This window comes from Salminus brasiliensis, chromosome 6 (genome assembly GCF_030463535.1).
Source record: "Salminus brasiliensis chromosome 6, fSalBra1.hap2, whole genome shotgun sequence".
Classification (NCBI taxonomy): Eukaryota; Metazoa; Chordata; class Actinopteri; order Characiformes; family Bryconidae; genus Salminus; species Salminus brasiliensis.
The window spans coordinates 10744731-10816819 of NC_132883.1; the positions used below are offsets into that span (position 1 = coordinate 10744731).

The 72089-nt window shown below is 41.3% G+C and overlaps 4 protein-coding genes and 1 long non-coding RNA gene across 5 annotated transcripts in view; 2 read left to right on the forward strand and 3 right to left on the reverse strand.

Moving 5' to 3' along the window:
* Positions 1-6216: 6216 nt before the first annotated feature.
* slc52a3-1 (solute carrier family 52 member 3-1) lies at positions 6217-8932 on the reverse strand. Its single transcript, XM_072680866.1, has 3 exons — positions 7878-8932; positions 7657-7780; positions 6217-7509 (listed from the first exon to the last, which is right to left on the reverse strand). Exons 1-3 carry the CDS (start codon positions 8885-8887, stop codon positions 7297-7299), a joined length of 1347 nt encoding a protein of 448 aa, XP_072536967.1. The 5' UTR covers positions 8888-8932; the 3' UTR covers positions 6217-7296.
* Positions 8933-16167: 7235 nt separating this feature from the next.
* On the reverse strand, positions 16168-23977 carry LOC140557292 (ubiquitin-conjugating enzyme E2 variant 1-like). Its single transcript, XM_072681593.1, has 4 exons — positions 23880-23977; positions 21441-21589; positions 17993-18118; positions 16168-17127 (listed from the first exon to the last, which is right to left on the reverse strand). Exons 1-4 carry the CDS (start codon positions 23899-23901, stop codon positions 16981-16983), a joined length of 444 nt encoding a protein of 147 aa, XP_072537694.1. The 5' UTR covers positions 23902-23977; the 3' UTR covers positions 16168-16980.
* A 637-nt stretch (positions 23978-24614) lies between these two features.
* On the reverse strand, positions 24615-40844 carry peds1 (plasmanylethanolamine desaturase 1). The gene is made up of 6 exons (XM_072681592.1): positions 40688-40844; positions 32282-32401; positions 31417-31508; positions 30678-30822; positions 30132-30344; positions 24615-29704 (listed from the first exon to the last, which is right to left on the reverse strand). The coding sequence occupies exons 1-6, from the start codon at positions 40821-40823 to the stop codon at positions 29583-29585; spliced, it is 828 nt and encodes a 275-aa protein (XP_072537693.1). The 5' UTR covers positions 40824-40844; the 3' UTR covers positions 24615-29582.
* A 6308-nt stretch (positions 40845-47152) lies between these two features.
* Positions 47153-48795, forward strand: cebpb (CCAAT enhancer binding protein beta). The gene has a single exon (XM_072680867.1). The coding sequence runs from the start codon at positions 47420-47422 to the stop codon at positions 48254-48256; it is 837 nt and encodes a 278-aa protein (XP_072536968.1). The 5' UTR covers positions 47153-47419; the 3' UTR covers positions 48257-48795.
* A 1827-nt stretch (positions 48796-50622) lies between these two features.
* LOC140556799 (uncharacterized) overlaps positions 50623-72089 on the forward strand; it is a 31225-nt gene continuing 9758 nt past the window's right edge. Inside the window, exons 1-2 of the long non-coding RNA XR_011979763.1 lie at positions 50623-50672; positions 58326-58409. This is a non-coding gene — a long non-coding RNA (uncharacterized lncRNA). The remainder of the gene's footprint in view (positions 50673-58325; positions 58410-72089) is intronic.

Below are 72089 nucleotides of genomic sequence, written 5' to 3' on the forward strand. Positions count from 1 at the left end.
CTTCAAAAGTGGAGCTGATCGATTTGCTGTAGTTACCACTTCAGCTGAGGTGAAGGTAGCTGTCTGCATAGTGATGGAGATGTAAGGTAACTTCAGAAGCTTTTTGGAATTCAGGTCACACCCTTGCACACATACACACATACACACACACATACACACACACACACAAAGAGCCTGCTAAATGTGCCTGAGCGAAGATGAACTCAATGAGGAAAGCACAGTGGTCAGCAGAAAGTGAATGGGCCTATGCTACGCTAATGCGCTTCGCTAACGCTAATGTTGCATTCTCCAGATGTGCTTGTCCTCAAGGTCGTCTCTACCTGCTAATAAAGCGTGATTAGCATTCAGGCAGCCTCCGGCTAATGGCTAAGGAGGATCTTTTATGCTTGCTTTGCCTGAGAAACATGCTTGTACTAATTAGGGTGCACAGGATAAAGGTACAGTGATGTGATTTGAGAAAATGTTGGACTCGCTACACACCCCATATAGCATAAGATGGGATCTGTGGGTCAGCTAGCCTGCAAGATAATGGCTGCCTACCTCCACCTCTTTCCACACACACATAAAACAAAATCTGTGGGCTAAAATTGAGCTTTAAGTTGTGGGTATTCATTCTGGTAACCTATTGCAGTAACTGCTTCACTTCTTATCTCAGCAGTGTAGAGCCTAGCACACATTCAGACACAGAAAAAAGGTATGAAATACAACCACACAGCCACTCACTTCCACTGTTTCCCCATCAGTCCTCCATCCTGCCTCTAATCCCTTTCACTGGGAACGCTGTTAAACACTGCCATGAGCAGTGTCAGGATGTCTGCTATTTATCTCACATACACACTCACACACACTCACATGCTCACAGAGGTAGTCTACACATGAGCACACGCAAACACACATAGGCTCCACACACAGAGTGCAGTAAACTGCTGGCCACTTAAGGCGCTAATTATGGAATGGACACCACTACACCACTAACATGCCAGTAGCATGTTTTATTTAGGCTGTCCAATAGTCATAGCTCAAAGCAGACGGAACAGGCACTGTTCCTGGACCTCTTCTGCCTGCACACATTTCTAATCCCAGTCTTATTAACCCTGCATCCGGGCCAGAGGTTCACTTGGCCCCTGTACAAGCCCCCGCGCAGCACGATAAGAAGTTTAATTCTGAATGGAAGAGCTGGACGACTCTCGCTGTCTTTCTTTTCCTCAGCCATTCTGTTTCTTTTTCTCTTGATAACCGAGCACATCCAGAATTTGTGGGCCTTCCCACGCACTATAGCTAACTTAAAAGATGGACCTGTTAAGATTAAATCTCATTCCATTTGGAACTAGCTCACTTTACGATTGCTCTTCTGTAGCCATTTAAGCACATTTAGATTGTAGCTGATATATGTTAATACGATTGAAGAGCTCAATAGCCCTTTAATTTGATATTAAAGGAAACTCCCGCCATCTAATCTCTGCTGGCACATCTGTTGCACATGGTTGATAAGCACAGACAATAATTTTGATGCATATCCCTGTGCTTGATGAAGGAACCCAAAAACCAAAGGACTCAAAAGCACACAGTAAAAGCCAACAGGCAGGTGCACCAGTATGTTTTTCTCTTTTTTTCTAAATACAGGGAATTTACTGTCTGTGCTAATTGGCCATATGCTACAGATGCGGCAGATAGAAATTAGATTGAGAAACACTACAGGAATACTCATTTAAAGCGTCTATTAGCGTAAAATATTTGCCCAGTCAAAACACTCCCAGCAGTCCCTGCAGGATACAATGATTCCATGGCCAGAGTCCCTGAGGACACAGCCGTCTGCATGGTCATATGGCTCAGTTTTATTTAGCATTCAGCTCCAAACATGTTTAGAAGTAAACAATAAATGGCAAATTTTAAGGAGCAGATCTCAGCAGAACTTCAGTAACCTACATGATCCTTCATCCCTTAGAATGGTCAGCGTTGGGGAACTCATAGAGGAGAGAACTTGGCTGTGAATACTTGTGAAAAATGGAACAATAGAGTCTTAGCTATTGTTAGTTTTGGCCTTGATTACCATATAATTGCTGTCATGCATTGCTGTAATGTGTTCAATTCAGTTCAGTTCAATTCAGATTTATTTATATAGCGCTTTTTACAACAAATGTCATCCCAAAGCAGCTTTACAGAGAGTTCAAACCTCAGGTGACAATTGGCAAGCTCTTTCGTATTGAGAGGAAGAAACCTTGAGAGGACCAAGACTCAAAAGAGGAACCCATGCTCTAGTTGACACCGGATAGCCCAACAAATAACAGAGACAGCAAGAATAGCTGATCAGAAAAAGTGAGATAATGAAGAATTATGGTTAATGTGACAGCAGGTGTGACTGAGTGTAGGACACATGCTCAGTAATAATGTGAAAGTCCATGCTAGTGAACAATCATATGCATAGTTATGTAGTGTCTAGAGTGATGTGAATGCATCAAGGCGAGGATCCAAAGCAGGAAAGAATCACAGCGGGCAGCACAAAACATGGGAAAGAGATAGAAAGGAAACAGAAAGGAAGGAAAACCAAAGGGGTTAGGAGGATTGTCACAAATATTTGGCGAGTTAACACAGCGGGAGAACCTGCACCAGAAGGTAGGCAGGCAGCAGCACCCACTCACGAGTAGACACGCACCAGCACCAAGCAGACAGCAGATTGAAGCTCTGGACATGGGAAAGAGAGAAGTAAGGAGAAAAGAAAGAAGAGATTTAGGAATAGGACTAGGCTGCAGCAAAGGTAGGCAGCTATAGTCTGGTAAAGAGCCTGTAAATGGCACTTTTTCAGGAGAAGGGAAAAACCTTTCAATGGAAGGCAAATCCCTATTTCTATTTGTCCATTTACAATGACATTTTGAAACAAATAAAAGAGGAATGGAACAGGCAAAAATGGAGATACAAGGTTTTTGTGTGACAGAAACTCTATTATTTGGCTAATCATTAAGCCAATCAACTCCCTCTAGACTTTGCCTCCACAAAGACAGTTATCCAGCGAAGTGCCATTTCTCTTAGGCAGTTGCTGAAAGGCCATTCCTCGAGCTCAACATGGAACAGGCTGGTCTCTGCACAACATAATGGAGTAATAATGAGCTCAATACAAAACCCTAACACAGTCTCACTGCCTCCCCTTCTGTGTCGCACCATAAGTGGTCCCCATATGTGGTACTGTAAACCTTCACAGCATAAAGGTTCCCGGGGGAGCTGTGCTGACCTTTGCTGAACTTCTCCAGCACAAAAGGATGGAAGGTAGGAAATATTTACACATAGCAAACTACAATCTCCATTTTACACACAGAACCGAGAGCACCACGGTAAAGTGTTATTGATAAGTAACATTGAACTGAGCCGTAAAATGGATAGTAGCTGCAGTATGTGTTATTGCCCCATTGTTCTTTTAGCGCTGTGTTGCTTATTATTCCAGTATATGTACATATTTATTTGTATTACTACACATTTGTGGACGTCTGTGGACAACATTAATCAACCCCCAATTAAGAGTTGCTACAAGCTCACTGCTCTGAGCACACTCAGTATTTCGTACAATATCCTCCTCAACCTCATTGCCATTGGATTGTTCCATAGCTTTCATGCCCAGACCGGCAGCCCATAATTTTATTTTACACCAAGATCAGTGAGTAGTTGAGCTGTGTCTGTATTCCTCCAGACACATCCCTATTTTTCATTAAGGCAAACTTAATTAATAGAAAAGGGGGAAATTACATTTCTATTGTGACCAAGTCGGACCAAGAGAACGGATCAGCAGCGAAGGGTCGGTGGGGGTGGCTAGGTTACGTTAGTGTTGTTGAGGTGCTTGCTTGGAGCAGATGGGCCTCGCAGCAGCGATTTTCGGGGGACCCCTCGCCCCTCGACAGGGCCGCTGCGGTCCCACACGAGCGGGGAGAGGAAAGCCAGGTGGCCACAGCCCCTCAGACCAGCTGGGAGAGTGATGGGCCATCTGACATTCAGGGAGAAAATGATACACTTTCCACAGCACACACTTTGCATGTCAATACCTCCACGGCACAATAAAACAAGAGTGAGAGAGCGAGAGAGAGAGAGAACGGGAGAATAAGGGAGGCCAATCAAGGAATAGAGCTAATTATCGTGGCAGTCTGCTCTTTTTTTTCTTTTTCTTTTTTTTTTGAGTACACTCAAGATAGAGCATAGTGCCAAGAGGATAATGAGATAAGAGACCCAAAATGTATATGAACAATGTATTTAGTACTCTGCTTTAGCGTGAATGAGCCATATATCCTGTAGCCACAGAAAAGCAACTGCAAAAAATATAAAACAATGATATTATTATTAATAATTTGTTATAAATTAAGATAACATATGAGACTAATAAGTATTATTGCAAAACCATTAAAGTGTCAAATCTAAAAATACAAGTAAATGCATTTTTTCCCTTCAGGATTTTGACTGGTGTCAATTAGTAACGTAGTAAGACTGAGTGTGTTAAGATTGTGGAGTGGGCTGGCAGACTTGTCACTCTTTCACTCTTCTAACTTGTAAGTCTCTATGCAGCAGTGATTCCAGAAAGAAAAAGCTCCATGTCTCCTGGGATCCACGCTACAGTGAGAAGAAAGCATCTGCATGACCTTTTAACCTGTAAGATAAGCATGGGGCTGGGGGTAATTGAGGCTTCCCTTCTTTTTTTTTTCTCCATGTTAGGGTCAACCAGGCACTCCCAGCAGCCAGGGTCAGCAGCTGACATCCTCCCTCCCTCTCTCCCTGTCTTTCGCTCTCCCTCTCTCTCGGATGCCCCTCCCACCTGTTATTTGAGATTACAATGGGTGAGGATGAATACACATAAAGGACCTGAAAGTGACTCATTCACAAAAATCACTGCTCTTGGATTGGTGTCAACAACATCATTATGGAGTTGCTTACAGTCTATCTACCCTAGTTATGGCTTTCAGTAACATCTAATATATATATATATATATATATATATATATATATAATATATAGACCAATATAAATGTACTAAATTATTTGGAATAAACTTTTATTTTACATGACTTCAATTCAAAATTCTTCTTATGTAAAGTCACCATTTTGGAGAAACGTTTTTCATTGGACAGTGATGATATATAGAATATTTATATATTCTACACTCTCAAAACATAAGGGTTCTTTAGTATAGCCTGTATAATAAAATAAAACCTGTGTGAAACACTGTATAAATAACCATCATAACAAGTACCAAAAAGGGTTTCGCTCTTTTTGGTGAAAGGCCGCACCTAAGCCTTCCCCGTTGTTACAGAGCTGCTATTGTGCCATCATCATTACAGACCATTGCAGGTTTTAATTATCGCACACCAGTCACACTCGCCCAGCTAGCCCTTCGGTCTACAGCCGAGACACCTTCATTGCAATGAAGCATCCAAAAACTGCACGGTACAGCCTTTCACATTATCCCATATGTTCTGCTGTGACATCATCATTCCTCCCTCTCGGAGTCAGTGGGGCCCTGTGCCTGTGTCCATGTGGCTGGACTCAGAGGGGAAAGGGATGGAGAGCAGCTGCTGACTGGACACCTAAGAACAGTTCCCATAGAGGCCCGTCAGCAGGACGGCAGTGATTGCTGCAGCATGCTAATGCTTAGGAGGACTGTGGGATGGGGGGCCTGGGAGTGGAGCAAGGAGTGTACTCCCAGCAATTCACACACATACTGTATGCATGTGCGCGCACACATACACACACACACACACACACACACACACACAGAAATCATGTTGAAAGGCCCCCTCAACCACTGAATTTGCTTTTCCAATGTTATATCCTATCATGCTACAATTTTAGACCGGCTAAGCTAATGTTACAGTCTGCTGATTCCAAAACACTTGTGGAGTGATTCTGTTGAAACCAACAAAACATGAATTGTAGTGCATTTTCATCCAAAAAGTGTTATTTTGGATGTAGGAGCCATTTGGCTGTGTGTATTTGTCCCTCCAATCTGTCACAATTGACATTCCCACTACAGGGTCAAAATTCACCTGTATCTTCATTTTTCTGTATTAATATAATAACTGTTGTTAATGTCATACATTTTTTTATGAAAAATGGAAACTGAATTAACAAAAAAAAAAACCTAGAACCTTAACCTAGAACATGATAACATGATAATATATGCATATTATTAATGAACTAGGCCCACTATGTATTACTCACAAAGAACCATAACACTAATTTGTAAAGTATATGTTTTTCTAGTCAACCATATCTGGCCATTCTGTGGACACTGTAGAAATTAAATGATTCTCTGTCGCCATCTAGTGGTGAATGTTTATTTTTCTTGTTCGTTTATTTACTGTACATATCCATGGTCACCATGTATTGATCCTACAGTGCTTCAATCAGTGAATACATATAATTATTCATGCTGTCACATTCATATTCAGATAAACGCATGTCACAATTAGATTACATGTAAGTTATTTATTCCTATTAACAGTGATGTCAGCATGTCAGCTGATTTATAATGTTACTGACAGCAAAGTATTATTGATTATTGAAATGTTATTATTACAGTCCAAAACTTGAATTCTGAAAATATTAATTATTTAATTTATTATTATTATTATTATTATTATTATTATTATTATACTAATAATGTCTTGTTCAACTTATAATCCAGGCGTCCAACCTGTAGTGAATTACTAAAGTGCTTTTAATAGGGTGGTCTAATATATTATTTATATTATTAGCACATAGGATTTTTCATTATCACAAAAGCAGTTCATAAATAGCAGCTAAATAACTAAAAACAACAGATATATGTTTGTCCAGTTATAGTCTAGCATGTGTATTTTCATTATCAGATATTTTCTGATATAACCTTGAAGTGAAATCCTGTTTAACCATAGGTCCCTAATTCCAGTCCTGGAGGTTTAGTGTCCAGCTCTGTTTAGTGATTATCCTGCTTAAACACAACTGATTCAACTCATCCAGTAACTGACAGGTTCAATACCCATGATACCAAACTGTGCTGGAAAACTGCCCTCCAGGACTGGAACAGAAGACTCCTGATTAAAAAAGCTTAAACTTTTTTTTTTTTTTTTTTAAAGATGCAGACCTCACATATCAGAAACACTGAAATCTCTTCTTCTAAATTCATCCATGAGTCTGGATTATCATCCTCCCACAGAGAGTTCCTGATGTTGTAAAACTGGAGTATAAGTAGTGTAGAATCATGCACTTCCAATACTACACTGGAAACGACCTTTCATTCACCTTTCATTTTTTGCTGCCCACACCGCTCCAGACATGGGACAATCATAACGGACACTGGGTGTTGCAGATGTCCCCTGAATGAAATAGATGATAAATGTTGACCAGGGGAAACATAATGATGGATCCCACCAGGGAGCCAAGCTGCACTGCTGCTCCACACCACACGAGGGCAATGTGGCTCTGGTCCCTTAGAATGACACCCACCATCACCTTCACATAGGACAGCAGACCAGTAAAGAAAACCCACGATAGCACCTAGGAGAGGCATAAGAAGGTGCGCTTGGTATTTAAAAATTTAAAGCTCATTTTCAGACAATATCTGAGCAACAAATGATTCTATTGAATAATATAGAAAAAGTAGTTTGGTAAAGACAGTAAAATCAACAACTTCCAATGACTTACGATTATAGCTTCTCCTAGAGGTGAGCCTTGCAGTAATGGGCAGGGACTCATGGCTGCCATGGCCATGTTGTATCCACCAAAGGCACTACCCAGCAGGCACAGAATACCCAAGAACACCAGCGAGCTAAAAAAAAAATAGGTAGCAGCATTAGCTCCTTCTCACTTTTTGGTAATGACCAATATGTCATTAAGTCAATAATAATCAGATTAATGATATATACCGCTTGGGAGCGAACATGGCGATGATGCAGGCCAGTGGATTAGCAACTGATGCCAGAGCAGCTGACAGGTGATAGGACAAATTCCCATAAGGCATACAGGAGTATGTCTGCACCGATGGCAGTAGTCCATTGGTTGCACCATTGACCCACACCACCATGAAGTAGATGAAGGCCAGTTCACAATGCGAATAGAATGGCTTGACCACCAGTGGTCTGGACTGGTCTTTCTCATCCTCCTCTTGAGTCTTTGGATCGCACATTGCTGGGTTATCCACGCCCCCAGAGACTGATATCACAGTGTCTGATTTGGGCACCAGATGTTTGGTGGAGAGTTCATAGGTCCGGGGAACCCGGTTTAGCATTGCAAAAGCAGCAAGGCTCACCACCATCATGGTTACCAGTAAGGAGAAGAAGACCTCTGTGGAGAAGTTGGCGGGGAGGTACTGGGTCTCCACTGCGAAGGTTTCCTCACCGGGCTGTGAGACATTACTCGATATTTGGGAGACATTGACACACTTGGACATCCCAACTCCTTGTGCCAAAGCTACCAGCCCAGGCACAAAGCCACTCAGTCCTTCACCAATGAAGTAGGTGGTGATGTATTTGGCAGGGAGCTGCATCATAAACGGCAAGAAGGTGACTGAGGATGTGCAGTCCACCAGGGCCAGGAAGAACGTGAGGACGAAGAAGGCTGTACTCCTCGGGGCGCCCAAGAACACTGTGATGTTCCTCCAGAACACTGTCAGGAGGATGCATGCCAGCACACCTATGGTCAGCACCGCATAGATCACAAGATTTTCGCGCAGTCGGCCTGGGCACAGCTTGTGAGCCATGGTAACTAGGAGAGGGCCGAGATTGGCCAGCTGGATGATGACTGTCAGGTAGGAAGGCAAGTCCCATCCCTCTGGCAGAACGTTAACAATTAGTGGCAGCTCCACCCACAGTCCATTAATGGCCACCCAAGAGCCCAGGCCGAAAGCACAGGCCAGCAGATGGATGTACAGAGACATGGTAGACAACTAAGAGTCCTGGTCAGACAGGAATATCTGACAATTTAGCAATGCAGATGTGCCTTTTTTGTGGCTATCTAATGTAGGTTCCTGTCTCTTTGGTCACTGTGTTGCTTCTTGGAGCTATCTGTCATCCATTCCTAGAAAAAGAACAGAGAAATAAATATTAAAAACAACTCCCACAGGACTTCACTAAGAATAGAAACAATGGAAGAAGGGGAAAAAGAATCCCTATGGACATTACACAGATGCTTACGCTGCTGTTCCCGGGAAGCAAGCTGAACTAGAAATTGCTAAGCTTTCTTAGAAGAAAGAGATAGATGACATCTATAATTGGAACAAGGGAGGCAGAGCTGTGGTATTGGAGCTACTCTCAGCAGGTGTTCTCTCTGCAAGCTTATCTCTTACTTATGCATTTACAAATGATGAGGCCATAAAATAAAAGCAGATGTGCAATAAAACAGCCCTTACCAGCACTGGCTCTGCGTCAAAATGAAATTTCTTTGGAATGACACATGCAGATTAGCTATTCGGATTAGTGCCGTACTACAGAACAGCACTTGTGGTTTTGTTTGTTTATTTTGCATTAGAAATGGAATATGATTTCATATTCAGAACTATTTATATAAAGTTTAGAGAAGTGTGTTTGGGAACAAAAGGTATCTGGTTCAATCCCCTGCACCAGCAGGACGTGGGGGAGGACGAAAAGAAGACCCAGTGCTTTCTCCTCCCTCAACATTAATGGCTCAGGTGCCCTTGAGCAAGGACCCAATCCCTAATTCGCTCCCTGGGGGCTAAGGTTCTCACTTCCCCAGTTCACTAGTGTGAGTGAGTGTGTTGACTGCCACAGATAGGTTAAATGCGGAGGTGGATCTCCGTTGTTCTGTGCAGTGGCTATGACGTGTTTCTAGGGGTACGTTTACACAGCAGGTAAAGATGTTTTTCATCACGTGACACAGATGTGCTATCTGTGTGGCGGTGTGAACGGCAGAAAACATCGGAATCTGTCATTTTCAGGTCCGATTTGAGCCACTTTTTTATATGTGGGATTGAAATCCGACACATATCCAGCAACTCAGTCTGAACAGTAAGATCTTTCATGCCAGTCCAACCGTGTGCACTGAGGAGAATGGAAAATAGATGACAGCAGTGAGGGAGGGAACAGATCTCATTAATATTTCGTGTGATGAAAATGAGAAGGGACATATTGCAACAGCTCAGTGTTTGAAAAAATAAGGAAATGTCTGAATGTGGCCACTGGAGGACACTGAAAATAAAGAGGAGAAGAAGCAGCTGCGTCAGAATAACATGCCCTTTTACAGCAAGCTTGAACGCATTCTCAGTGAAAAGCCCAGCTGATCATCCATAGCTCCTGTGATGCTGGCAAAGATTAAACCAAAATGTGTGAGCATTGTGTAAACAGCCTTAAAACATCGGATTTGGCCCACTTTATCTGCTGTATGAAGGGAGCCTAATTTACTGTCCAGTGGATCTCTTGCTATTTTTTTGTTTTTAATATTTTTCTTTTCATAATGTGCAGCTGATTCTTCCTGCATACTGATAATTAGTTCAGCTCTAAACTATTCCACAATTAGGAAGTGTCAGAACTCCAACCAGGGCCCAGTCATCTGCATATCTGTAATATGTGGTGAAGTAGGGGAAAGGTTGCAGGCCTGAGGCGCTGCACTGTTTACTTATTTTAAGTCAGTGGTGTTAAAACTGTATCTTTCCAATGACTGATTAACCGGCGTCACTTTCTGTAGTGATGCAATATGGGTTCTGTGAAGCTGGGAACACTATGTGAAGTTTCAAGACTCAAGGTGAAGTAAATCATTTGCAAGTGTACAAAACTATAAAACATTGATTGGTGTTTTCTCTTAAATTATGTTTATAACTTTTGCCCCTTTGTGTGTGTGTGTGATACAGAGAGCGAGAGATTGGGTTATCTTTATATAACAAAGTCCACATAATTGTCAGCCTGAGCGACTACCCTCTTAAAAATAAAGGTGCCTCGAATGGTTATTTGAGTGATGCCATAGAAGAACCACTTTTGTTTTTCTGTGTGAAGAACTGTTTAAAGGTCTAAAGAACCATCACTTGTTGTAGAGGTTGTTTAAACTCACACATCTCTATAACAAACATGTTTTTTCTAAAGAACCATTTAAAGGAACCATTTTATTTTATTTAGTTTATTTTAAGTGAGTAACTTTTATCATATGTTGTGAATGGTTGCCTGTACTGTACATTCTGCTACACATTACTGTTTTTTTTTTCAAATCTAACTTTCATTTCACACACATTAAGCCTGTTTGAGAGTCTTTTCTCTATCCTATGCAAAGGTGCAAAGTAACCTGGTCTTATGTACTTGTGCTTGTACTGTTATGGGTACATAACATAACATAACATAAAGGAAACTTTACTTTAGGTTGTTTTCAGTTCCTAATTTCTTTTACAGAGGGTTATTTTCACTCTGTTCTGTTGGTTTAATGCCTGAATGACTTTGCTATGGCTTATAGCTCTTTTTTTTTGTTTAAAGCCATTTATTTTAAACCAAAGTGTCACAAAAAAAGATCAAACAATCTAACAAGCCCCCACACCTTTTTCTCCCAATTTGTAACTGTGAATTAACCCAATTGTTCATAACAGCTAGTTCTAGAGGGACTAGCATTAGCAATGCAAAGCCAGCTGCTGTCGCTTTTCGACAGCCAACACGCTCTGTGCCGGATCCCTAGGTCAAGAAGGCCAACATCGCTTCGAAATCTACCCACCCGGAGAGAGAGAGCTACTTGTGCTCTCTCTGTCTTTAGCTGCTGATGGCAAAGTGGCACGGCATGGCTCGGGTCAAAGTCATGACCCCCGAGCCATTGTGTAAGAGCATTACATTGCTGAGCCACTCAGAGCCCACTGCAATGTAATTTTGCACTTTATTGGAATAATATGCAAATTATGCTTTAAAAAAATCTCAACATCCTTAAGGTATTGTATTGGATTTAGATCAAGTGACTGGAAGACACAGTGTCACGGCCATGTTCATGAAACCAACATTTCATTTCTTTTCTTTGTGTCATGGACATCATCCATGATAATCCATGACCATTAGAAGACAAGTAAAATGTGGCCGGATGGGATGAACATGGTCAGCAACAATACTCAAATAGGCTGTGGCATTCAAGCGTTAATGAGTTGATATGAATAGGTCCAAAGTGTGACAAGCAAACATTTCCCACACTATTAGACCGGCTCCGCCAGTCTGAACCTTTGACACAATGCTTGTGGTTGGAGCCACATTCTGACCCTACCATCTGACCCGTCCACTGTATCTCAGTGGAAATTAAGATTCATCAGACCAGGCTCTGTTTTTCCCAGTCTTCAACTGTCCAGCACTGGTGAGCTTGTGCCCACTGCAGCCTCAGCTTTCTGTTCTTGGCTGACAGGATTGGAACCTAGTGTTTTTTTGGAGTTGTAGCACATCCACCTCAAGTTTCAGTGTCTTTACTTTAACCCTGCTACATAACATTGGCATAACCATGCCATAAACATGTTATTGCAGCTATCAAATGCTGTCACTGGCTCGCCATGATCAGAATCAGAATCAGAATCAGAATCGGACTTTATTGGCCAAGTATGCTTACACATACAAGGAATTTGTTTTTGGTTACAGTAGCTCACAGTACACAATAACCGACATTACAGAAGTAACAAACACACAGAAGTAACAACCTACACACACACACACAGTGACATACACGCACAGACACACCTGTAAACTTAAACATGTGCAAAGTTGTATATTTGAAGTAAAGTGCAGCAGTAAAGAACAGTGCAGACTGGATTTAATAGATATAAATATGGAGAACAGAGGAGAACAGATGCTTGCCATGATGCTATAATGCTATACGCATAATGTTTGGTGCCATGAGTTTAAATTTAGCATGTCATGACATCAGTATCAGCGTGTTCATGTGTTCATGTCAGCATTATGCAGCAGGGTTTAAGTAAAATGTCACCCAGTCCTTTTACCTGAGAATGGATTTAGGATACTCACCTTTGTTCCTTGGACTTGGACACAATAACAGCGTCAGAGTGGAAAATCAAAGGCTCATACATATATGATGCATGTCAGCACATTTTGAACCAATAGGTTTACAGCATTGATAATTGAACTTTGGAATTGTAACTATGTGTCTATATGTAGTGAAGCTGATATATAGATTGGCTGGTCCACTGATAGGTTAACAGAAGACAGATGGCAGCTTTACCGGTCAAGCTGACCATGTGCTACAAATGTGACTGGGTGTATTATTACACAGAAACAATAACCAAACAAAGCCTAAATTAATATTAAGGAATTAAAATTCGAGGTCAAAGCAGAGCCAAAAGTCATATTCAGAAGTGTATCTGGCCTTTATAAGCATTGATTTGTGAAGCACACGCAATGTCAATGTTTTTGTTCAAATATAACAAATATTCAGAAACTAAATAAGGCACAAAGAGATTCCCATTAAAGACATGAACTTCTTCACCTCAGCTCATAAATTTGCTACTCACGGTTTGACCCAGTTGAAGGAATCGACCACTTTCACCTTCTTGCTCCACTCATTAGACACGTGTAGCCCAGACGAGCTGAAGAGGTCACAATACGTCACTGGCTCACATGGAGTCCAGTGGTTCTCTGTGATATCACACAAATGCACACCACTGTTGAGCTTTAACTGCTGTTAGAGGGTGTGAATATCCCGAACACGCCTTCAGAATCCAAAGGAACATTATGTAGCTTTAGCAGCCTGCTAGCACATGACACAATTAGGATGCCGGAGCATTTCAGGACAAAAGTTCAACTGGCTGGTTTACTTTATTCTGGGCCGTTTTGTAGGTACTTTTATCGCCACATTTCTTGTAATATTGCATCACTTAAATAGTAAACTTAAAGCAAACTGAATTGACCCATAATTACCCAGATGAAAATATAATATAGAAAATATGTTACAAAATATATTAAGAAAATAGAATTCAGAATAAGAGAAGTTGGGGAGCCTGAGGGAACTAAGGGTTACATGACTATTTACAGCAATACCTTCAACCATATTATTTCTGTGGTTGTTAATTGTTCCACAACACAAATATTAACTTTTGTTGACATGTATAGGCCTTGGAGCATGAACTGCCTATTTTAGGTGGGGTAGACTTGATTGTGTGATTTGACTCATTGTCTTGTGGTATGACAAAAGTTGCACTTCAGCTTTAGGTCACCTAAATTCTGACCTGACATTCTCAGAAAGAACCCAAGAACAATGCATAAACTGCAGGTATCTCAGGTAAGGTGTAATGTGCATAACTCAACCCTCAGAAAAACTGTGTCATAATGTGAAGAGAAGACTATAGATGCTTGTCTGAACTTTGTCAAGTAACTGTTCTGGAGTTCTGGGACAATATCTTTTGGACAGACTCATCTAAAGAGGAATTTTGTGGCCAGCAAAGACTGTGTTATGTTGCAAAAACCTAACACTGCTGCATACCAACTGTGAAGCATGGTGGTGGGAGTGGAATTTTGGAGAGGCTTTGCTGCATTCCCAGCAAAGAGTTAGGATTCTGTAAGAAAATATTAGGTCACCTGAAGCACAGTTGGGCCATGCAACAGGACAATGATCCAAATCACACAAACAAGTTCCACTTCACAATGGCACAAATATAAGAGATTTAAATAAATACATATTGATTTCATGCTTAAAGGCCTAGAAATGTCACTGAGCTCTTCAGGATGAATCACTTCTTTACACTGAAGGAGTCATAACTCTGATTCAAATAGAAAGGTACCAACTGAAGAGATCTGCTAATGGAGTCATCTCTAGCTGTTCAGTTGTGATGTAACTGACCCTTTCTCCATACTTTTAAGTCATGTTAACCTAGATTTATTGGCTGCATAACAAATGCACCAGAAAGGACCGTGGCCACTCAATACACACTGGATGTAACCAAGGCACGATAACTTGTTGTTGCCTACAAGCAATAAACATAATTGCAAACTTCCAATTACTATATAATAGAGATCACCTTATGTCTGACCTGATAGGCAGTCTTGGCAAATCAGTTTTTGCAGTTATGTTGGCTAATAAACTTGATCCAGATATATTTACAGTTGTACCATGATAATTGTTTTATTAATATATAATATGTGGTGATGTAGCCACAGAGCCCTACAGCTGTCAATAACTAGTGAATGGTTGAAGGGTTCATATTTTATATGTATATTTTTAATAAAAGTTTGATGTTGATTCTTATTCACCAGAATATACGTTATATATATGGAAATTAACTTACAGAAAGAGCCAATTGTGTTTTGTTTTTGTCATAATACAAAAATCAACTAATTTACATATATCTGTCATTTCAGCCTACAACACGTCAGGCCTTCATATTCACAGTAAGTTACAAACAGAATTTGAGGATTGGTTTCTAAAGCTTGAGGTATTCTTTGAGGTATGCTTGAGGTATCATTTTCACTGGCAGAAAGTGTTTCAGGGGATTCTTACTCTGCTATTTAACAGTGATCTTTGTGACAAGAAGCTTTTGGGAAACCCAACATAGAACAGAAGTCATTTGCATACAGCACTGTGTAAATGTATCATACTGACATGAAAACTGTTTACAAATCTGTGTTTTCGCCCATGTAAATGTTAAAAGTCATTAGTTATTATTTCCTTAGATGCCTGTTGACCTTTGGGGAGTACTATATAAGTCTCAGAGACACAGAATGGTGGTGACAGGAACCAGGCATTGTGCAATGTGTAACTGTGATTTTTTTTAATGTACACTTACAGCATTTGGCAGACACTCCTATCCAGAGCAACTGAATCATGCTAGAGGTTGAAAAATGCAGCATTAGGAGTTTTACTCAAGGTCTCCAGTACTGGTTTAAAGTCATGTGCTTGCCTGGGGATAGACCTGGACCTCAGACTGCCATGTGGAAGTTTTATTTGTAGTGGAAGTTTATAACATTGGTGGTGGGAATCTTTTGGTACATTTTTTTCTTCCGAACACCCTGAACATACTCCCCACTCAGCATCTACTTTAAAAACAGTTGAGATGGTAGTTATTGTGTATCAGTGTCAAGCTAATAACAGTACAAAATGCTGAATCACAGAGGGGGAGAAAATAGTGAATCGAACATAATCCTGTAACACACAGCATAAAATAGCACACTTTGGGCTAACAGAGTACTGTAAGTATTTTTGCTTCTTCCACAAACCCTCCCCCTTTTTTACAAACTGAATGACAATATATTTCACTTTCAGAACGTGAGGCACTTTTTATTTTGGCTTCCCTAATTTTTTTTAATCCTTTTTTATTATTATTTATTTATTCAGGCGGTCACTTGCAAATGACGTTAACACCGGCCATAGTGAGCAGTAAACATACAGTGGTATTTTCATGGACTCCTGCAATTCTGCCGGGATACATATTTACTTGTTTTTAACATTAGATCTTTCGAAATGCAAATACCAACACTTCACAATCAAACACCTACAACGACAGAGCTAGTAGAGCTTAAATCTGAGCAAGACCGCACTCCAGCAAGAAATCTGGAGACTTTGCAATGGAAATGACAAAATACACACACAGCCACAGGGCACACGCCATAATCTTATTTATGTTATTGTACAATCTGAATTTATAACAAACAATAATAAAAAAAGATTAGTAAGATGTACAGTATTCCAATGATCTGAGCTAAGACAAATCACGCAAACAATCACTCATCTTCTGTGGTCTACTCAAAAAAAAAAAAAAAAAAAAAGAGAAAAACGGTAGAGGTCATGGTGTGGCTGAAGCTGAGGCATGAGTTCTTTCCAGATGGTTTGTGTGCATGTGTGAAAGAGAGTGTGTGTGCGTGTGTATGCAAGAGAGAGAAGGAGAATGAGCGAGAAAACAAGAGAGAATGTATATGCATTGATGATTCAAGGACGACAGAGATGACTAGAAGGTGAGCAGAGGGAGAAATAAAAGGATGAATACAAATGAGAAGACAAAAAAAAGAGCTAAAGATGGACAGACGGAGGATGTGTGTGTGTGTGTGTTTGCAATACAGTACAGTCTCAGTTGGTGTATATTTGTCCCTCAGGTGGTTGTGGTAGTTTCATGTTCTCTTTACACATCATGAGTCGTCTAAGCTCCTGCAGCACCACTCGAATACTGTAGGAGTTCTGCCACTTTGCCAAGGATGATACCGCCCGTGTATCCACCTAAACACACATATATGACACAAGCATTTTACATTCACACATTACCTTTAAAGATGCCCTAGAATGGAAAACTGTATTTTCCTTGGCCTATTATTAAGCAACATGGCATTAACCTCTAACACAGTTTGGAAAAAAAAAAATCTGTCATAACCAAGACAGAGCTGCAAAACGGGCCAATTACAAAATCCCCAAAACCTGCTACCATTTTTGGAAAAGCAAGCAGGAACTAGGCTTAAAGCTAACCCAGCCCATTGACAACATTCTCTTCAGCTAAATAATTGCAATGTTCTGGTTACAGCCCTGAGCTAGGCTAGGCTGCTTCTGTGAGCTGTTGTAATGCCAAAAAACAATCAATAAAAGCAGCTCATCACTGGCTAATGGGTTAACGTCTTAGTCCTAACCAATGGGAGAGGTTGTTTATCTGCTAGTTTTGTTTGCCATTTCAGCCAAAACATGGCATGAGGCAGGCTAGGGTTCGATGAACACAGTGAACACACTGTTCTTTGTTTGGTTATGCATGTATAATTCAAATGTACATGTACTGAGCTGACTGGTAAGAGTAAAGGGGGGGGTCTTAAATAAAATATTTCAGTATTTCTGATAGTATTTTTCTCCTGGAAATGTAACAGTCAACTAAATTACCAGTTATCCAAATCTTCCACTATACTCATGTATGATAAAGTACAATAACTACAAAACACTTTCCAACCCTGGATAAACATAAGATATGATCACTTGTTAGCTACCTTAGCCTCATAGTCCCATCGCACAATTAAAAAAGCAAACTTTAAACATCATGCATTATTAGCTACATTTGGGGGAAGAGGGAAATTTGTCTTAAAAAGAAACACAAACTGTAACTCACCACACCATTAGAGTTGTGTACTCCGTTCAAGTTGATCTTTGTCACAAAGCGCACAAATGGAGGAGTTTCTGGATATCTGGGGCCACATTCAACTCGCAGGCTGTACATCCTGTTCTCATAGATGGTCTACCAATCAGAAAAAAAGACAGATGAAGATTATTTCATGGACGTTGTAAGAAATATAAAGGAGACAAATATAGCAAATATAATGCTGATGGGGGAATGAAATCAACCACATTTAAAACGCAGTGAAAATCCAAGTACCTGATTAGAGAGAGAGACCGTACATGAACTGGACTGTGTAGCTCAAAATGGAAACATGAAAACAGCTGCTTATCTAGCACTAAAAACTAGATCACTTTGGACAGGATTTTTTTTTTTTTTAGCTTTCCGACTGATGCTGCACTACTGTGCCCGTGGTTAAATGTAGTCTACACTGTTTGGCTTTCTGTGGTGTTAGTGGGGTTTGCTAGCCTTGCTGTGTTCTGTTCTGTTAAAAGTCTTTACTCCGCTTTCCCTACCAGACTGCCGAACATACTGACATGCACAGAGCAGAGAACAATACTGGCTGTAATGGGTTTCTGCAGCTGCGTGTGAGCTCCATCATTCCATCTAGCAGTTGAATAAGAAACTGCAGCGTCCTGTGACTGAGGAGCTTCGCACAGAGCTGCTGTAATCCTTAACTCACGAACATGGTCAGATTCTGAGAACTGATCTGATAAGTTAAGAGAAATATGGGGTGATCGTGATCACATACAGGCTGAAATTCATTTGTCACGGATACACAGACGATCTTTAAATTTTAGAGTTGTAAAGATTATGCTTTAAAAACAGCTCCAGTCAAAGAACAAGACAACAAAATATTAGTTTGATCTGCTTTTAAAAACTGATTTGTGATCTTCTGAAAGGCGCACACAAGCTTTTTGATCAGAAATGTTCACAGTCAGTCTGATTCTTTGAGTTCAGACTCATAACAAAAGGTCAGATCTGGCAGGGTTGACAGTGGTAAAACAAACACAGGGAAATCAAAAGAAACGTACAGACAGGAGATGAAAGCTAACATTTCTATTTTAAGCATCCACAAAGAAAAATTAGACATGTGCTTATTTGTCTACCCCAAGATACAGTTAGCTGTCATACAACAACTTGAATATTAACCATACTGGTCTTGGCAAAACGGAAATATCTGACTGACAGAAAGGATGTGACTCATTCTTAAGAAAGCAGATGACACTGAGCACATGGTCTTGGAGAGCATAAAACACAGCAGTGTGACACAGGCCCACGAGTGGCTGCAATGAAAAAGTGAAGACCTCAACATAATGTGGACACCAAAAGAAAAAGGATGTGAGGCAGCAGGACATCTGTGTGTTTCAATGTTTTGCATGGTGAGTCAGTTATCATGCGTCTCCAGCACGAGTTGCCTGAGGTGGCCCCATGATCACGCCCCTCTAGAGTGTATGTGTTTGCCTGTGCATTAACCATATCTGATCATCAATGCATCTACTGTGAGTTACCCACCACGACAAAGCTAATACAGACAAAACATTATGATCTAATGTACCTAATATGATCAGGCCCACCAAGGCATGGACTAAACAAGACCTCTGAAGATGCCCTGTGGCATCTGACACCCTAATGCTACTTTGTTTGTCCCTCCTCAGCCACTGTTGTTAGGAACCACAGCCGACTGGGAAAGCCTTGCCATTTCTGAGGTGCTCCAACCCAATCATCTGGACATAACACTTTTGGCCCTTTGTCAAAGTCCCTCAGGTCTTCACAACTGTCCATTGGGTCCATGGGAATCGACTGTTCACTTACCGTCTAACATACATGGTCATCTCAGAATATTATGATCAAATAGTGGGAATAACCACCCTTGGCCTGGATGACACTAGCGAGACATTGTGGCATGGACTGTATTAGATGACGGAAGGTGTTCACTATAGAGGTTAACTGCTCTGTACCACTCGCCAGAGTCGATGTTCCCCTCTGGAATCAATGGCCCATGGGGCTGAAAGGGGCACTCAGTCTGCAAGAAGACCATCCTCAGTAAATTTCCACAATGGCAAATTTATATGCAGTGCAACACAGTAACGACTTCATAGTCTTTTAGATATTTAGAATATACGATGTATTCGATTAAGGGTACGCATGCATGTGATGTCTCCAGCAGCAAAAGTCACTGCAGCCACGCCCACTGAGTGGTAAAAAGGCTTTCCATGTGAATGTTGCTAAAACACAAAACAGGAAAGAGCTGTTCAGCAAGAATTTTGAGCTATCCTTTCACAGACTGCCGAAAGCTCAAGAAAAGAGAAACACATGGATTGCTGCAACTCTGGAATCCAGGCACCAAAACGTGTGGGAGCTCACGAGTGTATTAAAGCTCTGAAAACAGGTGGGGGGAGAAGAGAAATAAATAAATAAACAAACAAGCCCACCATAAACGAATTTAGCGACATGCTTACATAAGTTACATTAAAAGGGAAAGCAAGCAATTTACTCAACTGTGTGCTCTGGTATGAGGTTTCCAGTTAGCTGGACGTTCCTGACCACACACTGATGTAAATGGACCATTAGTTCTTTGATAATTTGGTTTAATTGTTGTCGAGTCTGCCTTTAACTTTGTCAGTTCCCAGTGGGAACATGACAATGCATACCCTCTATGGTCATAAAAAGGATAATGAAACATGATAGGAATTTCAACACATTATCAAAAGTTAGTCTTATGACCAAGAGGCCATGTTACCCAATGATAAGGTTGTAGGGACAACGTAAACAGTGCATCCTTTGGACAGCACTAGAAGAAAGAAGACTACGTTGTGGCAACGTTAAAAACCTGTCACGTGGTATCTGTGACGTCCCAGGTAGAGTTCATCCCAAACCTGTCGTAGTCATAATATTCTGATAAGACCTTGAGAAGTGCTGTAGTCACAAGATGACTAACATTTCACCTTTAAATGACCAAACCTTTCCCTTATTTCAGTAACATTTTAATTAAAATGTTAAGAGCTGATCAGCCTGTACGTTTCTCCATTTTGAAGTCTGCAGCTGTCTTGTTAGGCCACTTTAAAAGAAACACCTACCTTGTAGGCCCAACATTCACCACTGAGAATGTAACCCACCTTGTACACACATTTTATATTAGTCACTAGATAGGCTGTTGTCTGTTCCTGACTACCTTGGACTGTTTCTTGGACATTTCCAGGATGTCCTGAATATTTTGTGTAGTAAGGCATTCTTGACATATTAGTGACACTCATACAGCACCCCACACTGCCAAGTCAGTGTCACTGCAGTCAAATAATGTCTGGTCAACAGCTGTCCCAAACCGTCAGTCAAAAAGTGAACACACATACAGATGTAGTCACCTATAAGCCCTCATAAATGTGGCACAAGAGCGGAAGTACTACTTGTTTACAATACAGCGGAAGGTACAGCATGTTACCCGTGGCGGGCCGATGATCATGCCTCTCCAACGTGTGAGAGTCATGTCCTCGTCGTCCTCCAACCCCCAGCTCACTGTTCCATCGCCCACTCCCTTCTGGCCCTCTTCCAGCTCCTCCAGCAGGCGGAAGTTCCGCGGCACCTTCACGCCTGGACATCGAAACACACAACCACAGCGCTGTAGGTTATGACTGTGCTGACTACAAACTAATAGCACACCCTGAACAAAATGCATAGTGAAATAAACTGCACATTTCAACCATACTGATTTACATAATTACACAAATTCAGACAATATCATAAGGCAACTTCAAGTCCAGAACTAGGCCCAAAACAATCTGGACCTTGGTGGTTAGATCCACAACCGTGATGATAACTTCACAGGACACTTGTAGGTTACTCCCTTACTTCTAGTTGTCCTTGAAAGTAATTGTGAAGGTCCCGCAAGGAACTGTCGCAACCTGAAGGCCTGAGCGCAACTAATATGTCCTCAATTACTGAAATATCAGTTCCAAATATCAGTAGAACCTAAACATCTGTCTAATGTATGTTGATGTATTTTTAACTTATTATATCTGCAAACACCAATAAGATGCCTAGGCCTATACTACTGTCTATTCCTACTCCTCAGTTCTTTGTTAATGATGATGCATGTAGTTGCCATGTTTAAGTATTGACCATATCCACTGATTTCTTCAGAAAGGATGCTAGCAATGCGTTAACCAGTGCCCTCAAAATTTAGTTTTGCCAAGACTGAGGTTCTCAGCTCACCAGGTTCTGAAACCAAGACTTTTGGCCCTCTTCGGCCTTCCAGATGCATCATCTCCTCACAGGACCTTCACAAGTACTTTCAAGGACAACTGGAAGTAAGAAAGTGTAATCCTGTGATGGTCTCATTGTGGTTGTGGATCTGACCACCAAGGTCCAGATTTTTTTCATGCAGACTAGGCCTCGTTCTGGACTGAAATACAAATGTAGGCTAATCCACAATCTCTCCTGGGTGGACGTGAACTGCTTCACTGAGTGGCTCCTTAATGCAGACTTCAGAGGTGAGGAACTGAGGGCTGTAGTTGAGCATGGTTTAGGGGCTGTCCTTGCTCTAACATACACCAACAAAACCTGTAAATCTGGAAATGAGAAGCTGAGGAGCTGGATAAGGTGTGTCTGAGCAGGAATGAACTCCGGCCCTCCTGAACACGAGGAGTTCCCCACCCATGCTTTAGCACAGCCAGCTGATGAGTTTGCATTTGCTTCTAGCAGATATTTGGGTGCAGTGGTGTGTGTGTGTGTGTGTGTGTGTAATGAGCAGGCCGCATTATTGACTGCATCAGGGACTTCTAAAGCCCTAAACACTCCAAGACAAGACAGGGCAAGAAATGCTGAGGAGGACCGTAACAACAGTGGCCTGTAGGAAATCGCTGAGTCACGCTAGATTAAGTAAATTAGATAACTATGGTCTGCCATCACCTTGCTAGTTTTTATGGGCCTTTTCTTTCGTGCTACAGCACGGATCCTATGATTTAATAAGCACGTGCATCATCTGGGGCTTTGATAAGCATCTGGGAGCTAACGCTAGGGGTTTAAGGTGAGGCTTCAGACTAGCACCTTTTGCAGCAGATGCCGTGCAAACTTCATTCATTCGTTCATTCATTCATTCACAACACACACACACCTTTATGGCATCGAGTAGTCTGCTAAAAACACGTGCTACAAAATCAGGGCGGATTTGCAATGCGTGGCTGATTTATCTGTGAGGATTTCGCTAACCCTGCTCCCCACAACACAGACAGCGTGGTCTTTGTCATCCATTATTTACATTACATGAAATGATATCCAGCGACGCTACAACGCCCGCTGTTTATCGCCTGTTGTTGGTTAATATTAATGATAAAGTACTTGTTTCACAAGCCAGGGTGCATCACACGAGGACAGACGTTAAATTAATGGTAAAAACATCGTCGAAGACGTCGCACAACAGCATTGTCTACGAGCAGCCGGGCTGGGCTTCAGTCCATCAGCAAGGAATAGGTGACAAAGCAGCTGGCAGTTCAACAGCTACCTACCTAGCTATCTCTATCTATCTCCCTCAGCCTGCTTTACTCACACTTACAGCCACACAGCCGTTCAGATAGACGCCTGTCTACCAGTAAACGGACCGAGGTCCGTCAGTATTTAGCTAAACCTGAAAAATCGTGCTCTTAAGCGGTCCTAAGGGTCTGAGACTCCGTCTCCTGTAAGCTAACGTTAACGTTACTTCATTATGGTGCAGTAGCCGGTAGCACAGCGGGGTCTTGGCCAGCTGAACTGACCCCAACTTACGGCCTAAAACGCGGCCGAACTGATAGGTATCTTTGACCTCCACCTTCTGGTCGGTTACTTTTGAACGAACTCATATAAAATGCTTTAAAACAGAGCTGTAAAACGAGGGGAAATGACTTACCTGATCCGGCGGCGACCGCCATCTTGTGAGTAAACAGTGAATTAGCGATGTGCGACTCGTGAACGAATCGTTCTTTTGAACCGGTTCTTTTAGCATTTACGAACCGAAGTCCAACTGAACTTTGCAGCTACAGCGCCTGCGTGATGCTGGAGTCTGTCCTCCAGACTGAACACCTTAGCTAAATACGGTATTATGATAGTATAGGCATTGTGAGGACCAGCTCGGTGATTTCATGAGGATTTGTTTGCGTGTCTCTCTTTTTGTAGCATATCTCTCGTTGTTGAATGCTCGGAAAGACGCCCAACTCAGTTAGTGAGTACAAGTAGTGTGAGCAGAGTTGCACACTGGCAGGAATGTCGTTTGGAGGAGAGGAAGGGAGCAAAAGAGCGGACTTGACTTGAACTGAATAGACGGATCGTTGAATCGGATGTTCGATTCAGTGGAACAAAAGAATCGGTTCTTCTCGTCACGAACGGGTGCGCGCGCACAACTGATTGTGTTTTCACACTCGTTGTGCTTTTAGTTCAGTAGAGGGTATAATAAAATAAAATATTATTTTACAAGAAAGAAACACACCACTTACACCTCAGTATTTAGTACACTCGCTTTTGTTTTTGCAAAAAAAAAATAAATAAATAAAAAAAAATAATATAATTATTGTAAAATAATATTTTAGTCATACCTACCCATTTTCAATCTCACAACTTCAGCATAGTAAAGCAAAACACACCGAAACAAGATTTCTGGTAGTTTATTAATTTCATTATAAATATAATATATACATGGTAACATTAAAGTCTTCCTAATGGGAGACAACAGAAAGGCATCAAGGCATTGTTTTTGATATTTAAGTTCACCACCACAAAATCCACTCCCACCAAACCCACGTGAGAAAGGTCAACCCAGAACAAAAGTGACACCGGGTTAACTTCATCTGAGACTTTAAGGTGTGAGGCAATATCAAACAGGTCAGTGCTGAAGACTCACTGTCAACCGCTGCTCTCTGTGATTCAATCTGAGAGTCAACACAGTGTGAGTTGGGCTGCGTACAACCAAATGGCCGAGAAGCGTTGCTGCAAATATTCACCAAAGTTATTTCAGGAGCAGTTATTTCGTAATGCAGTGCGACTAATCTTATCCAAAGGGGACAGATGGAGAACTTTCCAGAGTGATTCTGTTAAACAAGCACATACGAAAGTCTGAGCACAGTCACCTAATTAGATCACCCAACACACCTAAAGCCACATTCAGTGATAAAATTAGCCCCTTTAGAACATCATAAGAACAGTAACAACGTTCCTCAAACGCGTAGACAAATGTTAGACACTTCATAGGCAAGTTGCTAAAGTTCTTACAAAATAAAAGTTCCACACAAGAGCTTTACAGTCTTATCATTGAACACCAGACTGCAGCACACAAGGTCACAAGCCATTTACGCACCACCAACACGACTGAAGGAGCTTTCTAGTCATTACAGTACAGAGGAAAACTGCATTGTGTAAGGTTTGTTTTTCCAGCGTTTCAAAAACACTGGGAGCCTACTGGGCACAGACTGATCACAAAATATGGCTGGACAATCACCGCTGATGGCCTAAAGCCTAGGATTACACTAGCACTGGATGTCAAATTGTCATTCAACGGCATTAATATAATTGTAGTTATTAAAAAGCTGCATTAAAACATCAGCGGAGCCGTCTCACGATTCTCCAAGCATGGAGAACAAAGCAGAGGAGGGCCTAAGGACGTTTTAGAGATCCTTGTGGAAAATAGGAACCTTAAACATGGGAGCCAAAATAAACATTTTGGAACATGGAGCTCTAGCTCCTGGTTCAGATTACAGAATTACCAGATTTAGAAATCTTTTCTGTAGAGGGAAGCTATATTTTTATATTTCCATTAAAATGTTGAAACCCCCCACGTCCCTCAGCTCTCCTTGGCTTGAACTAGCACTAGCCTAAACACAATACAGCATGGCAGGTAGGTTAAACCAGCTCAATTCAGCATCAAAATATGTAAAGGCCACACTTTCTCAACCTTAATTTACAAACTCACATCCCACTCAAACACCCATTCAAAAAAACATGACACTACAATTTAAAGATGAAAAAAAAAGAAGAAAGAAAAAAGAAAATCACAAAATCACATTCCATGTTTACACTCGGACAAATTCCACCATGTTCCTGAAAAATAACAAAAAATAACCACCATACAAACCATTGGCAATTGTTCTCTTTTCTAACGTAATTTGACACCTTGGGTGCCAAGAATGACCTTTAAAAGTATTGACCCATCACATCCTAATACTTCTCTATGTTGACCCATAACTGTAAAGACCAGCACCATCCTATTAGAAAGAGGAGTGCTTTAAGAGCTTAACATATAGCATAGCATTTCACTAAGCATCCCGTTACCACTGTTTTCCTATTCGTTTTGGTCAGTTTGTATTCGACCCCACAAAGTTTCACGTTTTGGCTTTCAAAGGGGTAAAGATCAGAAAACATTTAGACGAGGAAAAACGACTGGACGTCCAAAAGGCTAGACAAAACTTGGTAAGGCTACTTAACATAGAACATTCAGTTAAAGTACAGGATCTACAGCTGGCAGGGAGGAAAAATGGCACGTTTGACAACAGGGTATTAAAAAAAAAATAATAATTCTAGAAATCTTTATAAGTATAAAATCGTATTAATGCAACATAACTAGATATCCGTTTACACATGAACCACTTGCTATAGCTTCTCCATCCTCTTTCAAGTAATGATTATTGTGAGGATTGTGTTACAAAGGACTAAATCAGCATATATACATATTGTCGCAGTCACGCAAAAATCTTGTATCTTTAAAATTGTAACTTCACTTTCAACGGAAGTCATTGAAAAACGGTTTTATTCAAATTCGTTTTGGAGCATTTCTATTGCTCCAATTGTCATAAAATTCTGATTTGAACGATACCAGTGAAAAACTTCAAAAGTATAGAAACAAGTCTTTTACGTGACCATGACAATATGTATCTGTATGTACACAAATCACTGGAAAAATACTAGATTCATCTATTCTAATTCAAGCAAAGCCGTGTGGTCTCGTCATGGCAAGTGCTACCCTACTGAAGAGATTCATTTTTGTGCAGAGGTCTCTTATTAATCTAATAGGCAAACATACTGTGTCTCTTACGTAAATCAGCAAAGTTTAAATAACCTAAACAAATCAGTAGAGTAAGACGAGCAACTGGTTTTCTTGATCGATTCTGATGACATTCATGAAGACATCATACAACAACAGCGTGAAGGGATTAGTATTCTTATGGTCGATTTAAACACATTCAGCAGTTAGAGAGCCAACATAAATGGCTTTTTAACTAGCTGTAAGGTTATATTTATGTATATAGGTATGACAGTTTAGTGGTATATGCAGCAGTGAGAGTTATCACAAGTTATCTTAAATCATTTTGTGAGTGGCTAAACATGCTCATATGGCCCCATTAGTAGCATGTCGTTTGTGTGTTTGCTAACCTAAAAAACTAGTAAAGTAATGGAAAATTACTTTCTTCTGTTCAGTTAAAATGTTCAGCGTATAATTCAAGACCAGAAAAATATTTTTCTTTATTTATATTAAGTCAGCATAGGGCGTTCCTATGCACGTTTAACCTAAACTATGAACTGGTTAACACAGTCTACTGAGTTTCTAGCACAACGACAACATAGCTAGTTCCTAGTGTGATGCGCATTTGGATGGTTCAATCAAATTCCAGCCTTCACTTGGTCTTCTTTGTGTGTTTGGTTGTCTTTACAGCACCTAAGAATAGGTAAAACAGCCAGAATGTTAGTGATGGAGAAAGTGGTTGTGCAAAAAAAAAAAAAAAAAAAAAAAAAAAAAGCGCTTCTTTTATGATTAATGTTTGCTTGTTGAGTGTGAGTGAGTGTGTGTGTGTGTGTGTGTGTATGATTTTTTGAGTGTAACCATGAGGCAAAAACGATGTAACAGAAAAAGAGTGTACGATTAGAAGGCATACACCAAAAGGCTTTTTATGTGGAGTGTAACATGTAAAAGCTAGGGGTGCAACGGTACCGGTATTTTTACTAAACCGCCCCAGTACGGCAGTCACAGTTCGGTGTAGGCAGCTAAACGAGGAGTGGTAAGCTATAGACGAAGCATTCAGGTGGTGGACTTGGACAGATCCAAATTGCAAAAGCACGAGTTCTAGATGGAAACCTTTAGCTGTAAGACGTTAACGCATAAAGTATGGGTTTGCAGGGTTTTGTGGGAATTGTAGTGGATTTACAAGTATTGCTATGGTAACTGTTGGTCTAGTGTGACCCACCCACTCCTCCCTCCCTTTCTAGGAAATGCATATAAAGAGAACAGCTCACGTCCATTCAGTTTTCATTTCTCACTGGTTGGTTTGCAGTGAAATTATCAACTCATAATAAACCTCTAGTATTTAACTAGATCTGCTGGATCGGACAAGGACACTGTGTCGACATTGTTGGACAGTCGTAAGGTATGGGTGCGGAAAAAGCATGGAACATGTTAACATTCACCTTTCACTGCTTAATTAACACACTACTGGCTGTACCGACTACCTCGGGGGGGCTATACCACACTAGGTGAAAAACTGTAACTCGCCCCCACAGTCTGGTCAGGATAAATGAAAAGAAACCTGGATTAGTCTCATGCGTTGTTGTTGGGTTGTTGTTTTTATACCACTGAATCAAACTTGTACCAGACCACCAAAAGGTGCGACTTCCGTGTACCGCTGCACCCCTAGTAGAAGAATATAGAGTTTAAAGTGTAAACCGTGAAGTGTAACATGTAAATTATGAAGTGTAACATTGTAAATGTAACAGTGTAAATTGTGGAGTGTGTGCATGTGTGTTTGCGTGTGAGCAAAACGTCTCTTTTGCATGTACTGCATAAGTAAGGCGGACCTAGGAAAAAAGACTGCATATGCAACTGCTATGTCCGTTCAGACACCAGCAACAGGTGAAGACACTAAGTTCCAGCTTCTCTGTATGAACGAGCTGTGATGTCCTTACAGAGAGAGACGTACAGTGTTTTGGGAGGGGGAGGAAAAGAAAGAGGCAGATTCCTCCCCTTAGCTTCAATGTGTGTGGAGTGCCAGGCCCAGCTCCACAGTTTGCTGACCAACAGAGCTCGTTAGTCAGTCTGCAGAGATGTGTGTGAGCAGTTTAGAAAGAACAAAAGAAAAAGAAAGAAACAAAGGCATCCATTTGAACTGGAGCTCACTTCTGTTCAAGTATTCAAATTTGGATTTTTCCATTTTTTGCGCTTTTTGAGAGTTCTATACATTTTTGTCGCAGGGTCAAGTTCTTCCACAGGGCTTCTCTTTTTTTTTGGACGCTTTATACCCCGAAAGAGGGTAAAAATGGCTTCTCTGTGCAGGAAAAAGGGTAAAAATGTGAGGATATAAAAACAGATTTGAGAGCAAAACGCTGTTGCTGGATAAGGGGTGCGGAGCAGTATTGCTTTCAAACGTTGTCGATTTCTTTTGCTTTCATCTCTTCATGGGCTTGTAGCTTTTTCTGTGGCTTATTGTTGCTCATTCAGTCTCCGGAGAGGGTGGAGAGTTCTTATCCTCCCAGCGGCTCGGGAGGGAAAGGGTTAGGAGCTGAATGAAGAGGAGATGAAGGCTGGTCCCCTGTGCAGAGGTGTGAGGTAGGAGAGGGGTCTGGCACCAGCAGGCGGTTACTGGGTTTTCTGAGCCCATTTCAGGTCATCTGATCTAGGCTTCTCTCCAGTCACACCCTGGATGATGTCCTCCAGATTCCTCCAGAAACCAATCTTCTCCAGTGGGTAGTTCAACCAGCCTGCATAGATACAGATTTAAACCCATTGAAAATGGATATGGATAATCAAACACTATAAAGAATATTTAAGAATATAATTTCATGAATTTGCAAAAATTGTCAAATTCTCAAATTAAACTTCAATCAATTGCACAGAGAGTGGAACAGAGAGTACAGTTTAATGCTAGACCAAAGAAATCCACTTCTAGAAGAGCCAGACAGGTGCCAGACAGACAGATCAAAGCACTGCTATTGCATATAGGAAGAGTAGTTTTTATATTTTATATTTTTTTATATATTTTAAAAAGCACCAATAAACAAATAGCTGGAAATCCATCAAACACTCTTTCCATCATTAGTGCAGCCTAAAGCTATGGTGCTTGCACGGCAGAACGACTAAACGCATTAATGTAAAGGAAACGTGTACGCATCTGTGTTTGCTGCGTACCTGTGGTAATGCAAAAGTACGTCTCGTGAGGTGATACGTGGTGAACCCGGTGGTGTTTGCGAGGGAGGATGATGTGGCAGTCCTGGAGCAATGTGACCCAGCGTGGCAGGCCAAAATAAGTGTGAGACCATTTATGGATCTGATTGGTCAGCGTCACAAAGATGGCCAGAGCGTACACATAGCAATACCAGGGGTATGTGCGATAGATCTCCCCTGGAAATTGAGAAAGACAGAGAGAAGGTACAAAAGGTCCAGTCATGTCCATCATGAAATCAGTAAAAACACTTCAGTAATAGACACAATGATATACTGTGAAAAGATACATGCATACAGACAAATTTCAGGTCTTATACAGGCTGATGCAGCTGTTTTCAAAGCTGAGAGTAAACTCCTTTAAACCCTGTTGTGTCTGTAACTTCAATACATGAGAAACTTCGTACATAGCGGTGGGTGAGGTTCCAAGTCCCACTTCCGCATGCTTGGTATCAACCCTCCTAACACGCATTCTGCCTGAAGCAGAAGCCCACATCTGGCTTGCTCTCTTACCTGGTGAGAAAGTGAGGAAGTTGAAGGCCATGTTAGCCAGAGGGACGATGGTCAGCATACAGTTATCACCGTTTGTCTCAATGAAGTCATGCCGCGTGATAGCTGTGGGATCGATGTGATGTTCCCTAAACGGCCGAATGAATGCCTTAGGGAAGAGAGAAGAGAAGAGGAGAGGCAGGGTGAGAACACAGAGAACTGCTTACCGGCTCCCCAGAGCAATCGAACCTTCCACAAACACAAACCCCAGACTCGCTCTCTCTTTCAGCTGAAACCTTGGGCGCCAAGATAAGCTGTATAAGATAAGCGTTCCTGATGATGTCTTAAATTAAATACCTTCACTGATTTAAAAGACTGAGAAGGAATGCACAGTTCAGCACTGTTTTATTGTGCAGCCATTTCAGCATTTGTACATTTCTTGTACACACGATATGGATAAGCCCACGCCTAGCATTAGGCATAGTGTCAATAAGTTCAGGTTTATCTGCTCCAGAGTCTCCTTTTAAAGGAATGAACCAGCTGTGTATGTGTGTGTATGTGCACATTTGTACATCTGTGTCAGCAATAGGTTCAACTTAAAGTAGCTGAATGCACTCATTAGAGGGGTGTCCAAAAACATTTGGACATCCAGTGTACAAATCATATTTTTGTAAAAGCGGTCAGTGCACTGTCTTTGTGTGACTCTGGCAACGTAGTTCTGAGTACATGATGTTGAGGAAGTTACAGCAGTACACCGCCATACCTTTCCAAAGATGGGCAGATCCACCGACCCCCACGTGTCAGCCCCCCAGTGGACTAGTCCAGATGCAAAGTCTGCAGTTAGGATTCCAGCCACTGTGTGTACACAAATACAAATGAATACACACAAACAAGAACGCAATGAGCAAATAAGATGCATTTCGTCATGGTCATAGAAAAAGGGTTACAGGGGATTGATCAGCATATATACATCTCAAAAACAGCAGAAGGAAAAAAAAATGGAAGTCAATGTAAAAAGATTTTATTACAAGTAATTCTGGAGCATTCCTATGGGTCCTTTCATCATTTTGAAACAATGTAAAGAAAAACTGCCAGATTCACATCATGTCAAAAGATGGGAAACAGCACAAAGACTACAAAAGTACAAGATTTTTGAAGGACAGCCACGATATGTATACATGCTCATGAGCCTCTATCTTTTATAAAACAGCATCCCTTTAAGAGAGGCTGAGCTAATAACCATTTTAAGGCAGACTGCAGTTTTGTCTATATTTAAAATAGCTATTAATAGGATTAATCATTTCAATGCACTGCACTTATTAGGCACAATTATTTCTGCAGTTATACCCTATACACAGAACTATGCTATAGACTGTATCCTGTAGGACCTACACTGCAGAATAATGTCAAAATGCCCAAACTTGTCTTCTACACCACAAACCTGTCACAGTATAAAGAGAGTTGAGGCTCTGACTGGACACTAAATATAAACCCAACTCGAGTTTCAGACTAGGTGCTTTTATGCACACACAAACATGTGCTGAGTCACTGTTGGTCATCAATACAGAACAGACTTGATGGTTGGCCATTGTGTGACACATATATGCATGTGAGTATTTGGTACTTACCGATTCCCAGGACGATGTACCAGACATGGCCCAGGTGGAAGTGGGCGAGGAGGTGAAAGAAATTAAAGGCCATGAGCGCAAAGCAGAGAACGACACTGATCCATTCTTGACACCTCTTACCTAATCAGATGCGAGAGAAAAAGAGAGCAAAGAGAAAGAAAGATATTTTATTTGAGTTTTATCTAGAACAGGTAGAACAAATTATACAAAATATCACAGGCATTTGTTTTGGGGCTGGACAACATTTACATCCAGCTAGTAAAAGCTCAGTATAATAAAATCAATGGAAAACAACTGCAGTGTACTTAGCTTAAACCCTGGTGCTTAGCCTAGAAGACAAATGAATGGACAGACATGTATTCTGCAGAATAACCTAATTAAAAAGTGATGGGTTTGGGTAGACTGTAATATAAAGTAGGACTGGGCAAACTAAAACTTAAATTCTATTAACTGTTTTGTTTTTGTGCGTGTTCATGAACACATCTTTAAAAACATGCTACCATGTGTGTAGTCATGTGACTCCACCCCATCTAATCATGGAGAAGAACCATTTGACGTCAATAATATCAAAGACTGGTCCAAAGCTACCTAGTGCAAATGCTCTGTTAGTACGGTTCAATGGGAAAATGAGTGAAAACGCTGCTGTTTGAGCCCTCTGGACATCAGTTTACCTGATGAGGTTTGTTTAAAGTCTGAATGCAAAACAAACTCATCTCAGCGCACCAACCATAGCTTCAAGTCTGCGTGTGAGCTTTGGCACGAGCAAAAGATGAATCTGTGATGCCGTTTTTCTAAAAGGTGGCTTTTCTCTAAATTTACCTGGATTTCTGAAATGAAAAATGTGTTTTGACTCATGTTTGCATCAAGGCTTCTCCTGAGGATCAGATTTGTCAGTAACCAGGCTCTGACAAAGCACCTGCAAGTCCCACACTTCCAATCTCCTTAATCAAAACACCTTTTGCCAATTAGCTCTTAGAAGTGTGTATTATCATCACTTACGTTTTCTAGCCTGCACTGTAGATGTTTACTCAATGACTTAAAGACTAAAAACTTAGTCTTAACAAATTTAACCCAGGAGAACACCTTTAGTGGTTCGCTTATTTTCCATATAGTCCAGTGCAGCCATATGACGTCACAGACTGCTAAACAAAACATTTCTATATGGTTTATAAAATACCCAACACACACATACCCCTAAACTAAAGATTTCAGCATTTAATAATAGTAGTATGTGTTGGTGTGATCACCTCACTTCACATTAGACAGGCAGACAGAAACAAAAACCACAGAATTACTCATACCCACAAACCAAGTGTCCTCCCTCTGTTTCCATCAGCATACTGCAGTAACAAGTTTAGTGTACAAATACACGCCCTGTGTTCATGTAAGCATAGCTATGCATGGGTGTGGGGAAGGATATGTCTATGTGTATATATGTGTGTGTATGTGTGTGCGAGAGCAGCTTAGCCATGGAACTCATATTAAATCTCTTTCCACATCCCCACTCAGATCACTGAGTAAGAAGATTCAACATCTACAGTAATGGTACAAAGAGCCATTCATAGGCAAGCAGGGAGAACACTATCAGTCCAGTGTGTGTTCCTCCCACTGCTGCTCTCTGTACTGGACAATCCATCTGCTGTGGTCACCATTACTCCACAGACTTCAAAGGCCTCATTTATAAAACTCTGCATGGATTTCATTGCAAGTGTGATTGAGTTTAAATGCAAAACCTTGGTCAAAAACTGTTGATTTCTGAAGTGACTTCAGGTGGCTCAAAATAAATAATTAATGTGCTTTAAAAGAGTTTCCTGGAGAGGTTGGGTTTCTTCATTTACACTCAAATCCTGACCAGTCACCTCCCACATATATCTGGAAATTGGTGTGGTGTATCCTATTCTGGATTCATGACTGAACAAAGAGGGGAGGTAGCCTGGACAGTGTGAAATATTGGTGCTCATGCAGGGAATAAAGTAGTCTGTCTATGATATCATATTCTGTTAGGGCTGGGCGATACGCTAAAAATATTGTATCACAATATTGTCATGATACACAATATATCAGGATGTGATTGCAGACAAAATGCATCAAAAGAGACAAATTATTAAAAACTACTATTCAAATACTCTCCCATATTTAGTACAGTGATTGTTTTTCGAAATGTGCTGCACTTTATCCAGCTAAACCAAACTAATTACACTGTTTTTACACTGACTTTATCCTCAGTATGCTTAGAAACGCATACTGTGCAACACGATAACAAAATTTATCACAATACTATAATACAGTTATATCACCCACCTCTATATTGTGTTATACCATTTATATTACAGTGTTAAAAGTATTGTATTATATTATAATATTTATTCCAAGGCATTCTGGAGCATTTCTATTGTCCCATTTAGTCAAGTATTGATTACGATTAAAAACTAAAAAATGTAACCAGAGGAAAAAAAGGTTTTGCCTGACAAGAGACAGATCCAGATTTACAGCCTACTAATCAAATATTACAGTTAAAACATCAACCAAACAACAGCCTATCATTACAAATTTCTCTGCTAAACAGAAACACAAAATTGTGGCATTTCCAATCAAATACAAAATTCCAAAGGGAAGAATAAAACAAAAAATGTGCTGCATACTTTTGATAAAATCAACCAAAGTACAACTACAATACTAGAAACAATTGGGTTTTGATCACTGTTATAGTTCACAGACAGTCAAAGTGTGTCCTAAACTACACTGATAAGTCTGAAAGCATGAAATAGCACAGGGAGTTCGTTTTCTACACAATTTGCATATTTCCTGTGTAGTGAGTCACTGATGGACACAGCACAACCAACAAAGACAACCAAGTAACAAAGTATCCCTATCTGTACCAATACATCATATTTATATCAGTATACCAGATCAATATTTCATATCTGCATGAATATACCATATCGGGATCAGTACACCATACCAGTACGAGCATACTGCATCAGTATTGGTATATTAATAGCCATATACCAGTCAGTGGTGGCTTAGCGGCTAGAGCTCCGGGCTATTGATGACAGGGTTGTGAGTTCGATACCCAGGCTCAGCAAGCTGCCACCTTCCTGCTCCCCGGGCACTGGAGTTGGCTGCCCACCACTCTGGGTGTGGGTGTGTGTGTAAAATGCGGTAAAATGTGGAGGACATGTGGTGTACATAGCACAGTGACAAATACATGCACCTTTACCTTTTACCATATCGGTACCAGTATACTATATTGATATTAGAATACCATAATGGTATACCAATATGCCATAATCAGCATACCATATCATATTGCCATTCAAAGGTATATTGTATACCATACCAATCTTGCCACTTAGCCTAAATACAGTTCCAGTATTGGCAATATATAACAGACATGTTGGCTTGGCAGGATTATTACATGCTTGAGACAAGCAGTAAACAAACTGCCTCATGCAAAACACCACTACTTTAATGAGAAACTGACCTGAGATTTGCTTAAATTATACACACACACACACACACAATATATATATATATATATATATATATATATATATATATATATATATATATATATATATATATATATATATATATATATATATATATACACACACACACCAATGTTCCATGCACATGTGAAGTTATTCAACCAGTAAAATGTTAGTATTTTAAACTCATATTTTATTTGACACAAAACACATAATCCAAATAAAATATATAAAAAGTACAAATGGTATAAAGAACAGGATTTTTAGGCACCTACTGAGTAGTGAGGTTAGACAGTAATGGCATCAGTATCAGCAGATACTTAAGGATTGGAACATCCCTAGTCATTTGTACATGATTCAGAAATTGAGTAGCTGTTGGCCTTGTTAAGGATGTCCCGTTTACCGGCAAGTATGAACACATGTAACAGTTTAGCACAAACAACACAAGTAAAACTAGCCTGGGAAGGTCCCGGGTTTTGACTGAAGAAGGCTCGCATTCCCACTTAGCCTTAAGCGCAAGAATAGCCTCAGTAACTGTGGAATCCCTTTCATGTGGGCTTGGTAAACAAAAGGACAGATACAGACAAGACTGAAAGGCCGAGCACATAGGAACCCACCCGAACTGAACAATAAACCGAATGCCATCTACACTGCGATGCTGTTTGGAGACAGTGAGCTCTGTGGATGTCATAAATGTCAAAAAAGGTATACTGGGACAGTCATTTGTGCATTTAGCTGTATTTTATTGTATCCCTAAATAACGTCTCCACAAATGTTCCGTATACAGGGTCAAAACCTTCTGTACATGCAGAATTTCCAACAAGTATTTCTCTGTAAACCCCAACGTTTTAGTTAGGTTCTATATCCACCCTCCAGACCCATATTGGTGCATATGCACAGTTAATAGGTGAGGTTCTTGTCCACAACAAAAATCTAGCTCAAGTTCAAAGATTCTGCCTTTCGACAGGTGGAAATACGTTGTTCAGTACTCCCTCTGGGTTTGCACTCCACAACTCCACACCAGGACACCAGGCAACAAAGGTCCATAACAACAAAACATGCTTGTTAAAGATAATACTGCTTCCGCCTCTTAATCACCAGGTACTGGTAAGACCTTCACCTTCTTATTTTGTACTGGAGCTTTGAGAGTGTAATGAAGTAATCAATGCTCCTACCTCACTGCTTAACATGCTGCAAACATAGGCCCTGTCCACACGGATCCTGATGTTTTTGAAAATGTAGGTTTTCAACCGAGTTTCCATTTTAAAAAGGTTGGTGTTAAACAAGTGTAGAAACAAGTGTAACAGCCAAAACAGACCTAAATACAGCACAAAGAGGAAGCATGTTCACTAAAAACAAAGATTCTCACTGCTCAAATAGCAGGCCTCCTTAATCCGATCTCTTTCCCACAGATGTAAATGCAGATTTATACCAGGAAGGGTGAAGAATAAAGTTAAAATTGAAGAAAAATATAGAAATAAATAAAAATCTTTGTGACCACTGCCTCTCTCACCCACACACTCCTGATCATTGTTTTTGAGAATTTTTAATTTTGTCTAGTTCAACTACTGAAATCTAGCTGTTTAGTCAGCAATACCTGTGTCCAGCTTTTTTGGTTTAAAGCTGTTTCGCCATGCTATTCTAAAACAAGAGATCTCCAAAATAATAATAAACAAGTAAATCAATTCCAAATGTGTGGATGGGGCCCTACAAATAAATATTCCCAGCCCTACCTCAATCAGAATTGATATGTTGAATAATCACTTTATTTTTAAATGGACAAAAGCCTCAAGACAGCTGTTACTACTGTTTTAGATGAAATGCATTTGTCCATTTATTTAGAGAACAGTGGCTCATACAATGTACAAAACCACATAACCAAATTTACCTTACATAGTTCAAGGCAAGTGTGTGATGATTTAGGCATGCTGTTTGGTTGATGTTAATAGGTAGACTGCAAGCTGTCAACACTTGTTAGCTACATTAGTGCAAAAATAAGAAGCAAACTTTAGACCTTAAACACAGTGCCTGAATTCACATTACATAAAGAGAAACGCACGTTAACTTGATTATTTTCGGCTTACAATGCTGTAAACAGTCTGTTTAGAGCAGTGGTTCCTAGTCCTGCTCCACTGGAGATGGACCAGTCTGCACAATCTGGCCTGCACCATTCTATTCTCCTGATAACATTGTCCACAAGCATCTGAGCCTGGGGTGCTGGACAAGGGTTGGAGCTACAGTCCATAGAACAGCTGATGTTTTCTTTTTCTCTCTCTCTCTAATAAAACTGGTTTAAAATGTTTCAAGGATGTGAGCAAATCAATGCTGATTGTCTCCACTTGGACAAGAACATATGCTGCATGACCAAGTATGGGGTGTAATGAGTAATGTGTATCTGCAAAAGGGGAGGAAAATAATGCACAACACTCCCAATGAGAGCTGTGTAGTGTCCTTATTCCCAATCCTAACTTTAGTCAGTTCCTGGCCATGTTCTCACTGAAAAGAAAAGTCCTCCAACCATTTGCTCTGTGACGTAGCATTCATTAGCATTTGTTCAAGTGATTTTCAGTGCTAACCAGTAATTTATGAAGAGGTACAGAGCATCAGGCCAGCACAGGATGACCAAACTTATTTCATGCGACTATCTACTATCCAAGATCTAGGCTAAAAAAATAAAAATAGTGTGCAAAAGTAAAATGTACAGAAACAGACTTCTCCAACATTCATTTTCACACTATTCACCCTCAACCAGTTTTACTTCAAATAACCACCCCTTTCCTGCAGTCCTGCCCATTTACACCTTTACAATTTACTCATTTCCATTCGTCATGCGTTCAGGACAAACACATCTATTCACTGGATGCCACACTGCGTAGATGCCAACACTTGATTTGAAACACTTCCTTCATAACCACCATTATCATGGCTGTAGAGGAGAGGAACTTGTGTCACCTGGGGCAAGCTGCAGTATGCTGTGTGCTGCAATAGCACAGAGTTCAGCATTGATTTGCTCAGTGTGGCCATGTAGCAGCTGGAAGGGTGAAGGGCAGCAGAGAAAAAAATATATAACAATAATGTACATGTGCTTGTAAACCAACTTGCAGTTCCACTCCAACAGACACAAGCCGGGCGTAAAAGTTTCCCCATATTGGCTGTCTAGTATGGGTTCCTTTAGGGTAGACCAATACATGAAGTACATCCACTCTGTTACGCAGTAAGAAACAGGTACTCACTGTACTGTATGGGATGTTCTTAAAAACAGCCCTGACCAGTCTACATGTGTATGGTCCAACATGTTCCATACTGGCCAGGCGTTGGTCACTTGCTCTCCTTCGACCTACTTCAACTCTATAAACCAGTTTCCAGTTATATATTCTCCATAAATCCCCACAATTTAAGGAGAGGTTCAACCAATGTTTGCAAAATTTTGCATGATTAAAGTCTTGAGATGTAAACAGAGTGGTCTGACATCAAATTAATAGTAATGGCAACTAGGGTTCACAATGTCTACAACACCCGCCTCTTCTTCTAAGGCCTCCATACTGAGTGTTGTATGTGGTAGTGTCTAGGTTTTGGGGGGATCCTAGTCTATACAAACTAGCCAAAGGTATTTTTCTGAGTAAACAGTGAAGCACTTTTGTGAGTTTTTTTTAAGCGTTAGAGACATTACGCACTTCAGATTTCAGGGAGCATTTCACAACAAACTAATAAATAATATAGTTCGTTATAGTTATATAAATATATATAGTATAATAAACTAATAAATCATTGCTTTTTATAGTTAGAATTAATATTTCTAGTATAATAAACTAATAAATTATGTAAAAACAGTGACAGTTCAGAGGAAATCGCCTTTAGGCTCGGGATCTTTATGTTATCAGTATCTATGCTGTATCTTACTTTCCTTGGTGGAGAGAGATACTATAATGACAGGGTCAACAAACAAGAGTCCCCATGGTTTCCAGTTCATGTCAAACACATTGTCCCCGTCAGTGGGACAATGTGTCCAGGTCAGTGGGGAGGGCTGGAAAAACGACTGGAATCACACAGACAGGCTGCACAGATATTTATATGTAAACCCAGGGCCACGCACAGCTGCCTGCGCATAAAGGCCTTATCTCAGCATTCTGTAGGAAACTGATATTTAATGCCTTAAAAAATATATATTTAATTAATTAACAAACAAAAATTGATTTTAAAATACTCACTGATATAAAAGCAGGTACATGAGCTTCCTAAAAAAAAAAGTTTTCTGAAGTGTATTCCAATCTTTCACAGGACGATTTCAATGATGAAGGGCCGGAAATGGTGCTAATTTAGAGGGGCTTCATTAAACTGGGGGGGGGGGGGGGGGGGGCTCTGGTGTTATCATAGCTATATTTAACGCCAACTGGACTGAACAAATTTGACTGAGTGATGTGAACACTGGAAACACACACACAGCCCGCCCAGTATGACCATATGGAAGTGACATTCACTCATTACCCCACACACACACAAACACACACACACACACACACACACACACACACACATATATATATATATGTATGTCAACGACACTTAATATAGGCTGAAAACACAATGATCTTCATTAGTAATTCATTAGTCTACATCTCACCAACCAAACACCTCTTCGTAGGGCGCTGTTGACACTACAGAGTAAAATAATAATAATAATAATGTAAACGTTAGCGACACACACACACACACACACACACACACACACACACACACACACACACACACACAGTTCTGTGTACTAAACGCTGAAAGTTCTCAGCCGAAACTCGTGACCCACACCGCTAGCAAGCTCACTCACGGCTACCTCCGCTAGCAGCAGGATGACAACCGGCTAGCAGGAAAGCTAAGCGGCGCCAGGCGGAGCCCGAAGCCCACACACGCGCGCTCTCACCTGGGGAATACAGCCTGGCGAGCTCCTGAGCACCGGCGTGTTGGGGACCCCATCTAGCCGAAGCCCGAGCCGCGCCGCTCGGCTCCGTTTTCTCAAAGTCCTTCCCGGAGCCGTTTTCGTTCGGGATGCTCGCCATATTCACTCCAGGTTCAGCCCTCTCCCCGGTCACTCCACACACACATACATTCATACCCGCACACACACTCACACACACACGGCTACTCCTCCAACTACAGGCCACGCCCATGTGGGCACGATCACATTTACAGCGCAGCCAATCACCAACGAGTCCAAACTTTCATGATAGGGCCGCTAGCCAATGAGATCGAGGAAAAAGACAGACGTGCTTCCTGACCCCACCCGTACACGACCAATCAGAAAGCAGCTTTAGTTAAAGATGATTTACTCCGCTCTCCGGGCGTAACCTACTCTACTCACGCAGGGCAGTGTCCAAAACCACATGTGGCGCTAATGGTGGCGCAGCTTACTACGGCGACATGCTCTTTAGTGGGAGAGTGTGTGGTTTTGGACGCAGCCCAGTTTTACTTTGAAAAGAAATGCTTTTCTGAAACTTCTCACTTAGCAATGATGTGTGTATAATAGATGAACATGGCAATGATTTTGAGATTTTGAGACTTCTAATAGTTTAGTAAATCATTATTTTATATTACACAAATAACCAGTAACCAAAATCAATAACGAATAGTCATTTTACAAACAACAGTATGATGCAATGACATGCATATTTAATTATTTCTTATGCATTATCTCATCTTCTATTTAATTTTCAACCAAAACAGCTATTCAGTGCAAGCTAATTACCTGCCCCTGAGGAGATTAGATAATAGATAATCCACCTGCATTGGGAATGTGGTAGGAAAAAAAAAAATAAATAAAAAACAGGTTTGTCCAAAACTAGAGTTCAAAAGGGATCCCTAATGGCCGGGCCAGACGCTATGGGCAGTGGGGCAGTGGGGCAGTAAGGGGCAGTGGCAGCTCAGCTGTTAGAGCACCAGGCTATTGATGATAGGGTTGTGGGTTCAATACCTGGGCTTGGCAATTTGCTGTGTGTGTGTGTGTGTGTGTGTGTGTGTGTGTGTGTGTGTGTGTGTACACTGCATGAGTAAAAGTTTCATCTGTATCCAACAGAAATGGTGAAAATGGTTGTCTTGTCTTGTGTACTGGGATCTAGTATAACACTAAGAAAAAAACTAAGCCACTTAAAGCTTATTCATACTGGATGAATTTTTCATGGAGTAATTTGCTGTTTCATGAGGGCTCCTCTTTATTTTCTTTACACCGCCCACGTCTGTGTTTTTGTCCCTTGTCCGCTGAGATAACTGCAGGTTGAATTACCTCTTTTTTTTTTACTCAGCTTAGTGGTGGTCTAATCATTTTAGTCCTGTCTAGCTCCACATCTCTGTGTATTTGAAGGAAAATGCATTTTGCCTTAAAATCTTCAAACTCCAAAATCATTGTGATGCTCCACTGACCTCTAATAGTGAGATAACGTCGCTATCGTTGCTCCTCCGGGCTCGGCACACTGCTAACTGCACTGTGTAACTTCAGTGAAGTGGGCAGTAAAAACCGTTTGCGAGGACTGCATAATGCTTTACTCTACCGGGACAGTCCACATGCTTCTTTCACTTTCACTTTCGCTTATCCAGAAGTGCATGTGTAAAGATTGTCTTTTAGGGTGGCAAGAAACTCACATAGTTCTGCTTTAAACACTATTAATAACCATCAAACAAGCACAACTTTCATATTAAATACAACTTGCTTCACTCCAAACTGAAATATGAGCCTGTGTCTCTTCAACCGTTTGACACAACTGTGATAAATGTGATCATGTGACCACATGATGCAAACATACAGGTACTAAACTTGATCATACTGTGCTGATTTTATTGCTGTCTGGATTTAAGAGTTTTATCACTGAGGGGAGGTGTAAATGTTTTATGTCTAACAACCCTCTGATATACTAATCCAATCTGAAATGGGCTTTTGAGAGAAATGGGGGAAATTAAGTTCCACCCTTTCCAACCTTTCCAATATATTTCTAGAGTGCTGGTAGTACTGGGCCACACACAAAACATACTGAATGCTCAACATCTGGGAAAACTGTCAAACCAATCACAGTCAGAAGCTCTCTCTGTTTGCATTGGATGTATATCTTTGTTTGTCAAGTCATTTCCAGAGCTTTTTTGCTTGATTGAAAAGAGCTTGTTTTGACTCTCCAATGTTCACTGGGTTCTGTTCAGATGGATACCTTGGTGAATATCTCTGAAAAACATCAAGTAATATCTTAGTAAGGCCACATTTAGTCAGTTTCATACAGTGTGGATACAGGAACAGCGACCAGGTCCAGAAATATTAGTTTCGTTCATCGTAGTAAAACCATTGACTTAATGTAAACTGCAGCCGTCTCTCTGAACTCAAACTCATGGTAATTTCACTGTTTTGGACAATGTCCCGCCCTCAATTTACAGATAAACTGAGGATTTTGATTGGTTCTCAGACCATTGGTCTCAAACTGTCTCAAATCTTAAACATTTACACACTATAATGTAGTATAGTATAGACAGCCTATGTACTGACATACACAACCCTGGGTAAACATTACACTAATATAGAGGTGAGTGGAGTGCCAGACAGTAGACACTATGCTGCTACATTACTATATAACAGAGTAGGTACAGAATGAAATATTTATGAGGTGATGGTGAGACTGTCCACGTGAGTCCATCAGCTCTAGGTGAGCAGTGTGAGTACACGGGTTTTTTTAGAGACCTTGTTGCAGTGATGAGGCCCAACTTCTCTTGCAGTGACAAGATCCCTCCACTAGATAGCAGCACAGTAACTGGTTTGCAAGAGACATTCACGCTGGAGATTGACAGTAACCACTCAGTCCTGAGAGTTAACAGTCTGCACTTACTCATGTTACTGAAGTCAGTATTTCAGTTCAACTATCTGTGTATGTGCATGAACTACCCAGTCTCAATACAAAATACCCAGTAAATACAAATATGGTGAAGAAACATGGTGAAGTAGGAACCATATCTCTGTGAGTTTGATCACGGAAGGTGTCCAGGTCCTGGAGGTCCTGAAGGACTATAATCAATGACAGTTTGGTGATTTTCCTGATGAATCACATGTGATTCAACTTAGTAGTTCATTACTTAGTTTAGTAAGATTGTTCAAGCTGGAAACTCTTCAGCCCTCTGACCCTCCATGGTGGGCTCCTTTGAACTAGGGCGTGTGCTGTGCTTCATATGTATTGTACCTTGTTAAGGAGTGATCTGAGATCATTTAGGCTGGTTTAGTTCCTTATTCAAGACTTACCACTTTACCAGAAAGGTATAGAAACCAAAAATGTGAACACCTTTAAAATAAGAGGTTCTTCAATAGATGGTTCATGAGTATAGAACCATGACAACTCATGGGACACTTGAGTGTATAAGTAGTTAAATACGTCTGGTTAAATATGTATTTTTTTATGATGGAGAACATCTTGTACACAGTTCTTAACCTCTTGACCTTTTTCTGAAAATGGTTCTATGTAGTGCCTTCAGCAGTACTTCAGTAAAGCCTTTTTTGCTAAGAATGTACTTCCCTGGGTATTTCCCAAGTAACTGCTAATATATTGATACTTAAATATATTTGAACCGGGGTGGTTCTGTATTTTTACTCATTCATTAATCTTCTTATCCACTTCCTGGTCCAGGGCCTTCAGTGGCCCTTAGAGCCTAGGGCAGTAGTGGCTCAGCGATTAGTTGTGTGTTCAAAACCGGACTCTGCAAGCTGCCATTGTTGGGCCCTTGAGCAAGGCCCCTTAACCCTGTCTGCTCCCCAGTTGTTGCAGTGCTGCGAACATGTGTGCTTACTGTCCACTGTGTGTGTGTTTGATCACCAGTCTGTATGTATGTGTTCACTGCATGGATGGGTTAAATTCCAGAGGTCAAATTCCAACAGAAATGGTGAACATGAGTGTGTTCCCCGCTACAAAAGCCCATCTGGAATCGCTGGGTGGCAGAAATAACCCTGGACACCCTGGCACACATCCATTACCGGGTCCCACACTCACACCCATTTACATCTAGAGAGCAGTTTGGCATGGCCAGTTCACCTAGGAGGTGAGAAAACTGGAGGAAACATGGACATAACATTAACTTGTCACAATGACCAGAGCGAGGATTGAACCCACAAACCCAGGCCCCTAGAGCTGTGCAGTACACACACTACCTGCTGCACCTCTCAGTACCTATTTACTGACTGAGAAAGGATTAACACACTTTAGTTGCTGGACGATGCTGGATGTACTCAAACGTTCCACTGCAGTTCCATAAATCTATCAGTACTCAGTACTCAAGTAGTTATTAAGTAGTGCTGAGCTGTGATTTCTGTACTTTTCCTGTTTCCTGATTCCTTTAGTGGAGTATAGGCTACTCTAAACAACTCTACTTACAGCAGGTTCACCTTACAGGTCCCTCTGTTTCTGTGCAACGCAAAGATCAGAATCTCAACCAGTCTTAGTCCTGCCCTCCTACATCCTTCAGCATTCTCTCTCTCTCTCTCTAACGCCCACCGGGTGCAACTGGTCTAATAAATGAGCCCTTCGTGTGTGGAATGAGCCCTGGATGTGTTCAAGCAGGAAACGCTAAACTGCGTGCTCCAGAATCACTGGTCTTAATCAGAGGTGGGCGGTAGGACAGGTAATCGCAAAACACCACAGAGCTGTGAATCCGACGCTGACACACCCGATTCTAACTTAATCCAGTTTATCCCGCGCCGTGTTATTCTGACGTGTTTGCCTAACAGCCTAAAATGTTCAGTTTCTCCTGAAGGATGTGAAGTGGTATCTGTGCTGAATCATTTTGCATCTCTTTCTGAGCAGCTGAAACCTTTCCTTTGTGTTCTGTACAGGGTGGATAATGGGCCATCATGTAAGGGGGCACTTTACGAAACCGGTGTTTATTTGAAAGTCAGCTGCTGCTCAGTGCAGGATATTATTCTAGGGCATCAGGTAAGGGTACTTACCTGAGAAACGCTTCAAAAGACATTGTTCCTTACTCCAGTTTTTGTAAGTAGACTGTTAATAGGCTGTAAAGTCAGCTCCAGCTACTGAGTAATTGAATCAAGTAATTGACTATAGGTGTTACTGGGCATGTGGTAAGGGGGCAGGCTGTACATAACTCTTGTTTATTCCAATGTCAGCTGACACTCAAAAAAGCAGACTGTAAATACGCCAATTCAAATACCAAGTGGATTTATAGTGGAAATTAAATAAATAAATGAAAGAAGAGACTTAAAATTAATAAATAAATAAAGGGTCTTCACTTAAGGAAAGACTTTAATTGGAATAAATCTCGGTCGTGGTCTTTCAGGATCAAAAGAATTCTGGTGGACCTGCACAATATTAGGCAGGTGGTTTTAATGTTCTGGCTCCCCAAGATTCAAGATTCAAGAGTTTATTGCCATATGCAGAGCAGAAACAAGCAGTCACACTTTACAGTGAAATTCCTACTTATAATCTATAACTATAATGGAATATATATGGTACAGCTGCATGGGTATGGGTGTACACACCTACACTCATAGTTAAGCCAGAACATTAAAACCACCTGCCTAATATTGTGCAGGTCCCCCAGCCCTGACCCGTCTAGACTTGAACTCCACGAGGCTTCTGACTCGCCCTGTGGTATCTGGCACCAAGACGTCAGCAGCAGATCCTTTAAGGCCTGTAAGTTGTGAGGTGGGCCCTCCATGGATCACTGCCTGATTTTTGGAGATGCCCTGACCCAGTCATCTAGCCGTCACAATCCGGTCCTTAGCAAAGTGGCTCAGATCTTCATGTTTGCCTATTTTTCCTGCTTCAGAAACTGAGGGTTCACCTGCGGCCTAAAACTGTATATCCCACTCTTTGACTGACGCCACTGTCACGAATTGACGCCACCTCTCAGTTTTGATGTATAGTGTAACTTCACATGGCATCCACACATGCACGTTTCTTAGTCCTACAGACATTGTGTTGACTTGAACAACGTGTCCTTGGTGTGCTTAGCGGGTGTGATTGTGATTATAGGCCTTTCGTGGCCTATGACCCACATCAGTCGACACACTGGCTTGCATAGACTACTGCACACTGCACTCCTGAGCTGTTTTGTACTTTGAGTGTCAGACCAAGTTTGAACAGGCTGTTTGTGAGACAGGTCCTCGTTATGGGCATGGAAACTTTTCTTGTGTGCATTGTAGAACAGGAGAACATCACCCTGGACTCGGAGTACACACACACACACTCACTCACTCACAAACACACGCACACGCACACCACAGAGGCCCAGAGGTACAGCATCAGGTTTAGGCCGGTTTGGTATACGCTCGCTCGCGCTGCCGGAAGCCCACGTCAAACGGGCTCCGCCCTCCTCGTGAAGCGGATATAAACACGCTGTTGGTAACATGGGAACTAACAGCAGCGCGTTCCTCCACACACACACTCACTCGCTCACACACACACGCGCGCGCAGCACATCTGAGCACCGCGGAGCAGCGCATAGTCACCGCTGACGTTTCACGCACAGGTGTTTATGTGTGTGTTTATAGTTTTAAGTTCGGTGTGTTCGTCACCGTAGGTTTCCCCCCGCGCTCGTGACTTTATCCCTCACACACACGCACGCACACAGCTCGTCAGGGCACTGAGCCCCTGATTTCTCCGGCTCCTGGCTGTTGAGATCCATGGAAGTGGCCGGCATCTACGAACGGGACTGCTTTGCTTTCCACCCGGGCAACACCTTCGACGACACGTACCGGCACCTGGCCGACGGCTCCATGACGAAGCTGGGCATCGCGGAGCACGAGAAGGCGATCGACATCAGCATTTACGTGGACACCCCTATCTTTCAGCACCACCACCACCACCACCAGCCACCCCTGAACCACGAGCTCCTCTTCCCGGACTACGCGACTGAGGACGCCAAGGCGGCGGTGGCAGCAGCGGCGGCGGCGGAGGGTCGCGGGGAGCGCGAGCACGAGCACGCCGCGCACCGCCTCGACTACGCCGAGCTGCACGAGACGCGACTGGACGCCGTGCTGGGCGCGGACTTCTTAGGCCGCTGGCGGGGCGGCGACGACGCGCGCATGGACGGCAGCGGTGCGTACCTACGCGCGGCGGCGGTGTACCAGTCGGCGGGAGCAGGAGGTGGCCCTGGCGGCGTCAGCGGTAGCCTAGGCGACGTGTCCGCCGCTTCGTCCTCGTGCTCGAGCCCACCGGGCACTCCCGCGCCACATTCGTCGAGCGGCTCTAAGGGCGGCAAGGCGGCTACTCCGGGGTCCAGCGGGGGCAAGGGCAAGAAGCGTCTGGACAAGGACAGCGACGAGTACCGGCAGCGGCGCGAGCGCAACAACTTGGCCGTGCGCAAGAGCCGCGACAAGGCAAAGATGCGCAACCTGGAGACACAGCACAAGGTGCTCGAGCTCGCCGCCGAGAACGACCGGCTGCAGAAGCGCGTGGAGCAGCTGTCGCGCGAGCTCGCCACGCTGCGCAACCTGCTCTCCGCCACAGGACAGTGCTGACCCCGGCCGAGACCACTCTGAACGAACTCTCTGAGAGCGCCTCGAGCGCGCGTGCGAGGGGTGTTTTTTCCTTCTTGTTTTTCGGACTCGTGATCCAGAGCATTTTTGTTTTTGTTTTTGCTCAGAAATAATACGAATAATGATGTTTACAAGCGCGAGACAGCATGTGAAAGTGGACGGCAGCGCGCACGGGATTGCGCAACACCGTCCTCGTGCTTGGAGACTTTTTTTAATGTCACTTTTTGGTGTCCTGTTTGTTGATGTGTGTCTGTACAGTATTTTTGTACGGGTGGAAAACACAAAAATGTCTACTGTTTAATACTCTGTTATTTAAAAAAAAGATACCGTTTTTGCTGTTCTCTCCCCCATATCTGGGGCAGTGGCTGTCAAGGGAAGAGTTGTACTGCAGAGGTATGATGCAACTCATTGTAACAGTATTGCCAATGCAATGAAGTAGTCTGCTGAAGAGAATAAGGGTACATATGTTCTTTTGCGATTATATAATATTTTATTGGATTAAATGATTTTTACACCTTTGAGCCTGCTGGTTTGATTGCATCTGTTTGCCTCTTAATCACAGACACCACCCCCCCTTTTCCCCTGCTGCTGTCTAGAAAGAAGCTGTCATGTTAGCACTCTCTTATTTGCCCACTATGGCACACCACAGTGCCTGTGTATAGAATGCAGTAGTTCACTGGTTTTCCTGGTTTAGTCTAAAGCCCTTTATATTCTAATCGAGCTGAAATATGAAAATAGGCTGTTTACTTGAAGAATGAATGGCTTGGGTAAAGCAAAAAACAATGCGACAGACTCCCGCAGTCTTACTTTACTGAGAATTTTAACACGCCCCATTCAGAAATGCCAACATATGCAATACTGAGAAATGATCTGTGGGCTTATGTGACCTGAATCAACGCAAAAGTAGCATTTGTAGATATTCGAAATATTCCTTATATTGTTTCGACTCTACAGATACCGAAGACAGCGTGGAGGCTTTTTACTGGTTTGTCCTTTGTCCAGCTCCAGCAGCAGTAAAGCAGAATTATCTAAAACACACACACACTGTCAACAGTCTATGAGTTCAGTGCTCTAGGGTCAAGGCTGGATCAACGTCCACCTGCTAAGAGCCCCCAAAAACAGATATGCACACTGCACTTGGTTCTTTATAGTCACAAAGCTGGAGTTAGGTACAGACAATACTGTGGTAAGGTGGCTTTAGAGCATATAATGGGGGGTGGGGGTGGTGGTGGTGGGGTGTTAAAAACACAAAACAGTGTGTGTGCTCCAAGTCACACATGGGGTTAAAAGAAGGAGGGCAAGGTGTATGACTGCAGACAGATGACAGAGCTCTGAAATTTCACCAATTTTTTATATCAAATTAATTAAGAGGTAATATAATCTCAAAACAGGCATATCTAACATTATTGTAATTATTGAATATCATTGGTGTCCCATGAACATTGCAATAAATCCACAATGGCAACTTTACTGGAGAGGAAAAAAACTGTCTAACTTTTAATGGAGGTTTCAATAGAAAAAAGGTTTTATTTCAGGTCATTTTGGAGCATTTCTGTTGGCCCATTCACCGTGAAGTCTTGGCACGAATCTGGGAAGAACATCCAAATTGGAATCGTATCAAGTCCATAAGTGACAACAGGACCAAAATGGAGATGCAATATGTATTTTAGCAACAGGCCTTGACCTTTAACAGTGGCCTGCAGTGATCCACCAACAAATGCAATACAAGGCCCTATGGCAGCTGAGGTCGCCACCATCTATCCTCTTTTTTTTCTTGTTTATAAACAGTCTAGACTTTTATACACTACATGTGAAAATGTATGTGGACACCCTTTCTAATGAATGTCCCAACACTTTTGTCCACATAGTGTACCTGTCTACACAGTGTGTACTATATTTATTACAGTGTCATACAGCTTCACAAAGATTCACCCACAAAACAATACAATGGTATGACGAATTTCATAGATTTAGATCTCAGTACCAAATGAGTCCTTTCGTCACATCGTGAGTGTCAGTGCAAACCCTATTAAGCACATAATTAGAGAGTCTTAGCCATGATTAAACCGCCACGCCTATGAAGCCTTCGCTCCAGGCCCCAATAAAGCCCTTCATTACAAATATGAGCCACTAAACTGATTCTCAGTCATGGCTACAAACTTCCCGAGCAAAACAAACAGACCTGAGCTGAGCTTCCTCAAGCGCTGATGCTGTAACAGCTTGATACAATCTTTGTAGCAGCAATTGCATCACACTGCAATAAGCAGCATTCATGGGAAACTTAAATGACCCTGAAGTCTTATGGTCTGGGGTGAGTTAGTGCTCGTGTTTGGACAGAAAGTGGGTTGAATGAGTGGGCCACCGCCACCGCTGCAGTGCTGTGAATCCAACCCAACAGGTATGGGATTCTTTAAAACAACAAGGGTGGATGATCACCTGTGTGTGTGTGAATGAGAGAGAGAGAGAGAGAGAGAGAGAGAGAAGAACCTGACAGGTAGGTGATGACCGGTCAGAGAGGGAAAAGAAGAGGTCATCACCATGACAGTGGAGGGTGGGAGAGTGAGAGAGGGAGATGGAGTAGAGGTGGGGGGATGGGGGGGGGGGCTCTAAGGCGTGTGTGTGTGTGTGTGTGTGTGTGTGTAAATCCACCTTGTAACAGAATTTTATAGCATATTATTGCTATTATTATTGCTCTCTTGCCTGAAGCAAAGGAAGAGAAGCTTCTTGCAGCTTCTAAAACACACTACAGAATATGAACAGCAGTGCAGGTTTAAATGTAGTTGATCTCTTCTGTGTGTGAAAGTGTGTGTGTATGTTTACATGTTTTCGTTTCATTTCTTGGTAAATTTTAAGGACTCAGTTTTCCTCAATTTATAGGAAAAGCTGAGAAAAACAGGTGTCAATGGAAAGATGGCCCTGTGCTCTCTGGAATGATGGTACTTCATCTAGTACTTTTGGGATGAAAACAAACATCCTGACCTGAATGCAATCAAATCCTCACAGCAATGTTCCAAAATCTAGTAGAAAGCCTTCTTTCCTGGACAGTAGAGGCAGTTACTCCAGCAAAAATAGGATAAACCCATTTGTAATACTCCTGATTTCAGAAGACAATGTGATTGTCCCAATACTTTTGCCCACACACAATGCACAAATGCTCCTTTAAAAACTGCTGTCAGAAGCTATTCGTACACTGATTTTAATGCAATGTTTGCTGCAATAGAACAAATTAAACATTAATAATTAGGACTTATTGTGCTCCTTATAATGAACTATGCAGTTGATAAGCATTCTTTGACAATATCCATAATACATTAAAAATAAAGGTGCTTCAAAAGGGTTCTTTGAGCAATACCATAGAAGAACCCCTTTTGGTTCCATAAAGTGTGAAGAACCTTAACATTACAAATACACATGCTGCTATGTATGTGCGGCTAGAGACAATCTTGATTGCATGGTCTGGTGTACTGTATCTTATAATGTTTGGTGTTGGTTTGCAAATGTTGCAATTTAGGCCTGCCACAACATTTCTTTTCTATACGGATACATATACAGCTGTATCTATACGTATTTAGACTTTTTTTTTTAAAGTATTGCATTAACCTTTTAGAAATTACAATCATTTGTCACAGGCTCCAAAGTAATCAGACAAAACGAACACAATTACAAATATAAAAATATAAATTGATTATAATGATTGCCTGAAGTCTGGAACCCATGGACATCCCCAAATGCTGAGATTCCACCGTTGAGATGCCTTGCCAGGCCCTCTGATTGCTGCTTGTTTGTGAGTCTTTCAGCCCTTAGTTTTGTCAACAGTAAATGAAAAGCTGATCAATTGGGTTGAGGTCAGTCAGGTTTCCGTTAGAAGCTCTTAAAGGTTGCTTTTGTGGTATGTTTTGGGTCATTGTCCATCTGTACTGGGAATTGAGTGGTCCTGCTACTTCTGTCAGCATTTACATTAATTCATCAATAAACACCAGTGCCTCAGTTCAATTGGCAGCCATACATGCCTATGCCATAAGACTACCTCCACCATGTTTGAGAGATGCTGCTGTATGTTTTTTTATCATTAACCCTCCATTCCTTCTCCATATGTTTCTCAGCCCATCCTTCTATTATAAGCTAAGCATGGTTTTATATTTGCAAAGAGTCTTGTTCCAAAACTGGGCAGGCATTTCTAGATGTGCTCTAGCAAAGTCGAATGTGGCATTTCCGTTCCTGAGTGTTACCAGTGTTTTTGCGTCTTAAAGCAAACCCTCTGTTTTTCTTTCCTGAAGGCGTCTCTTGATTGTAGACTTTGACAATGACACATCCACCTCTACCTCATTAAGGGTGTTTGTGTACAAATTCCTAAAAAATATTTCTGATATCAAACAGTTTATGTCCAGACTTTAGAGTGTCACGTTTGTCCCATTTAAGTGTGTTATTCTGATAATGTAATAGCGAGCTATAGGCTTTGTTTCATGTATGAAAGTACATGGCAGCAGTGAACCCTCCGCAGGCCTGGGGAAATGCTGTTGTTTTGAGTACAGAACATTTCACAACACTTCCCATTCTGGAGGAGGAGAGCGGGGTCGGGTGCGTTGCTCAATACTTCCAACTTCCTTCTCCTTCAAAGTGGGTCTAGCTTTCTGTTGCCCAACGTTTACAAGCGCTACTCGAGTACAGTTACTACACTGAGCCAACTATCCGACATTTATAGCTCAGCAAGCAACAGCCACTACTCCAGCCTACGTTTTTAGAAACATTTCAATAAGAATGAATGAGAAGACACAATGATCTCATGGAGTGAAGACCGTACTTAGAATACACTCCACGCTAAAACGGACCTGTGTAGTACTCAAGAAGGAGTTTTTTTAGACTTGTAACAATAGGAAAAGTATCATTTCTGGAGTCAAATGGTTCTTTAAGTGTTTGTATTTCTAAATAGAATCACTGTCTTTACTAAAGGTTTCTAGTAAACTTTTTAAAGCATGTGCACACTATTAACAATTATTGTAGAAGTTGAGAAGATGAGATGATAGCCTTATACTTAACCTATACAGGTCTACAAGAACCTCCCAATTTGTTCAGAATTAAAACCCATTTCACTTTACTGTTTCAGAACATTTCAGTGCATTAATAATGTGTATGAGGCCATTAAATTAGAACATACCGTTTTAGTGGTATAATCCTATTTCCTAACATACGTTGCCCCAAATTGAAGGTCCCATAGCTAGCTCACAGGTGACCCGAGGTTACTTCAGTTTTCACTCTGGTGAAAAAAAGGAAGCTGGGAAACCCATGTAGTCTGAATCAGCAAGTCATTCTGACAGAGACATGATCACAGCAGTGAAACGAGCTGCCACTTTTTCCCTTCTTTACTCAGCCCGTTCGCGATGATTGCATGCTTTCTGTCAGATTAAAATATTTTATTGTTTTCTTTATATTTGTTTTTTTAGAGTTTATAGTTTTAAGTTTGTTTTATTTGCATGGGAAAATTAAAACAGGAGCGATGCATGATTAAGGGACCAACAGAAATTAGAATAAAATCTAATTTCATTAATTCTATTACAAATCAATTCATTTTTCATTATTATTACAAATTAATTAATGTTTTTTTCCTTCTCCTGAATAGTTGACAGTATTTTAGGACTGTCTAAATATGTTGCTATTATTTGAATATGTAATAATAAGACTTTCAAGTCTTTGAAATCTATGTGTCCACCATGTATATGTACTGGTCCACCTAAAGAAGAGCTAGCCAAAGCTAGGATGTGATGGATGTTCCCAAAGAAGGCTGTTTGTATCTGCTTAAAGAGGACATGATGAGCTTCAGTGGGACACTTGGGGATATAAAGGGGGAAAAAAAGATATACATACATTTTAAAAAGCATTTATAGTTTTATGTGGTGCCAGTATTTTAATGCACAAAAAATACCTACAATTTTAAAGCCAGATAACTGCCTGATATTAAATTGACCATCAGTTGTTGTTTTCATTTTACTTCTTATAAATGGAAAATAAACACAATAATCAAACTAAATGCATTTATTTATTTATTTATTTATTTATTATTTATTATATTTATCAAATACAGCACGTATATAAGTAGCATATGCAAGTAACAGTGATAATGACAAAAGCAACAAAACACAGGATCAGTAACCAGATTAGGGGTCCATTACTAAGTTCCGGTAAATGAAGAGTTAACGGTGGCTCAGACCCCGCCCACTAAACGTCACATGGCCCACATCCGTGTCCCAGAACGCGCCGTACTCACTCCTCACAAACGCGGGGTTTTCCCACACACGTTCCCTCTGACGCCATCCGTCCAGTCTCCGCCTGTATTCCAAACGCCCCGCCCCCTTTTGTCCCCGAGCACAGTTTACCGGCAGCGGCGGGGCGTGTGTCCGTAACCGGGCTGTTGCGTAATGTCTCCTGTCAAACAAAAGCAAACTGCACCAACAGGCTGCCCCAGCTGAGAACTTTATCCCAGACTCCCGAGCCCGTTACACTGCAGAGGCCCACAGCTGAGAAACACAGCACCCACACAGGCGTTCCTGCGGGGTTTGTTCCTTGGAAACTGCTCACAGTTAGCAAGACCCAGTCACGGTGAATTTAATGGGTTCTAGAGAACTTCGTAAAACAGGACCTGCTCAGGCTTCCCAGACACATATTTTAGAGTGTGGTCTGATGTTTTTGAGTTTAGTTTTTTTTTTTACTCCCTTTCCCCAAAATAGCTTTCCACTGATGTATTTTAGCACGTCGTTTTCATCAATATTTAAAAAACCCTCTCAATTGCCATCACCTTCACTGAATTTAGCTGCTCTCCGCCTGTTACCCGTTTGTCTCAGCAGAGCTAATGTTTATGTGCAGTACCTGAACGCGAAGAGCTGTGGACGGAAGCTATATGGGCAAAAGTATTGGGACACCTGCTCATGCAGTGTTTCTTCTGACACTAAGGGTATTAAAAATAGTTTTTTTGTGGTAACTGTCTCTAATGGACAGGGGAAACTGTCTACTACATTTTGGAGCACTGCTTTGGTGATTTGATTGCATCCAGCAACAAGAGCAACAATTAGCGAGGTCAGGATGTTGAATGATTACCACCCCAACTCATTCACACCTCATCTCAAAAGTATCTTAAAAGGATGAAGCACACCATCATCCCAGAGAACACAGTTCTACTGCTCCGTGGCCCAAAGCTGGAGGGCTTTATACCCCTGACATTAGGCATGTTGCCAATAGGTTCATGTATATCTGCTCCAGGCCTATATTCGTTTGGCAGTACTTCTCTACAGGGTCTAGACAAGCTGTGCGTGTGTTGATTTGCACATCTGTGTCAGCAATAGGTACAACTTAAAATAGCTGAATACATACAGTAGAAGGGGTATAAATATATGTATGGACAAATATGTTTAGATGTACTGGTCAAAAAAGCCCAGAAATATAGGTTTTAATAACTTTTACTTTAGTAGTAGTGTGTAATGTGTAATGCATTTTGTTAACTGCATTTTCAGGGTCAGCTGGTGCTCTGAAGATGCTCACCTTGTCTTTACTTAACTGTCTTTTATATGACTTTATGACATAATTCACTAGAGTTCAAATTCAAACCCTAAACTTAAACATAATCCGAACACAGTTAATGGTCAACCGAGGTTCACCAGGTACTTTGTTAACAGTTAAAGTGGCTTTATGATATATACAGCACAGTTGAAATGACCCCCTGTGTTAAGTGAAAGCCTATTCACTGGTTTCCTGTAGCTGCTTCCGCATCAGATTCAAAACCTTGACGCTGGCCTACAAAGCCAAGAACGTACCAGCCCCTCCGTACTTGATGGCAATGGTCAAAAGCCAATCCGCACCAAGAGCCCTTCGAGCTTCAAGTACGGCTCGGCTCTCCCTCTCCCTCAAAATCCATAGAAGACAAGCGTCCAGGCTTTTTTCTGTCCTGCACCAAAGTGGTGAAACGTATTTACCCTTGGTGTCCAAACGTCAGAATCGCTCGCTGTCTTCAAACACAGACTGAAGACCCAGCTCTTCAGGGAATACTTGGACGAACAGTAGAGTGGTCTCCATATTGACCTGTGTTTAGTGTGTCTAAACTCTTTGAATTATTAGTCTATTCAAACTAGCTGAGTTTTTTCTTGGGTAAATAGCAAAGCACTTTTGTAAGTCGCTCTGGATAAGAGTGTCTGCTAAATGCCTTAAATGTAAATGTAAGTGAAACAGAATATGATACTTGCATATAAAGTTCATTTTACTCCCAGTATTCCTGGACTGGATTTTGGTGACCTCAGGTATTTGTGTCCCATTTCCCTTGGACTCCTGGGTGCAAGCTTGCCCTTTTCTTTTTACCTGGCGGGCCACAGCACCACACAGTTTAGTGTTTTACCTCATTTAGATTTGAGTCGTCTGAGAATTCGCCATGGGCTTCATAAGCCAAGCTGGATGTTTTTTTACAGTTGGTCTGAAGGACACGAGTTTGCCAGCCGTGCCCTGGTGGCTGCTGTAGACTAAGGCCAGTAGAGCCATGACTATTAGAGCATGTCTCATTTCAATTACCCTAATGCCCATACTCCCATCATCTTAACGGGGAACACAGTTAAACTACCCTCTACTAGAATGTGTGATGATGTTATAGAGGGATTAGTCTATTTTATATAAAGTGTTTATTATCAATTATTACTGAATATCACATATTATTATATATCAATTATTATTATTATTATATTATTGAAGATATTTTAATAGTATTGGACAGGTACACCATACTGATGCTCAGTGTACTATAAACTAGAATTACGTGTGCAGCAACCAGCCATAACATTAAAAACGACTATTGCGAATATTTCCTAGGCCCCCTTTATGCTGCCAAAACAGCTCTGACCCATCAAGGCATGGACTCCACAAGATTGCTCTTTCTGCTGTGGTATCTGGCACCAAGACATGCCAGCAAATCCTTTTAAGTTCTTTAAGCCTGATATGTGTATCCCATCCCTTGGCAGGTGCCACTGTAATGAAATAATTTTACTTCACCTGCCTGTGAGTGGTTGTAATGTTATGGCTGTGTATGGGAAACATAATTTCATCATACAGTTAGGTATATATGGCTCACTGTATAAAGAGTGTGTTCTAAAAATGTCTCTTCCCAATTTCACAGTGAAATTGCTGAATCCCTGGCAAGCTCAAGGAGACGACATTTAGTTAATGCATCATACCTCATGAGTTCTGCGGCCATGATTCACATCTTCTGTTCAAACATCTTTACACTTCCCTTTGACACAAAACACAACAAATGACAACAGTATTTTCTCTTCAGTTGAATTGGACAATCATCTGACATTGCATAGGGCATACTTTTCATTTTGATATAATAATAATTCATTACCATCCTGGAAGAGACCACACACATAGCATTGAAATGTGACATCAGAGGATAAGCGTGATCAGTTAGAATAGCTTGCAGGTGTATTGATTTGCAGGTGACCCTTTCATGTAAGGCTGGGTGGCCGGGTCCTGGTCTCCAAGATCTATCACAGGGCAGAAGATCTTGGACAGTTTAGATTCAACACTCCTGATTCTAATATTCAGATGCCCCTGTAAGCCTTCATTACCTGGATCAGGTGTGTTAGATTAAACTCTGCAGGTTGGTAGAACGATCACCAGGACCACGAATGAAGCTCCCTGATCAAGAAATACAAGCGGACCCCCTTTTCTTCTAGGCACACTGTAAAGGTCAAGCCCTTGGGCCTGTACCATTCTCTAGGTGTATGCCCACATATGCACTCGTCCAGTTGTGGACAGTATGGTCAAAGTTAGCTCATTTGACCATATCCCTTTATCCCCACTTCTATGCAGTGCCTGTGGTTTATTCACCACTGAACTCTGAAATGGTGGTGATAGGTTTATGCACTGCACACCCTGCTATAATATGCCTCTCTGTGTAGTGACTGACAGCTTGTTCTTGCTGGCACAGTCCTGATGTTAATGTAGCTGGCAGGAATTAACCATTGCCATTATTTCATTAAAACTTATATTTATCTTCTTATTTGCTTCTTCCTGACAGGGCTGATGTGGGACCGGAGCCTACCCAGAATCACAGGGCACAGGGCGGGAACACCCCTTAGACAGGGCACCAGTTCATCACAAGGTACCACACAAACCGTTCACCCACACTTTCACTCTTAAATATAAAGGTGCTTCAAATGGTTCTTGTAGCAATGCCATAGAAGAACATAGAAGAGTTTTTTAGACCCTTAAAAGGTTCTTCACACTCGGTGGCGATTCCAGAGTCTGTTGGGGCTCTAAGCTAAAATTACAGAGGGCCCCTCCAACCAATGTTTGGAGGGGCCAAAAGTGAAAACAGAGCACGAGAGATGAAGAATAAAGACAATTAAGACCGAGAATATGGGTCACTTTCTCTACATGCGACAAGGCAGAGAGACGAGAGAGGGGAGAGGGACTCCACTTTACCTCAATTACCATAGCATACATATGCAGTTACAATAGCAATAATCCTAAACCACTACAATTCCCAAAATACCATGCAAATCCAACGACTAGGTTTCCAGGTGGTACAGATGCTTGTGAAATTACTGCACCATGTATTCTCTGCAAGACTGGAGTGGAGTCAGGCAGGACCCCCTTAGGAAGGCCAGCTCTCTCTTCTGTCACTGCAGACTTTGCACATTGGCGCTGTTGTAGTTTAAAGTTTGTCAGCCTGAGGGCTGCCTTTTGTACTCACATATCTCTTTTACAGGCATGGTTCTATGTGAAACCAAAAGGGGTTCTTCTATGGCATCGCTGTAGGGGATTGCCAATTCACCTACCACATGTTTTGGGAGGTAGGACGAAAAACCATGCAAACACACCAAGCTCCTCATAGACAAAGCAAGGATCAAACCCACAACCCCAGGCCCTGGAGCTGTGCAGCACACAATCTAGCTGCTGCCCTACTGACAAAAGCATATGCTGGTGTATCTTTGTAGAGGAGTAAAGTAGCATGGTTAATTGGCCAAAAGGCCTCAAACAGCCTTAGTCATACACTAAAGAGATAACACAGTTGCCAAACAGTCTGCAGTCATGCCGCGCAAGTTGTAGATTATTATGCAGATATTTCACTGAATAACTGACTCTTAACCAGAGAGGGTCATTCACCAGATCCTATACAACGGATTAACCAGGGTTAATACTAAGTTGTATTTTTGGGTTGTGACACGCATTAAAAAGGGGACATTACAGACTGATTCAATTAGTTTTGCAGAACTTTAGTCTGGTAGACACCCATAATGTCAGCAGTTTCAAAGTCAAGACACAGAAGAAAAGGACTGCTCCCTGTTCAGAATGCAAACGGTGCAAGAACATAAGGAACTAGATGACTGCTGAAGGGTTTCTTGCTTTTTTGGCCTGGTTGATCATTCTAACTGGCCACAGGACAACTTAATGTAACATGTGGGCTATTGTCATGCCTTGTCTTACTGAACTCACATAACAGTAGCGATATCTTGTCTATCTCAAAGGGACACCTTTACTCTAAGATTGTGGAAGTACATATTGCGATTTACATGTCATAGATGACCTAGACCTAGTGTTCAAAAACACACATAGTGACAGTGAGCGCACATGCCCGGAGTGATGGGCAGCTATTGCTGCGGCGAGCAGAAAGGGTGAGGGGTCTTGCTCAAGGGCCCAACAGTGGCAGCTTGCCAGGCTCGGGTATCGAACCCACAACCTTGTCATCAATAACCACTGAGCCACCACTGCCCCCGCTGAGCCACCACTGCTTCAAGTTAAAGTGACAGTGGAAGAAGTTTATTGTCAAGTCAACTTAAATTGATAAAGTAACAGATTACAGATGTTTTTTATTTAACTTCGTTTTTTCAAATGTTCTCCTAACACACTTCTGTAGCTCTGCGTTTCAGCGAGATTAACAATACAAAAAAAACAGCAGTAAATGTGCTACAGCTGAAATTGCTTACATTCTTTATTGGAGTGCTCCATGCCCCCCTTAATTTTATCCTATCAGTGGATGTTTCCAGGCACAGATGGAGAACACTCTCCACCCTCCACTTCTGATCATAGAGGGCTGCGGCTGATATGTGAAATTAGTTACCCTATCTTTTGAAAATGACCTGTCTTTAAATGATTTACAGTGTACAGTGTGCTAAAACCCATAGACAGCGTTTGTTGTAACAGATTGAGGGGCTTTTTGTAACTCTTGCTAAAAGGTTTGGCTAACTTATACAAAACACTGTTCAGTGTTGTTTGAACCATACAAGCTTATTAAAAAGTATTAAGCACAGCCTCTGTAGTTAATCAAACCTAAAACACTGTATTGTCAGCAAACCCTAATGCACAGTTACTCTGTCTTTCAAAAAATACTAAAATCAATAAATGATCAGTGGCCTGTGCAAAGGGCTACACACGAAGCAATTTACAAAGTCAGGACTCTCTTTGTAGCGGCTAAAATTCTTTCAGTTCTTGTAGCTGGAGTTTCCCCACACTTGTCTTTGCAGAAGGCATCTGGTTATAAGATATTCTTGGACCATCTTGCTTCCCAGCTTGTGTGTTCACAACTTTCTTTGATGCTTAGGTCAGGGGACTTGGAAGGCCATTCCATATGCTTCAGTCTCTTCAGATAGTCCAGGGTAGATTTTGAGGTACGCTATGGATCATTATCCTGATGTAGAATGCCACCATCTTTCAAATTCCATCTTTTAATTGATGGTTTGACATTTGCAGCCAGGATTTGATGGTATTTTGCAGAATCTGTTTTTCCCTCCATTTATGTAACATTGCCAATGCCACTGGCTGCAACACCACCAAAAAGCATGATGCATCCACCCCCATGCTTCACAGTTGGGCAGGTGTTCTTTACATTCAATGCAGTTCCTTTTTTGAAATTGTTTAACTAAATAAAATATCCATGTCACATTTTATCTCAAGTTAATTCTACTCAACTCTCCCCTCAGTCATTACCATAGCAACATTTTTAGTTAACAGAGATGATTTGTGTATTTTATTCACGCGTAATAATATGAATACGATATAGCCATTTTTATGTATTTCTTTACTGAGGTCGAGCCATGAGAATTATGTATAACTTCACATTTCCTCATGTTGTATACTGAAGTTGTTTAGTTTCAGAATATCTCAGTACACTGCATAGAGGAAACTAGAACTAGAAAGTGAAGTCTGTAATCTAGCAATATCAATCTTGGTGCTAGCAAGCGCAGCTATGTGGCGTGTGGACCTCTAGCGGACTCACGCGTGTAATTTTAGGAAAAAACGCAACCATGTGTCCATGTGGACGGACATCCGGTTCCTCGTGGCAGCATTGTCGGGAACTCAGGCGTCCGCACTGTCCGTAAGGGGCGGAGTTCTGACCCACCCTCTTGCTGGCCCAGATTTCGACACCCACCGCCACACTTCTCCAATTCTAGCCCAAGTGGCTGCACAGTGGCAGCGGCCGCTTGACGTGTCGCGAGGCCGCACAATTCACATCATAAGGCCCAAAGTTGAGCAACGGCATGCTTTCCTGTTCCCTTGCAACACTGGAGAGCAAAGCTGTGTCATCCAGCTTTTAAGTGTGTGTGTGTGTTTGCAGTACATGCAGTTGTATGTATACATTGATTGACATCAGATGAGGCAGTTTACTCACATTAAGCCAGGCTCTATATGTGTGGGTGGGTGATAAGGCAAAAATATAACATCTTGGTCTTAAAGACATTTTCACAACACACAATACATGTCACTGTACACAAACATGCTTCAAAGGCCAAAATACAGGACCCACATTAAAAAAAAAAGGCTGTGAAAAACTGAGCAAAATGGCATTTTTTTATTAGCCAAGATTTAAAAATGTACAAGATGAAAAATCTAACCATTTGTTGTATGAATGAGTTGAATTAGTATAACTTATGGATTATTATGTGCCATTCACAGGCTCTCTATAGTTGGTATTTTGGACATTTTATCTTCTGTAATATGACACACTACCCACAGTCTACCCACACTTTATGGACAAAAATATTGGGACACCTGCTCGTTTATTGTTTCTTCTGAAATGAATGGTATTAAAAAAATAATTATCCTGCTTTTGGTGGAGTAACAGCCTTTCTAACTTTCTACTACATTGTGGCATATTGCTGTGAGGATTTGATTGCATTTAAAGAGAAGAGCGTTTTTGGATGGAGCACCAATTATCATTTCAGAGAACAGTGCACAGTGCTGGGGGGCTTTATACCACTCTAGCATGGTGCCAATAGGTTTATGTTTATCTGCCCCAGAGAGTCCTATTTCAATGCCAGTACTTCTCTACAGGGACTACACAAGCTGTGTGTGTGCGTGCATTTGCACATTTGTGTCAGCAATAGGTACTACTGAAAGTTGCTTTTACCATAAAGTGTAAAAACATGCATTTCATGATGATTGTATCACTATACATTGCTAACATATTTCATATTGCCCACCCCTATCCCTAGACGCAGTGTAAAAGTCAGTCTGAGGCCTCAAATGTACAAGAACAATTGCCATCTAATCTATTTAATTACTGTTGGATTTACACTGCATGTTTCCACAAGGGGCATTGTTATGATGTATGTCAGACCTGTGGGTGTATACGACCGCAGCGACTGGTTTAGTGATTCATAATTCAGAATCCTCTGCCATGAACTGTAAATGTTATGTCAGGAGACAGTCTTGAAGCCTTGCGGCAGTAATTGCAAGACACCTTCAAACAACGGACGTACATCTGTGCTACGTCTTAGTTCTAGGAACTATTGTTTTGTGATATACCAAATGAAACACACACCTAATGCAACCAGTAAGTGATCGAGGAACTGATTTTTTAAGCTTCTAGAAGATGCTGGAAGTGTTTTTGAAAAATAACAACAACTTTAAGCCTCAGACGGCCTGCCCCAACTGTTCTCTGAGACTCATGAGTGGTACCTCCTTGTGTTCCATTAGGTAGAGGTTTGCTTGCCTTTGCACCCCAGAACTGTGTTTCTAGCTCAGAGCGATGCCACTCTCCCCACGGCACTAACGTAAACGTTGTGTCTGATGTCATTGCTCCTCACACTATGAGATAGGTGAACAGTGCAGGTCGCTCGAAATAGGACACTTTCACAATCAGATCAGAATTGATAATGGCTTTGTGAGTAAGAGCGCATGTGGGCACAAAAAACCACGTCTCAAGAACTCACGTGGTGGAATCTCAACCGTCTGCCCACAGAGTGATATTGGATCTCTTCCTTCCTGTGGAGATAAGAAAAAAAAAGCAGAACGAAAGAAAGAAAGAATGAAAAAAGAGAGAGGGCTTTACATTTGAACACAAACCTGATCAGATGAGTCATAACCTTTTCAATAGCTCTCTTTAGGTAGGTGCCATTGTTTGGTTTTGATAATTGTGACTTTTAAAATCACAAGAGCTTCCCGGAAAGTATTTCTCCAAAAAGGAAAAGGCACATATTTTTTTAAACGTGTGCTTTAGAAACAGTGTGCAAGCTGCACCTTAACAAAAGCTGCCGTCTGTTCGGAATATGTCTTGCGTGAAGAAAATCTAAGTTCCTTCTTTGTGGTGGGAGTGGAGCGTCTGTTGGTAACTCAAAGTTCATAGTGAATGCTTTTTGACTAGGCCATGTGGTGCTTAATCGAATAAGTGGGGATGGACACATTAGTGGTAGGCAAGGAGCTTCATTAACATTAATTTACATTAACCTGACATAATACTGAAATAATACATATGTCCAGGTGTGCCAGGTCGGAGTTAGGAAAAATGTGATAATTGAGAGAGTGTTTGGTAGAAGAGTTTATAATGTTGCGCCCAATGTAATCAATCATGGGGGCCAAAATCCCTGGCAGCGCCCCTGCATAAGCCTAAACCAAGATGGTAGACGAATGCTCATCCTATATTCTGAAATCAAGGCTATTTATCTGGAATCTGCAGCCCCTTAATTCCAAGGTTTCAACCTCTAGTCTTCTGGTAAGACTTTACACTATTTGCTGGAACAGTGCTATGAGGATTGTATTGCATTCAGCCACAGGAATTGTTAGTTAGTGAGGTCAGGTACTGATGTTGGCTAATCAGTTCTGAATCACAAATACTCATCCCAACGATACTGGATGAAGCTCCAACACACCAGATAACACAGTTCCACTGTTGAGAGGCTTTATATCCTTTTAGCCAATGCTTTCCATTGCCCATGGTGATTGTAGGCTCGTGGGAAGCTACTCCAGCCCATTCTATTGGAGATTATACAAGCTGTGCGCAGTTAAACACTTGTGTCTGCAAGGAGTACATCTTTAGTAACTAAACTAAAACGTTTTGGACATAAAATACGTACAAATCCTGCAAGCTTGTTTAAAGATAGAGAAAGTTTATGTAACAGTGGGCCCAACAACCTTTTTTATAGCAGCTCATTTTAGAAGGTTAAACATCTCTTAAAGGTAATTACAAGTGGGTGTATAATTAGTAGCCTCATCTATCTCTCTTTCTCTCTCTTTCTCTAGAGCTGTGTCACAGTTCCTTTTCCCAGTTTTAGAGGCTACGGTGGCAAGTGTGTTAAAGGTCAAACAGGTGAGCAAATAGAGGTGAGCTGGCTGATTGTACACAGATCTCAGAACAAGGAGAACTTCATAGCTCAGTCACACCTAATACACCAGTATTAGGCTTGTGCTAACAAAATGCTAAACAGCATCTGAGAATATAAAAGACCCACGGATGAAATACCATAGTAACCTAGATTAGTTTTGAAGGTAATACTTAATATTAATGAGTAATTGCTGATAATAAAGATGCCATGGTAGTAATCAGTATACAATATTTTTACATGCGTCTTTACTAAAATCCAGTTGAAATCCATGTTAGTAACCCAGTGCCCCCTTCAGTAAATGTTTGGAAGGCAAAATGAAAGTGCTACAAAGAAAACCATGGTAAAAATCTCGCTAAATGTCAAATGTAGTGGGAGGACGGAAAAAAGATATAGAAAGATGAAGCATCCAGATATACAGGGAGTCCCAAAGCCTATCTTTTTATCTGATTCGGCTGTGGCATGTTCAAAGCCACTGTTTAACACTCTGTGATTTCTATATAAATCTGCTTTATAATACTCAGTACTCAAGTCAAATTGCTGCAATCAGATCAAAAAGTGCTTTTCAATTGATAAATTTCTTACATGTGTCTGTACATACAGCATTTCCTGATCACTTGTGAGCAAACATGTTTGAGAACATTATATTAATGATACTTACCGCCATGTCAGCTTCTTACCAGGAAATTTACTGTCAGACTGGTTAACATGTTTTTTTTTTTTTTTTGCTGGGTGGGTTCTGTTATGAATCACTTGCAAAAAGAAAAAGCTTGGTAGTATAGCAATCGGTAAGACAGCATTGTAACCACGTAAGCCTATAGCCCTTGTTTACTGATGAGCCAATGTGTTTCTGTAGTGCTGTTTACTCTTTATACTGTAGTACACATCTGGTATTGCATTTTAGGAAAATGTAATAGTCCCAGTAGTCGTGCACCTATTACAATTAGTGAATTACTTTAAGTTTGAGGTGCACCCTTAGTATCCCTCAAATTAATAGACATTAAATTGTGCACTTTGTACATGTTGTATAATCTCCATACACTCCTGAACTCCCTGTTTTACTCTTCATTTATATGTACAGCACAACCCTTCTCTACATATTTATACCTTTTACTGTTAGTGTAGGAACTTAGTTGGACCTAAAACACACAACCTTCATGCACACATTTGTACATTTGTATATTTTTCTTTTTTATGTATTTATTGTATTTTTAGCCTGTCTCTTTTTTGTCTGTTGTCCTTGCACTATTGTATGTCCTACCTATTCTGCACCAGATACTTAGCCTGAAAATGTTTAGTTATACTGTACAAGCCTGAAGTAGTATAATGACAGTAAAGTTGAATGGGATACTATGCAGCAGCCATACCATACATAACCCTAAAACTAGAGGGGAATTACGTCTCCATCCAAGGAGATCCATCCAATACCTCTGGAATAAGTTGAAGAAATTGGGTTTCTGATCCAAATTTCCCTTTTTAATGTATTTGATTTTGGAAGAAAAATTGGGTGAGCTGACTGTTAAAACATGGTGGTGTGGAGCCCAAACCAATGAGCCACCAATACCTCATTTGTTGAGCAGAGAACAGTCCACATAGTGTAATCCCACTCCAGGGCTGTTGTCTGATGCTTCTGTTCTAAATGCTGTGTTGGTTTTGTATTGTCTCATTCAGATTTGTTTGGATTAAGGACTTATTATCTGAACATGCTAATAATACAAGTCATTTAGGCCCAAACTGGTAGAATCACAAATAGCAATCAGTTAAAGGTAAAGGCATATGGATGAAATAGAAACCTTTGGCCTACTCATCTGTTTCACGTTACACACGTAATATCAGGATTTAAAAAAAAAAACTCCCAACTTTCAGATTTCAGCCAAATAGTTCAGTTTCCCTCTAACTCTTGTTGGGTAAGTGAAACATGACACAGTCATCTTGCTTGTGGTTTTAACTGTGGTTTTTACATTAAAAGCTAGCATTTGAATGCTACAATTTCAATGAGCATTTGCCTTCAAACTTTATATACTGCACATAGAGTGTGGTATGATATGGTGCACTGTGGAGGCACACTGACTCACACAGACTCAGACTCTAATTGTAATTGTGTAATTAATTACATAGTTATATAATGATATTTACAATCAACTTACGTATGCATCTCTGACTTGCTTTTCCAGTTGTTTCAATGTCAGGAAATGTCAAAAATGTTTTTCCTCTTTCAAAAACTAGTGTACAGAGCAAATGTTAAGAATTCACACTTTCTACAGAGTTTCTCAAAATTAAAGTACTGTATGTACTATATTGGTATCACCCACTATAATTAAATCACTCTTAAAAATAAAGGTGCTTCAAAGGCTTCCCTGAGCGATGCCATAGAAGAACCAGGAGAACTTTTGGACATGAAATATGAAATATGGCTTCCTGTAGCTGCCCACATTAGATTCAAAACCCTGATGTTGGCCTACAAAGCCAGAATGGACCAGCCCCTCCGTACATCAAGGCAAATGTCAAATGCCGATCAGTACCAAGAGCCCTTCGAGCTTCAAGTACGGCTCGGCTTGACCTGCAATGTCTTAAGATCCATGGAAGACAAGCATCCAGGCTTTTTCTGTCCTGGCACCGAAGTGGTGGAACAAACACGGACACGGTGGTGTCAGAATGGCAGAACTCGCTGTCTTCAAACGCAGACTGAAGACCCAGCTCTTCCAAGAGTACTTGGGCTAAGTGTAGTGTTGAGTATTATGGTCTCCATAATAATCTAACAACCACTGGACACTGGACCCTATACAAACTAGCTGAGGGTATTTTTCTTTGTAAACAGCAAAGAACTTCTGTAAATCACTCTTGATGACATTTCTTTCTCTTGAGGTCAAAGTGCTTATTTAAACATGTCAGTGCAAAACGTAAGTGAATTGTTTAATATTGTTACATCTAAATATTTTACATATTTAACGATGCCTTTATTAACTATTAATTAACTTTATTTAAACAGTATTGCAAAAAACAAAAAACAAAGTATTTCTGGTTCAAATCCCAGGTCATTCTGCCTGCCATCAGCAGCCGGAGCCCAAAAAGGCACAATTGGCCTTGCTCTTTCTGGGTGGTTAAATGGCTCTTTCTCTCCCCACAACACTCCAGTGTAAGGCTGGCGGGCATGGACATCTGCTAGTCAATGCATCAGAGCAGGGTACCCTTTGCTTTCCTTCCGTTGCATTGGTGGCACTTCGAAAAGAGACAGTGGCTGTTTGTGCATGTGTTGGTGGAGGCATGTGTCCGTCCTCACCCTCCCAGTGTCAGAAGCATTACATGTGATAGGGGGACTATTACTATTACTATTACTATTAAGGGGAGAGTACTAATGAGGGGGTTGGGTAATTGGGTAATCTTAAATGGGGGAGGAAAATTCTGGTAGCTAGTAAAGAGATTTTGCCGTATTCTTTAGTATTGATGTATTATGCTGTATACGCCTCATTCGTCAATGTAATGAACCCTAGTTTTAGGCATCACTTCTTCTTCCTTATGTCACGACTCCCTGATGCAATCTAGGAAAGATCATCCAGTCGAAGAAGGAAGCTAGACAAGAATGGGCCGATCGTCTGTGGGCTTTTTGTTGGCATGCGTTGCCTTTTGCTGGCTTTGTGCGTCCCTTGCCACACCTAGGGAAGAATATCAGTTGAGTCATGCTATCTGATGGAGGACGTATATTTATGCTTCAAGAAAGAATGGAAAAACTGAGGCAGAGGTCAACATTCTTGGCAGAGCACAGAGTCAGAAATGGACAAATGCAAGTTTGAGAAACAGCAAAAGAACAAAATAGACAGCTATTCCAAGCGGTCAGAGAGTTCAGCGGCCCAAGTGTTCTTGGCGCTTCCAGCTTGGCAATGGTGTCACTGACTGCAGTGGATCGCTGCACAATGGAGTGGTTTTCAGGACATTCTTGTAGCTATGATACATGCAAATACACACACAAACATGCATACGTGAGCTTATACACACACACACACACACACACACACACACACTTGCACTTATACTCAGGTACACTGCTGGCAGAGCCAACAGGAAGTTAAGAGTGAGTGGGTGTGAGATTTAGAGAGGACTCGTGTCACGGCAAAACAGTGACAAACCCCTTGTCCCTGTTTATACACCCACAACTTCCTACATGCCTCACCTGTCCACACACACCGTACGTCTTCACATACCTTACCTGAACATTACCAAATTTGCGCCCACATGACATTTCTCAGAAAACAGCCCCCATTGTGCTCCGTCTGCCACATCCAATTCTACTACATCAGCAAAGCTCAGCACCTCCAGTAAAAGAGTGAAAATGCCAGGGCTCTGGTGCAACAGTTGTCTACAGCTTGAGAGCACTGCGCAAAATGATATCTTGGCAAGTGAAGGCATCTTAAATGCAGGCAATATATCTCCTTTTTCTTGTTATGAAATTGTTGTTATAATATTATCTGATGATTCCACCTTCCAATCGTTGGAAATGACTGCTTATCCAGCGTTTTCTACAAAACCCAAGGGTACTATTAAGGCTTTAGCCCAGTAACAGCCTCTACTTTTCTAGGAAGGCCTTGTCTATTGACTATTGTTTCCAAACGCTGGTCCTGGAGGACCCCATGCCCTGAACATATTAGTGACGTGCTGCTCTGACACACCACCTTTAACTTAGGACAGTAGTTAACTTGTCTGTTAATTAGCTGATTAGCTTAGTTGAGAGCAGGGTAAACTCTAAAATGTGCAGCAATGGTGGTTCTCCAGGACCAGGGATGGGAACCACTGCACTAAAGAGGATGATGAAACACTGCTCTGAGGGTTTGCATGAGGGTTTGCATTCATCCAGAAGAGCATTAGTGATGTCTGGTACTGATGTTGGATGATCAGGTATGGATTACAAAGTCCACTCTAGTGCTGGAGCTTTACACCCCACCAGCTGATGTTTGGCTTCTGCCATGGTGACCATAAGTTCATATGCAGCTCCTCCAGAGTGTCTCAGTCTATAATCAGTGGTTTTCTATGGAAATTCTATGGAAAAACAGTGTGTCTGTGCAGATGAACACCTGTATCAGGAATGAGTACACTTTAAAGTAGCTGAATTCCCTAATTAGAATGGGTGTCTGGACACTTTTGGACATATTTCTGAAATTGTTCAAATTCCAGATTGTTTAGTCTGATTATGGGATTAGGCTTGTATACAACTTTTTTATCTAACATATGCTTGTTGTGTAGCAACAGATGGAATGAATGGTTGCAAAAATTGTGCAATTGTCTTATGTCACAAGAATTAACATCCAAACAACCATTTGAGGTACCAGAGTAACCTATAGGAAACACCATAGCAACCACCTCAGACACCATAGTAACATCCTAGGATATCATAACAACTGCCTTGCAACCACCAAGCAACACCGTTGCAACCACTAAGAAAAACCAAAGCAACCGCCAGGAATATAATAGCAAGCACCTAACAACCACTTAGTGACACCATAGCAACCATCGAACAACACAATAGCAACTTTCTAACAACCTCCTAGCAACACCATAGTAAGTATCTAGCCATTTTATAGCAACCACCTAGCAAAAACAGTTTCCCCCTAGTGACTGTGTAGCAACAGCTTGGCAACTGTCTGAAAGTAGGAACCACTTAAGCTGTGTAACCATCCTGAGTTTTCATCAGGAAGGGCACTTTACTAATTCAGCTACATCACAGCCAACCCTCTGCAGACACAGGTGTTTAATTACACACACACACATAGCTTATATATAGTTGATTGGAAATAGGCTCCAAAGTAGGTTCCTAGATCTCACAGTATACTTATGACAAATAATATATATTACATAAAGATGGTTTTGTTTGTCAAGCTATGAGTGCTTTGAGTGGAGAATCAAATGTTACCACACCAGCATGAGTTGAATCAACTTATTAACTTTTAAAAGCTTGCTTGTATATTTTCTGTTTGTTCTCTACACTGTTCTCTACACTACACTTGTCTGCAAAACTCAAGCCCCAGCCTGGCGTGTCTGCATATCTGCATGCTCTATTCATAAGGCGTTTAAGAGGTTGCGCCCACGCTGAATAATCCTATCATATTTGAAATAACAGGAAATGCACATTTGCCTACTAGTATTTCCCAGATTTACATTTCTTTTTTTCTTTTTGCAAATGCGGCCTCCTCATCACACCTCCCATGCTGACACATTTGATGTGGCCGAAGGTGAAAGACCGTAGTCAAATGTTGCCAGTTCAAACCTGTAAATAGGCACAAGGTGTCAGCACTTTTTGTATGTGTGCAGGAATTGCTTTGCCTATGCACACATGAAAGACACACTTATAGACAAATAAGGTCATTTTGTTTACATCACAAAGGCAGCCTCTAAATCAGGCAACTGGGTGATATTTTATCTCTCTCTGGTGATGCAAGAGTTGAAGATGTGGTACAGTGTAAACAAAGACATTAGGGGTTCCAAAACGATTTAATGAAGCTCCTGTCTGTTGATCCAAGTCTTAGAATTTGAGTGACCAGCACATTCCTGGATTTATTTTTTCTTTTTGCTTAAACTTGTTCTAATATCCACCTTGACTCTTACACCTAAGGATCCCCTTAAACCCAGATCTGATATTAATCAGATTTGATTTAGACCTATGAATAAGTACCTCACACTTATATTTAACTGATGTAGTTATAAATTAAAACCAAAGGTGTGATTTTGCTGCTGATTTTAAATAGTAGTAGTATCACTCTGCTCCATACCAAACTACATTATGGCAAAACAATATACCATACCATACTGGTGCAGAGTACCAGCCCCAAATGTTTTTAGGTTTGAGCAGTGGGAAATATATATAGAAAAATGCAATGTAAATTTGGTGCTAGCTTATTAAAATAATAATTTAAATCCTTGGAAGTCTTAAAAGTAAGAATATTTACATATTTGATTGACCTATTTGACAAATTACAGAATTGCAACAAAATTGAACTTTCACTTACTGCAATAAATAGCCTAATGTGTGTCAGGTGTAGGCCTGCACACTTAATGCAGTGTCATTTACACCTGTACGTCCATCCATCTTCTTACTCTTCTTCCTGGTCAGGGTCACAGTGGGTCCAAAACCCATCCGAAATCATTGGGCACAAGGGTGGAATACCCCCCGAGTGACAGTGCTTCAACATTTACAGGTAATTTACACTTGTACAGTGAAATTGTCTTTGCATGTCCCAGCCTAGAAAGCCTTG

Coding starts and splice junctions, on each gene's coding strand:
- LOC140557292 (XM_072681593.1), bottom strand. CDS start 23,901: ATGGCGGTCGCCGCCGGATCAG. Junction 21,590..23,879: donor GGCGGTCGCCGCCGGATCAG/GTAAGTCATTTC, acceptor TTCGATGTCCAG/GCGTGAAGGTGCCGCGGAAC. Junction 18,119..21,440: donor TGATCATCGGCCCGCCACGG/GTAACATGCTGT, acceptor TCTGATTGGTAG/ACCATCTATGAGAACAGGAT.
- cebpb (XM_072680867.1), top strand. CDS start 47,420: ATGGAAGTGGCCGGCATCTACGAACGGGACTGCTTTGCTTTCCACCCG.
- slc52a3-1 (XM_072680866.1), bottom strand. CDS start 8,887: ATGTCTCTGTACATCCATCTGCTGGCCTGTGCTTTCGGCCTGGGCTCT. Junction 7,781..7,877: donor GCCATGTTCGCTCCCAAGCG/GTATATATCATT, acceptor TTTTTTTTTTAG/CTCGCTGGTGTTCTTGGGTA. Junction 7,510..7,656: donor CTCTAGGAGAAGCTATAATC/GTAAGTCATTGG, acceptor TGCCTCTCCTAG/GTGCTATCGTGGGTTTTCTT.
- peds1 (XM_072681592.1), bottom strand. CDS start 40,823: ATGGCGAGCATCCCGAACGAAAACGGCTCCGGGAAGGACTTTGAGAAA. Junction 31,509..32,281: donor GTACATCGTCCTGGGAATCG/GTAAGTACCAAA, acceptor GTGTACACACAG/TGGCTGGAATCCTAACTGCA. Junction 29,705..30,131: donor GTACTTTTGCATTACCACAG/GTACGCAGCAAA, acceptor GTATCTATGCAG/GCTGGTTGAACTACCCACTG.